Below are 71279 nucleotides of genomic sequence, written 5' to 3' on the forward strand. Positions count from 1 at the left end.
TTCTGTCTCTCTGTCCACTACTTTCGTGCAAGGAGATTTTGAGCTCAGAAATAGCCCTTGCCCTTCTAGAAGTCCTTTAGAGAAGGAGAGAGAAGGACAGAGAAAGAGAAAGAGTGAGAGGAATGACATAAGCAACAGATCCTAGATCAGTTGGATCTTCAGAACCTGTATTTTGGAGGCAGAGTTTCAGATAAATCTGCAAAGAGAAATGTTGACTGACGAGATAAGACCGGCAGCGGAAGAGACGAATCCTTCTCTCTCATGCCTCCTAGTCTTCCTATTCTACAGATGGGTATTTAGGGAAAGAGAGAGAGAGAGGGAGAGAAAGACAGAGCAAGAGAGTGAGAGAGAGAGAGGGAGGGGAGAGAGAGGTAGGGTGGGAGGGAGGGAGCAAGATAGAGGTACAGACAACGCATTACAGGGTTGCAAGTGATCAATTTGAAACCGATCGAGCCAGCTCAGGTGACCTGTAGCCAAAGCATGGCTCCACTTCCACTATTAGTGAGGTTAGATGGCTCACATACACACACACACACACACACACACACACACACACACACCCCCACACGCACACGCACACACACACACACACACACACACACACACACACACACACACACACACACACACACACACCGGTGTGTTTGGGTATGTGTGTGTGTGAGCGTGTGTGTATGTGTCTGTGTGTCTGTGTAGGAGTTGTCCAGGGAAATCCCTCTTGAGACCGCACTATTCAAGAGTTCTGATCCCCTGATCTGGCGGCATGTCTGTAAACTGACGGCATATTCTTCAAAGAGTGTGTATCTGTGCACCACTGCCCTTAAAACAATGCCTGCTTACGTCTGCTAAGTGGAATTTTGCAGAATAGAAAAAGGAGAAATTAAAAGGCCAATGCACACTTACAGTAAACAGTCATTCTTGAACCTAATTCCATTCCAACCTTGATCTAGATAAAGGAAATAAAATGTATTTATTTTTCCCAGAAATAAACCATGCATGCATAAGCTTGGACTTAGTATGTGGCTTTTGGCAGCATTTGTCACGTTGAACATGATCTCATTGAGCTGGAATAATGCAGAACACCGGGCAAGTCTTGGAACTACACATTTGTCCTAATCAGTTTGCCCCGACTCGTGACCACAATGCTACATGACAAAGGGCCAAGCATATATCACCAGTAGGACGCTCTAAATGTCCACTCTAAAACAAACAAGTCACAATTTACTGACATTCTTGCAACCTCCAATTCATGTCCGTAATCACAGAACTGAAGGGGGAATGTTTAACTTTCGCTGGGCACCACAATGTTATAGATAAGATTAAAGAGCCACAAAAGGAGAAGGGAGGTTAGGTTTAGGTTGCACCGCTTAGACCTGCAAATGTCTTTGTTTCTCTGAACACTTCCCAGGATCAGAAATGTAATACACATGTCCACCATGAACTAACAACCCCCCACAATGTATATTGAAAAAGGGACTGAAACTGATTGGCCTGCTTAACACCACAATGAGCATGATGTTCTTTGGTCCTGACTGGTATAACTTGAGAAGGTCACTGGAGGTTTAGCAGGACGGGTGCGCCTGAGGCTGGTCCCACCGTGGGATTGGACTGCCTATACTCCATGTCCAATCAAACCACTTACTCATCCCAATGCCCGTGCATGTGGCACTGGAATAGAATGGAATGCCTTATGGTTTTCATCTATGCAAGTTATTTTTGGAACTTGGATCAGAAAGTCTTTTTCCAAAGTAATTTTTTTAAGGACACCCAGATTGGCAGACAACCGCCAATCTGGGTGAATGGTACAGTTCACTTCCTTACACTTCATATTTGTTTCGACCAATCATTCTACTGTAGGCGAGTGCTAATTGGCGACAACAAACTCTTCAAGCAGCAGTAACTTTGAAAAACGGTGTGGACAAAACCTTGCAGACCAGCCACTGCAGAATTATACTGAAAGATCCATCTACTCGCACAAATTAGGTTTCTGCCCAAAGGGTCTATGCCGTCTCCTCCAGGATGTTTGATAAAGCATTGGAGGTCTGCTGGATGCCAAGTTAAGGCCACGTCAATATGCCCAGCACACTTAAAATCCCTCTCAATAAAGGCCAGCGCATGACCTTCGACCCCTAGAGGGTTTTCAGCCGAAGGTGGCGTTGTGTGTGTGTGTGTGTGTGTGTGTGTGCGTGTAGACAGTTCATTTGATCATGTCACTCATGTCGCTGTGTGCGTGAGCGGTGTGGCAGACGAACCATGGCCGCCTCCCGGGTTGGTGTGTGGTGTGAAGCCTCTGATCCGTGTCTAAGGTTTCGTCTTGTGTCTTTTCCTTTTTCTCTTTTTCCTTTTCCCCAATGGACAAGCGGCACATGAAGGAGACGCTAGTCGCTGACACATTCTGCCACCCTCTCTCACCCTCTCACCCTCTTGTCCTCTCACCCCCTCACCTCCTAGCCCCGCTCCTTTCTCCCTCAAACTTCAAAACTCCCCATGTTTAAATAAACTTGTGTACAGGCGGTCAACCCACCTTTCCCTCCCCAGCACAACCAAAGCTAAATCAACATGGGAAAGGAAGCGAAGGGTTAATAGGGCCAAGTTTAGGGAACGGAGGAGAGAGGGGAAGGTTTTGAGCCGGGTGTGGGGGGTAGGGGAGGGGTTGGAGGTGAGGGTGTCCCAGTGGAACTCATTATGCCAAGACAGAGGAGACATTCACGCACACAGAGGCGCGCGCACACACACACACACACATACACACACGCACACACACACACACACACACAAGCCTACACACACACACACACCTACACACACACACACACACACACACACACAAGCCTACACACACACACACACACACACACACACACACACACACAGTCATATACAGACACACACACACACACACACACACACACACACACATAGATACACAGATACATACACACTTAAGGGCAAGTTATTGGCACACATAGGCGGGCATTGCATTGCTTCTTTAACAAACACACAGATGTATTACACTCCTGTAATACATGAATAGACCTGGCAATACCATAGAGTATAAGAAGCTCATCCTGAATCAGAATCCCTGTGTTGAAGTAATATACAATGCATTTTTTTTCACAATGGAAAAACTAGTGTTCTATTATGAATGTAGAGGAGTTGTGAATAGTGTGTTGACTGTGACAACACCATTATAACTTTAATTCTAACATTTATTATGTCTCTTAAACAATGATTTGACAAGAAAATCTGGTTGTTTCCCCCCTGCTTCCCACCCCCCCCCCCCCCCCCTTTCTCTTTCTTGCTCTCTCTCTGTCTCACCCGCTCGCTCTGTGAACTTGGCAGCGCTTGTTTACAATAGTTGGTTTTACGACCATCCCTTTAATTGATAGTGAACCTTGAGCTCCTCTGCCATCTCTGGATTTACATAAACAAGCACTAAAGTGAAACATGTGTTCCCCCGTCCTTCATGTGTCCATGTGTGTATGTGTGCGTGCGTGTCATGCGCGAGGGCACATGACCTAGGATGTCAGAGCCAGGAAAGCCAGACTGGTTTCATTACTGTTTCAACCTAGCCCATTATGGTTTGGAAAATAATCCAAAACCATATACAGTTACTATGGTAACCAAATCACTTTTTTTTTTAAGGGAGCCCCCATCCCCCTTGTCTTTTTTATTTTACTTTACTTCTGCTGCCCACCCACCCCATTCAACTCAAAATACAAAGGTTTGTGTGTTAACACGCACGCACGAACGCATGCACGCACTCACGCACGCACACACACAGTATTCCTCTTACCACCAGGCAGCGGTAGTGTTTCAGTGTGTATCAACTTTCCTCCTGCAAAAGTCTTTATGAAAATAAACTACCTGGAAAGAAACAGATACAGAAACACCATGTTTGTTTTTTTCCAAATGTTTTTTAGAAACCTCTTTCTCTTGCTTGCCGATCCAGGTCTTGCTTGTTCCACAACATTTGCATTGAGCAATGATACAGAGCTGTGCTCCTCTATACCTTTTTAGCTGTTTCTGGGTTTGACCTGTTTAATAAGCTCCAGAAATGTGGAACAGTTTTAATAAGAATACACTTACTTACTTCAAGTGTTTAATATTTTAACACACACAAACGCACACACAAGGACAACCACACACACACACACAGTTGAAAAATTATAGAAGACTACAACACACTATACGTTGTGGCATGGCGGGTGCTCTTTAAGTGTCACTTTGTTGGATGTTTCCTGTTAATGGCATAGGATCCACTCTGTTATGATGGCCCCTACACACACACACACTTACACTTACACACACACACACACACACAACAGGCTCACTTTATTATGTGGAAAGCCATTTGCCTTGTCACCATGCATGGCGAAAAAGCCCTTGCCGATGCTGCATTGGGTAGTTTTACACTCCAGACACCCTTGGGCCATTACTCAGGTGATGTGCCACCTAGAAGGTGATCAATGTGTCTCTAATAGAGCCACCGGAGGGAGGGGGTGGGGCTAGGAGACTGGGCAAAACAGGCAGAGAAAAGTGAGCCATATTGATAGGGAGAGATAAAAGATACGCATGGAGAGTGATTGCACTTTTACCTCCACATTCATCACCGCGCCTCCGGAGCGCTAACGAGCTCTCACCCGCGGACACTTGTGTGTCCAGAGAGCGGCGGGACGGGGACTGGCTGATGGCCTGTCGAGAAGGCGTATTTATGGGGCGCCATCAAAACAATGGCATTCATCTAGCCACTTGGATCATATGCTTTCATCACTTTTATTGTTATGACTCCTCTCTCCCGGTAGAGATGTGTACTTTTATGTCCCTGTGTGTGTGTGTGTGTGTGTGTGTGTGTGTGTGTGTGTGTTAACACACTCAATGACCCATACACTGATGGGGGTAAAACGAGTCCAAGGGCAAGTATCTACTGGTTTCATATTTTGTCTTTCTCAAAGATTGCTTCTTATTTTACGTTTCCTACTCATTGCTCACTGTCTTGAACTGATGTCACATCTTTTTTCAGCTTCAACAATACAATGGAGAGTTAGCAGGACAACAGACATCTATATGGATCCAAGACACAAAATATGAGCATGCTACACACACGTATAACTATTGAGACACTGACCGTTTGAAACAACTGCAGTTTCACAGAACAATTACTCTTCTTTACATGACCTCACCTAGCCGTGATTAAAAAAAAAGAAACACTGAATAGTACTTCCAAAGATATTCACAGACACATTCTGTAATATTTCACTTGTAGGAATGAAAGAGGGAGGGCAAAGTGGTATTTGGATTTGATAAGAGGGATCAGAACTGTGTTTGTGTGTGTGTGAGAGAGAACGAGAGGGTATAATGGAGGGTGAGGTGGTACCAGGCAATGCGGGAGGGAGGGAGGGAGGGTGTGTGTCTGGAAAGCATCAGGATAGCAGTAAATGTATGTGTTAGGTTTTTTCTGTTTCTTTTTGTGCGTGTGTGTGTGTGTGTGTGTGTGTGTGTGTGTGTGTCTGTGTGTGTGTTTGGGAGTGTGTATGTGTGTGAGTGTGTGTCTGTGAGTATGTGTTTGTTTGTATAAGGAAAATCATGTTCTATTCTCTTTGATATGAAAGGGAGATATTTCTCTTGTCTATGGCTTAACCTTAAGAAGGCTTCATGTGGGGTCCATAATCAGAACATTGGATGCATATAATATTATTTTACTTATACATGTGAATACATGTGATAATGACTTACATGCACAGAATAAAACTGAGCCAGAGGGAGAGAAAATTGGATTCCAAATTTGTCTACATTTGCACTTTCAGGAAACTCTTGACCGGATAATAAATCCATAGTCAAAAGCATTTGAATTTAATCTTACATTTGTGATTGAACTGAACAGTACAAATAACAGTCACCAAGCTAGACAATCACAGCCAATGGATCTCGCTGGGGCATATCCGTCCATGGTTGTCAGCAGAAAGGGCTGGGCTGTCGGGATTATGGAGTTTTAAAGCTAGAGTTCGATTTCCTCAATGCAACATTGCATGTTAACTCAGATGGGTGATTTTGGATGGATAAATAAGTATGTGTATTAAACTGTGATGCTGTATGTCTGCATGTTCAAGCCATATATATGTATGTACATACATAGGTTATGTGCATCAGCAAAAAACTGAAAGAAGCAGGGGGAGAGAGGGAGGGATGTAGAGAGGAACAGAGGGAGAAAGGGAGAACGCGGTGGTGTACCAGCAGCTGGTACAGTGTTTGTGTTTTCCCCTGATAGTTGTGGCCAATGCTGGTGTTCGGTTACACCCAGCTAGAGTGTGTTGGACATGGGTGGTGATGGGGGGGTCGGAGTTGGCATGGAATTGGAATAGGAGGGGTTCGGGAGGGGCTGGTGCAGGAGGGCAGTAGTGGGCCTTTAAGCCAGTGTCTAACAACCAGAAAGCCATGCATTCTCTGACACTGGGCATTGTAGTCTGGAATTTGAGCAATGTATTTGATCGCTGTGGCGCGTCTCTCTGGGAGTCACTTTGGGTGACACTTAGAAGTTAAGCAGTCAACGCAGATGGGTACTAGATCTTTAGATAAAAAGAAGTCGGGGTTTTGTGTTTGACCTGATCATCACAGTGATAGTGAATTGAAGAGAACAGAGTGAGACTATCAGACAGTGTGTGGCACTGCATTGTCTTTATAAAGGAGTATCACCGCAGGCTGATTACCAGTAACACATCAACACAGACCAAAACAGAACGGTGAACTACTAGATACATTGGGAGATAAAACATCGGGGACCTGCTTTGTGTATTTAGTGAAGGGATGATCGCGCTCTTTCCTCCACTAACACACATATATTAAGAAACCCTCCCTTTGTGGTGGTGTAGGTGGAGACAACAAAATTTAGTTAAGGGAGGGACTGAAAATATATTTCATCTGCCCTCGCTTAGACTATGCTCTTCCCCACACTTGTAGGAAATCCCATCTGTTTTCTTTGGCTTTCTTCAGAGTGCATTCCTCTCCAACGCGTGTGTGTGTGTCATGGGCATGATTTTTACCTTCAGACCACTTGAAGTAATTCATGTGATTATCTCACAGCTTTGTAGAAACAGTAAATGTTTTCCCCCAAAATGTTGAGTACTGAATCAGTTTATTTTCGAATGTACATCGGCATTGATGGGCCTATGTAAGTTGGACCGATCAAGCAGTAAGCCTTCCTATATTACTTCCGAGGCAGGGAGACCAATGGGAACACCTGATGCTATGTAGGATAAAGTAGCAACTGAACGTTTTTCAGTACATAAATGCTTAATAAATAGATCAACGTGATTTGCATTCATTTCAACTGAAACGATAAATTGACAAAAGACATCGTATGTTATGCTTTGAAAACATGAGTTGTAGGACCATTACAGTGTATGTGCCGCCCCCTATTTGTGGAATATAATACAATATTTTTTTATTTTTTGAGAGTTGTTGGACTTGAAGAGAACGAGGAGGACATCTACTGGTCAATGGGGAACACTAAAATACAGAGCATTGGGAAAGCTGCTTACATTTGTTTTTAATTTAAAAAGTGTTGTCTTGTTACCGTTACCGTATAGCACAAAGGCAAAAAGGCTATTAGGAAAAATATTGTAGTCGAGTCACCATGTGGAATTTACTATTCACCCCATTTTTAAAGTTCATCATTTAAACATCTCTAATTTGTTCAGGTTGAACAATTAGGAACAATTGGTTTTTTTCCGTCGCTTTGGTGCATTTCTCAGATCAGAATTGAAATTCTCAAAACTAACTGTTCAATCTTCACATCATTGTGTCACTTATGCACATCAAAAAAGTAGTTATTGTAATGGGTCTCTATTGAATAGTGTCACCCCCACAACATTTAGGCATTAGATCATTGCATAAGTCTTTACATGCAAAATGGTTGAACAAGTTGTCATTTGTCAAGCATATTTCTATACATTTCCATCAGACTTTTTTTCTAAATCTGTCCTGTAAATTGCTACCAGGTGAATCTTGACTTTCTCTAAAGAAGGGAAATGTGTGAAGTGTTAGATCAACCAACTATCAACCAGCTTACTGATAGCTCAAAGGTGCATCTCATGAACCATCAACTGGCAAGTATATGCATAGCTGGAGCACAACACAATGTTACAATGTCTGACAATGGAAGGACAAGGAATTGGACGGGGTCAACAGCCAGAGAGAAGAGGAAGAGGAGTGAGGCTGTGTGAGAATGGGAATTTGTTGCCCAACAGACAGGAACGTCAGGAGGTGCAGGAAGACTGCACTGTAATTCCTACAGCAATGCATGTAAAGTTGACAGTTAAAGCGTAAATGTGAATCTTGTCCAGTCTCTTGCAATCAATCTCCCACATCGGTAAGGTGTAACTTACAATTTACAATAATTGTCTTCAAAACTTTAGCCATAGTTTACATCATAACATCCCTCCAGAGTACACTGTTATATTGACAACATGACTAATTTGACTGTCTTATCCGTACACAATGACACAAGGACTTGACATTCTGATGGTACTGACATGTTCATTGGCAAAGATATTTACTTTTGAGGGATGAACTAAGGATTTTGAGCAAGAGACTGGCTTTGCAGGTAATCCATGGTGTTTTGCTATTTGTACGAATTGTTTCGAGAAATGCATTTACTGTTTTGCCAATGTTGAAGATGATTCGAGAAATGTACCAAAGCGACTGAGAAAAACTGTAAAATGCCCCTCCCTAATTTAACTCCCTTCAAATTGGGATGTTTATCTTTATTCTAACGGCATATACATATGCCCACAGTTTCAATCAGTACGCAGAAGTCTGCTCTGAAAGAAATGTCTTTATTGTTGTCATTCAATAACATGCATGTAGAGTATTACGTTACATGTTTGAAAACTCTAAGAGTTCAGTTGATTTGGTGGTTTATTCTAAGTGCTCGTATACAAATCTTGGGATATCTGAAACATGATGAGAGTAGTGAATCCTTGGTGAGTTGGATTTGTGTAATTGGTGTTTGGGTAGTCCAATGTTGGCTGATCAGGGCTGGGTAAAGCGCAGGTATTTTTTCCCAGAAGGCAGTTCCTTACATGTCACCCCATTAGGAAAAAGGGCGGTGGCCTCTGCCTCGGAAAGAGAGGGGATGACCATTACTTTATCACCAGGCTGAAAACAAAAAGTAGGAGAGGTTTGATTTACATAATGATAACAAAAATTCCAATATAAAAAATGAAAGCAGCTTTCATCAGGACAAAATTATACAAACCATTTATAACCTTTTTTTTGTTCAATTGAAGTGTTCATACTATTAACCAGTTAAATTCCCTACGATTAAAAGTTGACTTCTAATATAAATGTTTCTTTATCTGTGGATCTTGGCGTATCTGTACCTTCCAGTTGACAGGGGTGGCAACCTTTTTCTGAGCGGTGAGCTGCAGGGAGTCTATGACCCTCAGCAGCTCATCAAAGTTCCTTCCAGTTGTTGCCGGGTAGAGAATGGACAATTTGAGCTTCTTGTCCGGTCCGATCACAAACACCTGGGGGGGTTAAGTAGAACATATCCCCACTGCTCAGTGATTAGACATCAAAGATCGTCCATGGGTTATGAAAGGGCCCCCTATGTTACCACACAGTGGGATTTTCATTAGCCATGAAAACTTAGCATGCATCTGAGCGGACAAGGCCACATGTGAAGTCACTAGGGTATTGAAATGGTGGGTCATGCCGTATCGACATCGACCTTTAGAAAATGAGGATGGGCGTCTAAGGAAGACTCTTACACAGCGGGCAGTGAGAGGCATCCCATCCTTGTCGATCTCATCCGGGTCCAACATGCCCAGCTGGACTGAGAGCAATCTCTTGTCATCGGCGATGATGGGGAAAGGCAGTGGGGTGCCAGTTTCACCGTTGAAGGCCATCACATCCTATCCAACAGAACAACAAGGATACGGTCATCTCAAGGAGATACATGAGCCTTTCCCCATCCCTTCAAAAAGGGGGTTCCTCAACGGGATTGAGTTGAGCTTAGGGGTGGACAATAAATTAATATTAATTTCAATCGTGATAAAATGTACCGCGATAACGGTGATTTTTTTGTAGTAATTAAGTCGTTGAAGAAGAAATAGAAGAAGCAGCCAAACCCTTCAGTTTTGTTTAGTTGCAATGCGGTACGTGACTATATGTTCATTTTGATAACATGATGGTGTACAGTTGAATCGTTACTGTTTTGGAAACCAACTTTCTCCAAAAGAGTGAGAGCCTGCTTTTAGTTGTCGAAAAGGGAAACCACTGTAAAAATGTAAAATTTCTAAAGCATGAATGTATTTAAGAATGCACACCTACTACTTAGGATAATCCCCATCTTCCGCAAACTGCCAGTCGCTACACTATTTTGTGTGCAGCTGTAGATGTTCGTGTCTGAGAGACAGTTAAACTTCTAGGATGTGTATGTGTGTGTGTGTGTGTGTGTGTGTGTGTGTGTGTGTGTGTGTGTGTGTGTGTGTGTGTGTGTGTGTGTGTGTGTGTGTGTGTCCGTTTGTGTCCGTGGCCAATTTCTGTATCCTGAAGCACTGCTAAACTCTGTTAACATAAGATCAGCGTTGTTCTTTAAGATATAGATTTTGACAGAGCTCTGATGTTCATCTTGTTTCATGTTTGTTTGGCGGTGATGACGCGTGTACGTCTCTGAGAGGGGGGGTGACTTAACTTTGCAGGGTCACAAGTAATGAAGCAATGTTTTGACAATAAAACACATTTCTAGTTTACTATGGTAAAAATGGTTGAAAGGATGACTTGACAACTAACATAATTAAATGTAATGGTATTGTATTCGGCCTATTCGTGCCGTAGACATAATGTGTTATTGATTGACATGGCCTAAAATGATGTGCCTGCCATATCATTAACCTTCAACACTCATTCACTTGCTTACATAACTATACATTTAGGTTCTGAGTAGTCAACATTACGTTTTTTGCCTTAAAGTGTAGGATTTTATGAAAATGTAAGACAGCAGATTCCCACTTTTGTATTGCTTTTACAGTTGAAGAGCATATTAAAACAAATAAAAAAGTAGCTTTATTTTTATATGGGGCCATTCCAAGTGGACCTTGGATTTATCCAGAAAAAGAAAGAAAGAGAAACTTGAGTAAATAAGGTAAAAACTTCCGCTTCACGATGGTCAGAGTTCACCAGGATATTGTGTAACCAAATGGTCAAAAACACCCCCCCTCCACACACACACACATACAAAAGAAGAGTCCTTATCAATTTAAAACACTCCCTCACGTTGATACTCCTCATTAAACCTGAAGTACTGGTCTTTCTCTTCCTCAAGTTTGCTGAGGTGTTTTGAAAGGGGTATTCATTATTTAGCACCGTCCTCATTGTATAACCCGGGTCATTTCCTTGGGAGCAGTTACCAAAAGCAGGAATTGAAAACCTCAGAGTAAGTGCATGACTCAAACCTTGCTCCAGTTGGTGTGGTCCTCCACACTGTCGATGGAGAGCGCAATCATCTTGACTCCCCGTTTCTTGAACTCATCGGTGATGCCTGCCGCACATGCAAGCTCAGTGGTACACACGGGAGTGAAGTCCCTTGGGTGGGAGAACAGGATCCCCCACCTTCAAAATAAAGCATTATCGTTTAGAATTGTGTTTTTCATACTTTTACTATTGTACCCCCTGTAAGATTTTTTTCAGGTGAATACCCCCCTTCACCACCACAAAATAAATAAATAAATAATCTATATGCGTTTTATTTGTCAGTGTAAACATGAACATTAAAAAGGGAGACGTTTCAACCACTTGTAACACTCGATTTTCTATTCTCCAGCTTTCAGAATTTATAGTTGCTCAGGGCTTAATATATATATATATATATATATATATATATATATATATATATATATATATATATATATATATATATATATATATATATAGTAAGCTTTACATTATCTGAGTACCCCCTGCAATATTCCAAAGTACCCCTAGGGGCGACCCCATTTGAGAACCAGCGGTTTAGAATATCAGTTTAATCAACGATCATCACTAAACTTAAACCAACTTTCCCCACCAATGGACTGATTCAGTAACTTCAGGGGAGTGTTGTGTGCTGCCATTTTGTTGAATAGTACCCATTCTGTATCCCGTCCTCATATATTATATTTAAAAAGTTTCCATAATCCATATGTTGTTAAAAATGTGTTTACCTGCATCATTGTTTATAATAATAACCAGGTACAGAACACTTGTAAAGTTCTCAGTTGTGTTCATCTGAAATCCCTAAAACGTCTATTAAAAGCTTTTGTTATTCATAACGTTAGCTGGTGTAGGCCGGTTACGCAACACAGATGGGCCTCGTCATGCAAAATGATAGTCAATTAAGCGAGTTACTAGAGTAGACCAACAAACTTACGAGTCTTCCAGGAAGTTGTGGAACTTAATCCTGCCGATTGTGGTTTCGGCTTCGAAGTTGGGGAACACATCTCCAAGCAAAACCCCGGGCATGGTCCTGTCTCACCGGTAGGCAAAATTGGAAAATGAATGGCGAGAGTAGTATTGGTTTGCTCGTGAAGTTCAACGGCCACAAAGTATCTGAGTGGTTGTGTGAACCCGGAAGAAGGCGTGATTTTCCCTGCTACGTAATTCAATAAAAGAAAAACATTTGATTTTATTCATTTTCCGAATTGAAAATACACTATGGAAATCATTCTGACTAGCAAGGTACCTATTCTAGAAAACCTGATCAAATATATTGGCTACTCGAGGTAACTGTAGCGTAAGGCGCATAGCCTGCCTCTGACAATACACTATTTCCCATCTACCATTGCGGTAGGAACAACAACAATGGCGGCTTGAGGAAGTCGTTCGGGACGTGACAGGAATGGTCAAATGTGAAGCAATGAATTGAAATAAATAAATAAATCTACATCCTGCGCTCAAGTCACTGCAGAATACCGAAAAGCGTGGTGCATTTGGAATAGAGTAAACTGTGTGTATTGTCCAAGAGATACAAATGCCTTCTCCAAAAGCGAAAAATCCTTTACGGAGCGGTGGTAGTCCTGTGCTTGGCAACTCCAACGGCCGTTTCGAGTTCATGTCGCTGAACCGAACACCGCCACCGCACCTTATCCAGAGGCAGGGCTCCGACACTACTACTGCCCGGTTAAGAGCCTCGGAGAGCCCCACACGGCGCCGCGGCTCCGGTTCTTCCACAGGTTCAACCAGCGGCCAGGGGATGCCAGAAGAGGACTGTATGCGGCTCAACCCGTCTATCCTAGGAATAGCGCTTAGCTCTCTTCTTGCCATAGACCTGTGGCTTTCCAAATGCCTTGGGGTTTGTGCCTGTGAAGATTCCTCATGGGGTAGTATTCGACCGTTGATGAAATTGATAGAGATCTCCGGCCATGGGATCCCTTGGCTGGTTGGGACAGCCTACTGCATCTATAAGAGTGACAGTACTGCAGGACAAGAAGTCATGTTAAACCTTTTCATGGGTAACCCGTCTTTTGTTGTTATACTTGTGGCCTTGCCTACGATTCCAAAATATTAAGCAATTTTGTTATAAGATCTTTGGGAATTTTACATGCGGCACACTTCACGTAGCTGCAATCTGTGCTTGTTGTGAATGACCGTCAGTGTCGAAAATGTTGAATGAAAATTAAGGAATAGCCATTGGTGCAGCCAATGATTCCATTCTCAGGAAATGCTGTGTATTCTCTACATCTTCCATGAGCGATAGAGATGTTGACCGAGCTTTTCCTAACCAAGACCAATTTAAGAATCACATATAGATATAATCTGACAATGACCAACGACTTAATCAGTCATTTTTTGTGCCACAGTGGGACCAACCAACTTGGTTGTATTGTGTAATGTAGGAATTCGGTGGAGGCTTACGTTCTATCATACATGGTTACATACAAATACGTAATACAATTAGATATGTGCCTTGCCTATACATTCAAATTGTATCTTAGTTTATTACATCACATTATGCAATATGCATCTACATTTGTAGGCCTACTGCCTGTGAGTTCATTTTAGAGATGTGAATTACAATGGTCAAGTTATATCACTATCAAGCCAGTGCCTTTCATTGCCAGAAATTAGTTACCTATTATATACCTTTGATGGTCTAACGTTCTCAGAGGTCAAAGGACAATTTGTGAAGAAATGTGTTGATCATAATAATAAAAACGCAAACTAGGTTCTCTCACATTCATTTAAACTTACCGATTGATGGCCTTGTTAAATCCATTATAATCCTTAGTCTTCAAAAGCAGGGCATTTTGGTACGTCAAGGTTTTTCCTTGTAATGAATAAATCATTACATCCATAAATAGAAATAGTAAAGTGAAAGCAAAGATCTGGAAGAAAAGGGGTAATGGATTCTGCAATCAGTCTCCAGGTTTACCTGATTAAGTTAAAGACGATGTGTTATGACTATTTTAGAGATATAGTATTCAGGCTCCAAGAGGAGTCCCAATAAGATTAGCTTATTCTGTGGTCCAGTATGACCTGCTATATGTAAGTGAATGCTTCTTTATTTATCTAAACAGGTACCCACTATGTCCTTCTTACCATGTACTACAATGTCTACCATTCTGTGCTTTACTGCCATTTCCATGTCACTAGGTTATACTGACATTGTTCTTCTCTCGCTCTCCCTTCACAGCCCTGCTACTGGACCTGGTCCTGGTGGGCATCGTCAAGGCTTCGGTGCGCCGGCGCCGGCCTGTCCACAACCGCATGGACATGTTTGCCACTTTCTCCGTTGACCGCTACTCCTTCCCCTCCGGCCACGCCACGCGTGCCGCCATGTGTGGCCGCTTTCTCCTGGCCCACTTGGTGCTGGCGGCACCGCTGCGGGTGCTGGTCCTGCTGTGGGCCGGCACTGTAGGACTGAGCCGTGTTCTGCTGGGCAGGCACAACGTGACGGACGTGCTGTTTGGCTTCTGGATGGGCTACTGCCAGTACAACCTGGTGGAAATGCTGTGGCTCTCACCGCAGGTGCTGCAGGCGCTTCTGGGACAGCTTTAGTAATGAGGGTTAGACAGTAGAGGGGTCCAAGGGCAGGACAGCAGGGAGCATGGTGGTTTTCACCGGCTGAAGCCAGTGTTTTGTTTTTCAAGTTAATGCAATCGTCATTCCAGCCTGTGAAATAGCAATAGTTTTTGTTTTGCTTTTTCTAAATAACAAGAAGAAATGTAGGTGCATATTGAATAGACCTCAAACCTGAGCCAAGGTATTGCATATGAGAATACAATTTGTACATAGACCAAAATTGCTCACATTCCATGAAGTTCTTCACTTAAAATAAAGCTATTTTTTTTATTCATTATAATTGTTAGCTCCCCCCCCCCCCCCCCGAAAAGAGTTAACAATAAACTATACATCCGGCATGACCATCATAGGATCAAAGACAAAAGTAATTAATTAACAGTGGTGGAATTCTGTTTGTATTTTTGCAGTATATAGGGGCACAATTTGTACCGTATTAAGTATGGACTTATTATATATAATATATTTAAATCAAACAAATTATTCAACTCCCGAAGGTCAAGATTAAAATTTTGCACCTATTGAACTTCCTTAAACCAGACAGATTCCATCTCCAGCCTGTAAAATAGTGCCAGAACACAATTAACATTTTTGTCAACACATTGCATGTAGCATGCTTTTTCGAGTAGCATCTAAAAAATACAAAGCCATTGTCTTATAACCTGCCTGGTGTATTCTTTAGGAGGCATTGAAGACTGACCACTTAATAAAAAAAAAAGTCTGTTGAGTATGTCCTGTGTACTTTGACACCTGAAAATTGTCAGTGTCTGAATATAGAGATTCCGTTTAAGAATAACTTGTTATGTGGTACGAGATTGACCATATTAATGCTATGTTCTGTCAATAATTAGAGAACAGTTTTGTAATATGACTTGCATGCAGAGTCTAGACACTGTAGACCGGTCATTTTAAGGAGTTGTAAGCAATCTCAGAGTAGGCCTTTGTTTCAAAAGCAATACAATAATGTTCCAAGATTTTTTTTTATTGGGAGACGAAGAGATGAAGGATCAATGAATGTTAATGTCCCAGAGATTTTATATGTTTGTGATGTTAATGATTAACATATGGTGATATTCATGGGTTTTCAATGTTTCCCCTGAGATTTTTTTTTTCCATCTATGGTGCAGAACTGTTTGTTCGGTGCGCTATGTTGATGTGTTTGACAGTGTGCAAGGTACTGATTTGTGCGTGCAGTCGTCAACACAGTGCCGATGTGCATGTGCACAGTGCCGATATCCGTCCATTAATGCAATCATTCTTCTGCATTAATGATGGCAGAAATACTGTTTTCCATCTGCAATTTGTCCTCCGACCATCAGGTTTTTCATTGTTCTGTTGCTTCTGTTCTGCACAACCAAATATGTAGGCCAGCTTATAATATGGCGCTTGTTGGGTAACTTCATCCCTTAATGCTTCCTACATTTAGTCTAAAACCATTCATGGACTAGTGCCACTTACATTATCATGTGTCTTTCTTTATGGTCAGTATTTTTACACAATATTTCTCCAATGACAATAATAAAGACAATGCAACTCTTCAGGGCGGTGTAGTAGTGGGCAACTATGATATTAACGTTTTTCAATAAAACAGCTTTTGGGAGGCCAACATAATTTGTTATTAATATATATAGGTATGGTTTTCATGCCTGATTTCAGTGGCGCTAGTATTCCAGAAGCGGCGCTGTGCCACTGCTGGATGCGTGTAGGTGAAATACTGACTTATTCACCCTTTGTTTGATGTGTTTTACTGTAACGTTTTCTTTTCTGTTGTCCTATAATCTCTGCTATGATCTTCTGCCATAAAGGTTCCCTAAATGCTCTGTTGCAAAATTGGAAAAGCTGAAATTACCTCGCTGTCGGCATTGGTATGCTAGTGCCTCCTCAACTTGATGAATCAAGATATTGAAGCATAGAAAGATTCCGTAATAGTGGTGATATGGAAACACTTAAAGTAAGGTGCAAGAAAATAAAAACCTGCCTAAACAAGCTAATGATCTTTTAACTTGTCGCCCAAACAACTTCTTAACAATTCACAAAATATGAAGCGGTGTGATTCTTTTACACGCTTGCTTGTCAAGTAAAATGGTATTGAATTGGACATCTCAATCATAAATAATAAATAACAATATAATTCTTATTGTCTCAATAACCACCAAGATGTCCTTGCACTGCACGACTGTAGGCTACTGAGGATAGGGTCACTCGCTGGGACGCAGTATTCGTGTTACTCTTCCGAGTCCTATCCTTGTTAGCACTGCAGAGTCGGCCTCTTACCCTGTCCTTAACTTTGTCAAACCTGTGGGCTACCCTAATGTTCTACCCATCTGTACATTTATTCATAAACTCATAAATATCCAATTTCTAGTGAGAACCAAAACAGTTTCGGGCAGACACAATGCTCACAAATTGACTAGTAATGGCGTTTTTATAGATGGACGTGTGAGCATGTTCATAGACAACATATTTTATTCTCTTTAAGACCCAGAATATAATTAAGGATTCAAGACTAGAACTGGAACTAGTAACGAGGGCTCTTATTTTTTCTTCTAATTTAATTGTATCATACTGAGTTTGACTTTGTGCCCTTTAGATAATATTAGGTGTTATATCTCTACTTTACTTCTGAATTAAAGATTGCAGAATTGAATCTAAATAATATGGACCACATATAGACACCTCCGTTGCTTGCTGAGTGCGTATTTTAATTGAATGCAACTTCCTTGCCCCACCCATAATACCCGCGAACATTCTGAAAGGGCGTGTTCCTCATGGACATGACATTAGGTAGCCTGGGTATACCCATACCCATACCCTTGCGTGCAATTTAATTTCGTGCTGCTAAGCAGCCTGGATTCCATGGATCCGATTTTCGCCTGAGATAGGGAACCAATCGCAGAACAGGGAGGGACGGCAAGAGGATGACGACGTCTATGCGACACACCCATCGTCTTCTTTCTTCCTCATCGAAGGCTATGAGCTACGTACCGACTCATATGATAGACATTTGTAGCGCCCAATAAACGGCTCCGGGCAATCGTAAACCACGCCTCAAATACGAGAAAATTAATGTGTCGTTCCCAGACCTCTTCTTAATGTAGATTGAGATGAGGTCTGGCGTTAGCATGGCTAGACATTAGGCTACTTTAATTCAAAGCTGGACCTGATGTACCAATGCATTCGATTTCACTTCCCTCATTTTCATCAGCTTACAAATATAGGCTACAATGAATTGTATTGTTCTGTATTGTCTAGTCTGGCATATAACAGAATGCTGGTATAATTGTCTGATTTATATATGTCAGTTGAAGTCAAATGAGCTATGTGGGAAAGGCGCCATTGTTACAAATGATAACTTTTGGAAGTTTACGCTGATGTGATTGTTTAAATAAAATATCAAATATGTTTTATCATGAATGGTTTGCGGTGTAGGCCTATGCCGAGGTATTCCGAGATCTATTCAGAGCTTTGACAGATTAGAAGAAGTAACATAGTAGATCAGAAGTAACCAATGGAACATGCATCGATCGACGGGAAACATGAAAGGTGCACAATACTTTTTCATCGGGCTACTTGAGGGGAGAGAATAAAGTTCACATTTATTGCCAAACCACCAAACTGGTCAATTGGGAAATATACTGCACTTTGGTCAAAGTGAAGTTATTTGGCCAAAGTAAATATAACATCGTGCTTGCCCTTATAAGGTCATGATAGGATGGGGGGGGGGGGGGGGGGGGGGGGGGGGGGGGGGGGGGGGGGGGGTCTACACTCTCAGTATAAAATGTTGCACCTATCTGCCCTTTTCCCATTTGGCTTGATAACGGATCAACCCGCAAGGTAGGAAAAACGCCACAGCTCTTTATGTGGCCTGATATTTTTTACTATATAGTGTAGGCCTAATGCACATAGTTGATGTTGTCTTTTATAATTGAATATTTCCTGCACCACTTAATCTACTCAAATTACTATTTCATTTTTATCTACTTTAGATACTGGGTCTATATATGTTGAGGTTAAAGTGTTTTGCTTGGTGAGCATCATAGCACCCATTGCCTTATCTAAAAGTCAATGATTTAAGTGTATCATAGCCTACTATTGATATTGTTTAGGTTTGAACACAACCACACTGTATCAAGCTGCTGGTAAAAGACTGCCTTGGCACCCCTTGAAGGGCGTTCCGAGAGCAGCCAAATTGAAAGCCTGATTTACAAAACCAGAAACACAGCTTTTACAGATGGCCTACATGATAGTTGTCGGAGAGATGATGTTCCATTTCCAGCAGAACAGTATAAACAGTCGGGACCGTTTATACTTAAATTGGTAGACTATAAATATTAAAATGCAGACTGACTGATATTGTTCTAAAAATCCAAATTGTGCAACACCTTTTCCTTTTGACCTCAGTTTCATTCCAACATCGACTATTAACAATTTTACCAGCAGCGGTGCTGAGGTGTGTGGGAGATGAGATCCAATGAGAACCGGGGTCAATACTTAATGCCAATAAAGATAAATAGAGAAAATATAGAAAGGTTTTTAAGGATATAGTATGAACTTGATGAAGCATGAACAGGTTTTGACACTTGACCCCTCTATTGAAAGGTGAATATAATTGAACGATACCAAGCCACACAATCGCAATTTTCCTTTACGACCACTAGAGGGCCGCGGAGAACATGGCATGGTAGGAAATTTACCCAATTCAACTGAAACGACCCAGGTGGTTAAGGATTAGTTGTGATCACTGATTTCAGTAGGTGCATTCCAAAATAAATTATCTCATAAAATGAAGTAGTATTCTATTCAGTATTCTTCCGCAATATTTATCAATGACCATAATGATAATGCAACAGTTGAGGTTGTTGCAGTTGGGGTACCTGTGATATATATTTATGTTTTTAAAAAAACTAATTGCATTTTGGGTATTGGACAATGTTTTCGTGCTCGTTTCAAAGCCGCTCTAGGCAGTGTAAATATAATAAAGAGTTCCAAGGTCGCAGAAATAAATGTTTAAAATGAATGTTTGAAAAGAAAGCAATGTTTTACCAGGTACAAAATGAACTAAAGTGATTGTGTTCTCAACCCAATAGAGAATTATTTTGGGGATCAAATTCCAAAGACCCTCCATTTGCCACAGTTTCAAAGTATTATTTGGCTCATAACACAATCTTTGAGGCGCCATTTTTAGGCCAACTGCGGTTAACATATAGCCATTATAGACATTACAAGACCAATTCGTTCATTTTAACTTTCAAAGTTTCTTTGTCAACTGGAGCAGACCAAAATGCCTCTGGAATTAGATGGCTCTAAAACCAATCAGAGCAATACAATTGGTGATGGGGTACTTCTCCGTCACACACAAGCCACCCCATATTAGGTAGATTGTGTAGGTTGTGATGGCCTGACCTGGACCAGATTGGGCCAGACCATCTGCCAGCGCAAATAAAACATGACCTCACTTATTCTTCTAGGCTAGTAAACATATGCAAGAACATGAGGTTAAGTAAATTGATTGATATCAAAAAATAAACACTGTTTATACAAATTAACAAACATTTCTGTATGTCATTTATAATTTTTATTTTCTATTTTTTTTACAATAATTTTAATTTGTCCCTTTTTAGGTCCCAACATGGTGAAAAGGGTGGCAATAATCGGGGCAGGGCCCTCTGGTCTGACCAGCATGAAAGCCTGTCTAGAAGAGGGAATGGTCCCGACCTGCTTTGAGAGCAGCGACGACATGGGGGGCCTGTGGAAGTTCAAGGCAAGACTGTTAGATGTCCTTGCACTCCCCCCCCCCCCCCCCCCCCCCCCCCCCCCCCCACCCCCCCCCCCCCCCCCCCCCCCCCCCCCCCCCCCCCCCCCCCCCCCCCCCCCCCTTATTACTGTCCCATATAACTTATAATTTCAGGAGAAAACGCAGTTATATGAAAAGAAATACTGGAACATTTTGAGTGAATTATTTTGAAGAGCTTAAAATGCGAAGCCAAATAATTATTAGTATGGTCAGTGGCCTGAATGAGATTCTTTTTTTTAATATTGCCTTACCTTCACTAAGCAACTTTTCTACTAGGGATATTTACTCCAATAACAACATATCTGAACTAGAAGGTTTCTAAAACACCAAATAGCATGCATCCACCAGTCAATTGTTAGCTATAAATCTTTTTATTATGGCCCACTTTGGCCGCCCCCTACAAACTGTGTGAAGTCTTGGAGCTAGCTTTGTAGTATAACATTAGAAATAAAAGCATTAAGGTGTTACCTTCCAGGCAGGAAGACAGTCTTCCTTGGTTTCCATAGTATATGACACAAGTCTTGACTTCATTCTGAGAGTTATAACAACAAGTCCAGCCATGAAAGTAAAGCCTCTCCTAAAAACCCCTCTCCTCCTCCAGGAAGTTTCTGAGCCAAACAGGGCCAGCATCTATCGCTCACTCACCATCAACATCTCCAAGGAAATGATGTGCTACAGCGACTTCCCAATCCCTGCCGATTACCCAAACTACATGCACCATTCCAAGATCCTCAAGTACTTCCGCATGTATGCTCAGCATTTCAAACTGCTGGAGTACATCCGCTATCAGGTATAACATCGGAAACTTACACAAGGAAATCAGAGAGTAATATTAGCTTTTATTGATTGGTCATATTTGCCTTAAATCTATAACATAATGATTTATGTTGTAATTCTTAGACCCTAGTAAAGAGTGTCAAACAGAGACCAGACTACTCCCGTAGTGGACAATGGGAGGTCTTGACCCAAAGCAAGGATGGACAGGAGGAAAGACATGTATTTGATGCGGTCATCTGCTGTTCTGGCCACTACACCTACCCCCACCTGCCTCTCAAGGAATTCCCAGGTAACCCAACATCAGCCAATATAACAAACATTTTTTCAATCACTCACTCTGTGGATTGAAAATTAATGACTACTTTCTTGTTTCTCTCTCTTTCTACCATGTTGTGTGTGTGTGCACATGTTTGCGTGTTTTTAGGAATTGATACATTTGAAGGGAAGTACTTCCACAGCTGGGACTACAAGGGACCTGAAGACATGCATGGGAAGAGAGTGGTTGTGGTTGGCATTGGAAATTCTGGAGGGGACATTGCTGTGGAGGGGAGCAGAGTTGCAGAGCAGGTTGGAAAAAATATAACCCCACTTTTGCCTTGAGATGTCTATTGTATAATATATACAAATACCTTTGCAGGCACACATCTACAACATGATATTGAAGCTTGAATCCACAGGTCATCTACGGGCTTGGCTTTCCCCTCTCTATGACTTTGACTTTGACTTTATCTGACAGGTGTCTCACTGTGTGTTCATCTTGGTATCATTTGGGGTTTGCAGGTTTATCTAAGTACTCGCCGCGGGGCCTGGATCGTCCGCCAGGTCTCTGACAATGGCCTGCCTTTGGACATGAAGTACAACACACGCTTTGTCCACATCCTGTTCCAGCTGATGCCTGTCTCCTTCCTAAACTGGTTTGGTGAGGGGAAAGTGAATGCTATGTACGACCATACAATGTACGCCATCAAGCCCAAACACAGGTACCGTTTTTCAGTTCACATTATAGCATTAGTTGGTACATTTCTCATAATTATAATTACATTTATTTTTTACATTTTTGTTTAGTCCACACCGTTAATATTGGCCCAACATTTCAGCCATAGATAATTACATGCAGAATAGCTCCTCACAGTTTTGTGGTTTGATTTAGCACAGTACACTCATATAGGAAGAATGAGGAGACCCAGGGATGGACAAGGACAGTATAGTTGAGGAGAAGGAACATAGCATTATATCTGAACCAAATACAGATAGAAATAAAGTACTAAAGTACTGAGAGATGACGATAGAAGTTCTAGGAGTTATGTAACATTATAAGGCTTCCAACAGGGCTACACAGTAGCGAAGAGTCTTAAGAGAATAACAAGGCAGTCACATATTTCATGAATTTACCTATCGATCATCCACATTTTATTCATCCTGAAATATGGTCATCTGTTCTCTAATATCCCACCAACCTTTATCCGTGTCACCCTCTGTACCCCCCTGTCCAATAGACTGTTTAGTCAGATCCCAGTCTTCAATGATGAACTTCCCCTCAAGATTCTGTCTGGATCTGTGGTCATTAAGTCAAACATCAAGGAGATTCGTGGCTCTACGGTGGTGTTTGAGGATGACAGCGTGCTGGAGAAGGTTGGACGGAGATACATTGAATGTTTTTCAACTATAGGTCAACATCAGTTTCGGCCCTGATCTCTGCATCTGTTCACAGGTGGATGTTATCGTGTTCGCCACGGGGTACAACTATGATTTCCCCTTCCTCCCCCAAAATGCGATGTACAAGACTGGGCACCGTGTAGGCCTTTACAAGCACGTTTTCCCACCCACCCTGGAGCACTCCACACTGGCTGTGGTGGGTTTCATCCACGCCCTGGGAGCCATTATGCCCCAGGCTGAGATGCAAGCGCGCTGGGTAGCTAGTGTCTTCAAAGGTGAGTTTTAGTTTTTTTTCCATCTAAGTTGTCACCACCTGCACTAAACTAAATTAGACTGTTTTCAACCTCAAGATATTCTATCCATTGTCTCCAAGGCACAAAGAAGCTTCCTCCTACGCAGACCATGATAAAGTCTGTCGAGAAGGACACCAAAGTTATACAAAAAAAGTAAGAATCAAGTTTTATATATTTTCTATATTATATATGTTTCCTAATGAACTAATACTTACATAATGCTGACTGCCAATGTTATGTCCTCTGCAGCTTCATCGTGTCCAAGCGAACACCCTTGCAGGTTGACTTTGTCGACTACATGGATGACCTTGCGGGGGAAATTGGAATACGCCCCAGCCTTCTCTGGCTCTTCTTTACAGACTATGCTCTGTTCAAGAGGCTGCTGTGGGGCCCTATAACGGCATACCAGTACCGTGTGACGGGAAAAGGGAAGTGGGATGGGGCCCGCAAAGCCATCTTCACTCAATTTGAACGCATGTATGAACCACTGAAGACCCGCAAGGTCCGTAAGCCTGCCCTGCCACCCCTTTATGATTCAATGGTTTAGAGAAAAAATTTCCTGTTAAAAATGTGGCCAGGCAGGTCCTGTGATTTATTCAAATTCGTTTCTTGTTCTTTTTACATCTCTCGTCAGGTGGACGAGCAGGACCAGGGAACTTCTCTTGCAGGTCTGCTGTTCAAGTTGAGCCTGCCCGCTGTGGTCGGAGGAGCTGCGGCGTACTACGTCCATGCCCACAACCCCAACACCATCCCAAACCTCATCGCCAGGCTGCGCCCACAGTTGGCCTGAACGGGGGCTGTGCTCCCATTATAAGTTCAGCATTGTAGTAACAAGACTAGGTCTCTTTGCCAGAGGTCTCTAATCTATGAGTTGATCTTGTAGGCTGTGATAACACTTAACAGCACCATTTCGATATGTCTGTCTTTGGTAACTATGTCTGTAATAGATAGACATTAGTACTTTTATTAATTTCTGATTGTTAATCATGATGTCTTAATTGTTAACTACTAATGCAGATTGCATTGGCATGTACTTCAATCTTTAATACATTTTAAACAAGTTGAAAGCAATAGTTGTAGTTAAGCAATAAATTCAGAATTTGATTCAGTCGATTGTATTTAAGTTTTGTTTTAATCTCCAGTACATAAGTAATGTAAATTGCTGGTTAGGGTTAGAGTACACCTTTTCTGATAGTGCAAGCTCCCCAAGAAGCTGCCTGACTCCTTTAGAACTCATGTCCATGTGAAATCCCCCTTCTTCCGTCTCAAGGTGTTTTAAATCTGGTTGAACAAAAGGTGGAAACGGCGTTGAGTGCGTAAGGGCACTCCGTGATGGGACAAACAAAAAATGCTCCATAGAAAAATGAAACAAAAGTTTGCCCATTCTTTTGATCTTGATAATCATCCATTCAGTTGGACGACTAGCAGATTTATGTCACTGTCACTCCACTGCTGGTAGAACATAATCATTACTGGGAATTTGAACCTCATGGATGTCAAATAATTGAGCTGTTGTATTGCATGGTCATGCATACTTTTTTGTATTTAATTGGATGACAACTTTGTCTATGATAAGTTGTGCAGAATGCGATGTGCCTTCATCCAAACCGGGTTGTCAGAGTCATGGCAAAATACAAATACATGAGACTAGTCTTCTCGGGCAAACCATCTGCGTAACTGTGCTATATAATTGATGCATGTCACAGCCCAGCTATTGTTGCCTGAGGGCAGGTGAGACCAAACAAATACATTTCGTTGCATTCATGAATGTGACCTATGACCTGTCACCAGGTAAACCTGTAGTTCACATGAACCACATTCAAACACTTTTAAGATGTCTGGACAACTTCCCCCCTTGACATTTCTAACTAATAGACCAACACCGATCTGACCAAATGAAACAATGCAGCCAAGTCTACCTAGTTGTGAAAGTGTTCTCCAACAAAGAGACCTCTGCTGAAGAAGGGAATATTTCTATGTTTCTAAAGATGGAAATTAGTAAAAATACAAAAATATAGCAAAGCTCTCTTTCATCTATATAAAAATATGAGAAGCATTTAGCACAATTTGTTCAAGATCTATTTTTATTCAACACAGTCTTTACAGGTCAGGCAAAGGTTCAATCGGCTCGCCTGTTTTTCTGACCTTTGAGTTCAATTGCGTTCCAACCAGTTCTTCTGGGTTTTGACTTCAGGAAGATCAGCCCTAACTGCACAGACTGAAGTAGGTGGCTTATTGTTTAATTTAAAATGGGTTTCAAACCTATGTGTTCAAGATAGGCCGACAATTTGTTTCCATTAGAAAAACTATGATTCGCCAATGATAAATGGTGATTTTTCCTCAGCTGTACAATATAACTTCTAGACTCGTGTAAGCTTACTACAGTCTTGTAAGAAAAGGGAAACAATAAAAAAGAACGCCACAAAACGTTAGATCTAGATTCTTGATCTCGATTGGCAGGTCTAGATTCTCGACCTTACTGTTAAAAAGCCCCTAGCGATATCCAGTGAGGATAATTGTAATGCCGCGTCAACTCAGCCATATCTGATTTGTTGAGTGTAATTCCTGCAACTAGATTTTGGTAGAGTTTCTGTTTCAGTTGTCCAAGAGTGTGCGTAAATGAAGAAAAACCACACATTCATACATGCATACATACCCCATACACATCCACCTAAATCTGTCAAAGTAGGCCTACAGACAAACCTTCATATAATATTCATCTAATATTCATATAAAGGAGCTCAGAACAAAGGGAGACTTCCACCGTGGGGTAGGCTACATGGTGGCTGGAAACCTACTGCACAGAAAAGCAGTGTTATCATTCATAAAGTCTCTAAACGGGTGAAATATAGTCTTTTTGTGTTTTGTTTTTTTCTTTGGGTGAGCTTCTGAAACTCCTGGAATTACGTAGGCGCAAGCAGCCACCCAGCCGCCTCTTCCCCTGGAAGAGCCATAGATCTTCAGGATCACAACATTCAGTTTCGTCGGGAATATCTGATCTGAACCGGAGTTAATAAACACATTAGTAAGGGGGATGTAGGCCTGCCCTATTGTGCCAATTACATCTCAGTTGTATGTTGAAAAAAGTTCGTTGCACGAACAACTTATAAATGGGCTGCTCAATCGTCTCTTTCTTCCCAGTCAAGTGTACAACAATGGTCCGGCGGGTGCTAGTTATTGGAGCTGGCGCTTCGGGTCTAGTCTGCATCAAGACCTGTCTGGACGAGGGTCTGGAGCCTGTGTGCTTTGAGAGCAGTGATGACATTGGCGGACTGTGGAGGTTTGAGGCGAGTTTGTACGGGTCTTGTCTTGTATTAATGTTGTAAATGCCATACAATTACCTCCCGTAAAAAAACAAGTCACTGTATGCCTGCACCAAAAATAGAAGTTGATCTAGTCTCATATTCTGATGTTAATATTATTACTAGCATAGTCATAATGGTAGTCATGTCCGAAGTCCTAACCTTGCTTTTACTCAAACAGGAATCACAGAGTGAGTCAGAGCGCACTAGTATCTATCGCTCACTGGTAACCAACACCAGCAAGGAGATGATGTGTTTCAGTGACTTCCCCATGCCTGCTGATTACCCAAACTATCTGCACAATGCCCAGCTTCTGCAATACTATCGGCTTTATGCAGACCACTTCGGTCTGCGCAGACACATTCGTTTCCGAGTAAGTTGGAATTCTGTGTGTCTGGTTGTCTGTGGTTAGATATAATATTCTGGATGAATAGTATAATTGAATAGATGAACAGTGTAATAAGAAAAAGCATGGCGGTCAGTTATAGGGTTTGGTTTCAATATAACAATAACTTATTTTGGTGTCAGCCCTGCAAAAATCGGATCTTTCAGCTCATAAATAATTGCTGTGTGTGTGTGTGTGTGTGTGTGTGTGTGTGTGTGTGTGTGTGTGTGTGTGTGTGTGTGTGTGTGTGTGTGTGTGTTTCAGATCAAGGTGACACATGCCAGGCCAAGGCCAGATTTCTCCCAGTCTGGTCAGTGGGATGTGATCACAGTGGACCGGGAAGGGCTGGAGGAGAAACACATCTTTGATGGGGTTCTGGTGTGTTCTGGACATTACACACAGCCAATCTTACCCCTAGGAGAATTCCCAGGTCGGTAAATTGTAGTGAATGTGCTTGCAGTTGATCACAAATAAAATTGATGGGTCTACGATATCTGTGACACTGTCCAATTATTTTGATTGGGCAGAATAATTTTCACGATAACATTACATTATTTGAGGAAATCTCTACATTTCTTACATGTTCTGCCACTTTCAGGTCATGAGCAGTTCACCGGCAGATGCCTCCACAGCTGGGAGTATAAAGACGCAGATGATTTCAGAGGGAAGAGAGTGGTGGTGGTGGGCATCGGTAGCTCTGGAGGAGATTTAGCTGCGGAGATAAGCAGATCTGCAGCCAAAGTCAGGCATTGATCGATTACCTATTATCATTTTGATTTGTCAGTAATCATAGTTACATTTATTCACTTGCGTCAATTCTGCTTCATAATTCTGCGTGAATATTTCTTTATGAGTTCTATAGAGTTTTAACTACTATACATTTTAAGTACATTTAATATCTTTCCCCTATTGCGCACTCATATTAGGGCTGCACAATACATTTATACAGTACTATTTTGCTACAATTATAATCAATCTGTTTTTGTAAGGCTGTTACATTAAACAAAATTACGACTTATAACTCAGTGAATATTTTGTATTTGTGTGTGTATGTAACTCATAGACATTACAGAATATTAAGCAAATCAATCTGTGAGAGATAAAAAATCCCAATCATAATATATTTCGAAATAGTCGTATAATTTTGGCATAATCGTGCAGCCTAACTCCCATCCTTCTCTTCCTCACACCATCAGACATTCCTTAGCACACGGAAGGGGTCCTGGGTGGTGGGTAGGATGTCCAGTGGGGGTCTTCCCCTGGACATGATAGCCATCAGCAGGTTCACCAACACCCTGAAGAACCTTCTCCCCAAAAGGCTGATAAACTGGGCGTCAGAGAGAGTCTTGAACCAGAAATATGATCACAGACTTTATGGGCTGATGCCCAGAAAAAGGTAACACGCATGCAGTGCTTAGGGAGAAACATTTCTGTGGAGGATGTTCTTTCCGTTGGAGAGGGGAGGGGTTCATGTACAACCATATTTATGATTCATCTCTCAAAGGTTCTTAGATGGAGGGGTGTTGATAAACGATGACCTGCCTGGCCGGATCCTACAAGGAGGGCTGGTGATGAAGACCCACCTGTGTGGCTTCACAGCCTCCGGGCTTGTGTTTGAAGATGGAACGGTGGAGGAAGACATCAACGCCGTGGTCTTCTGCACAGGATACCGGGCTGTTTTCCCGTTCCTGCCCCTGTCTCTTTCTGATGGGCCAGGAGGCGAGTTGTCCTTGTACAAGTAGGTAACCATCATGGATATAATTGTTTTTGTCTCTAGAACTGGAGTGGATATCACCTTTTCTAATTATGTTTCTTCTCATGTCTTTGATATGTGTTTCAGGAGGGTGTTCCCTCCTTCTCTGGAGCCGCCCACACTGGCCATCATGGGTTTGTTTCGGACCAAAGGACCGATCATGCCCATAGTGGAGATGCAAGTCCGGTGGGCGTTAAAGGTTTTTACAAGTAAATACCAAACTGGAAACACACAATTGCATTAGATCCCTGGCAAAATGCAAGCACACTGTCACAAAAACTAAAGCAACACACACACACTCCCTCACATTCTCACACTCCTCCTCTATCTCACTCACTCATTCACTGACTCACACATTCTCACACAAATAATAACACGTTTCCTTTCACAAGGTTCATGCCACCATGCCACTAAAGAGAGAATGCTGTGTGTCATTGATTCTGAGAGGAGGATATACATGGGGAGGTAACTGGAATCATGATCACTGGTCCAACAATGAGACAGGGAAAACTTAAAACAAGCATAAAGATCAGGATGTCATTTATCACAATATAAATATTGTTAGTTACCTAAGCAGAACATATCCGTCACATCACAGTAATCCACAAGACGCCGCATTGCAAGTGGAGTACATCCCATACCTGGATTCCATGGCTCAAGAGGTGTGTTGTCTAATGCTTGGTTACAAATCCATTGTTGTTTAATACTGTCCAAAATGTAATACAATCTAAGCATTAAAAAATGGTCTTAAAACTGCACTATGTGTGTTCCCATTTCCCACTCTAGTGGTTGGAGTAGAAGTTGTAGCTACAATTATAGCGAGTGGACCAGAATAAACAATTGATTTCAGATTTAAATTTCCTGAATGGATTGACTGGATGCATTTTATTCATTTTTTCAGATATTGTTTCATGCAGTAATGGGCTGCATTAGAAGAGTTACATATGCAGGATTAAGTGTTTGCTATCTGTACTTCACCTACAACTGTTGTTAATAAGACTCTCCTATCCCAGATCGGTGTTCGCCCAAATGTTCTGCGCCTATTCCTGACAGACCCTAAGCTGGGGTTGAAGGTGTTCCTAGGGCCATGCACACCTTACCAGTACCGCCTCACTGGGCCTGGGCGCTGGAACGGAGCCCGGCAGGCTGTCCTCACTCAATGGGATCGGGTAGAACAGCCATTCAGGACCAGAGCAGTGCAGGAACCAGAGTCAAGTAACTGCGGTGCCCTTTCCCTTTGGCTGCTGTCTGGGGCAGCCATGTTGATATGTGGAGTGTCGTGGTGGACTCTGGAATAAACTCCCAGCATACCTTCCATTGTCAGCCCATGACAGATCCCTGTGATCCACAAAGCAGGAAAACATGCAGGGACAGGATGAAGACCTTGGTTTACAGGATCAAAATATATAAATTATAATAATATGATTCAAATATATATTCTTCATTTCAGCAGAGAAGAGATCACAGCCTTCATGATTTATTTCACTAATATATTTATCAACAAAGTATCTGTGAACCTTCTTTACCCTTTAATATTCTGAAACACAAAGTGCTATAGATTAGGCCTGATGTGATTAACGCCTTTCTGCTATCTGGGCCTACTCACCTGAAGCCTTTTTAATTGAATCATGTGTGAGTGGGTAGGGTGAGACAAGTAGGCCTTTTGGAAAACCATTTTTCAAGTCCATCTGTTTAGGCAAATGTATTTTGTCTGCAGTCACTTAATATTTAATATTATCAACATGGGTGAAAAATATCCTCAAACAGCCTGTCCCTGTTATGTTTGAGTGTCCCATGGGGTAGGCTAGGTTTTTCAGATTCTATGCAAATTTACTACATAACTTGATCCTTATAGAGCGCAACAGTGAATGTCCCCTTTTTTAAGTGCTCTGGTTCTGGAAGTTTATTTCCCATTCATGTTCTCCATTGACTTTCAGAAAATAAATTGACAATTTTTCCTTTCTTTGGGAGCCAAACTTGTTGTCTATGCCTCGTCCAAGTTACTCAGTCAATGAGAGGCAGAGTAGGGCGGGTCACGACTTCGCCCTTTGTCTGCTAATCTTGTTTGCTGCGAGCCACACTTCCAGGCAGCGTGGAGAACACTCACTGTAAGCAACTTGTTTTTTTAAAGTAATTAAGCGAATGATAAGGTTAGCTTGTCAACTTAAAGAGTAAATCATTCTACTGTTTAAGATGGAATTCGAACTCTGAGCTAAAAACATTTTTATTTTGGGTTGAGAGTTTGAGGAAAGAGGGGGGCATGTAATCCCCATGGTTACGACCCATGAAAACTAACAAGCGAAGTTGTATGTAAAATTAGCCCCACACCATAGTATAATGCAATATACATACAATATAACGATATAGTGGGAATCCTAACCTTCACTCGGACACGGATCTGAAACAAATCACTGCTTAGACGGAGCTTCACCATGCACACACACCATAACGTTATACTATAAGGGTCTGAAAGCTCAACTTTCTGTCGGACGCCATGTCTACACACGGTGCCCTTTGTGTTTTAGGGAGAATGGCAAGCAAAAACATAGGATTTGAACTTTTTCTCTAAATTTGGGACTTATTTCATTCACAGAGATAAAAAGGCATAGATTACTATGTCGACGATCATAGAAAAACGAATTAACATGTTAGGTTTTAGTTAGCTATTGTGGTTCTCCATTGACCTGCACGGCCGATACAAGAGTTTGTATCTAGCAGGTCTGAAAATCCCTGACAGGCTTTTATGTGTCACTTAAACATAGTTCGTTTAGAAAATGGGAAGGGGCCTGGGCGCCGTGCAACAATTATTTTCTTTATTTTCCGGCCAAAAAAATTCCCTTTTTGAGCCATCACCAGCAATTAAAAAGCGAATGCATATATTTTGATTTTGGGCAAAATCAATATGCTTATATATTTTTTAACATATCCAACACCACCACTGTTCAGAGTCGAAATTACAACACTGCAGTGTCCAATTAAATCAGTCAACTTAATATTAACTCTTTAACTAATCTATTTACCAACTCTGGCTTTGAAAGCAACCTTTGAACTCGACTTTGATTTTTCTTTGACTTCTAGTTAAACACAAGGTATCAGCTTTAGGTTTGGCATTTTATCCCTTACCCTCAAAACAACACATCTACTGCAGAAATGGTGCAGAGGGTGGCTGTGGTTGGAGCGGGTCCCTCTGGGCTGACCAGCATTAAGGCCTGTCTGGACGAGGGTCTGGATCCCACCTGCTTTGAGAGCAGCAATGACATCGGCGGCCTGTGGAGATTTAAGGTAAAATTCAATTTGGCAGAGTGATGATGAACAGTTAATATTAGGGACTAACATTTTCCTCATAGTAGGGGTAAGTGACAAACCTCACTTATTTTTATGATAATCATAATAATTCTATATAGTATAATTGTCCCAGACAGATTGAGGGGGTACCACATTCCAAGGTGTTGCTCAGACTTTATTCTTTCCATAATACCAACATTTATACATCCTATGTGTCGTCAATCTCATCGTTCTTCCACTAGGAACAGCCAGAGCCTGGCAGAGCCAACATCTACCACTCTGTGGTGGTCAACAGCTCCAAAGAGATGATGTCATTCAGCGACTTCCCCAGCCCTGCGGAATTCCCCAACAACATGCATCATTCTGAGGTGCTTCTGTACCTGCGGCTATACGCCCAGGCCTTCAAGCTGCTGCCACATATACACTTCCAGGTAGAGCAATCTGGCGAATAGGCCTCTGTTTGGTCCTTTTGGAATGGCCTTGAGCTGGAATTGGCAAGTCAGTTTAGACTATAGTATTGGATCCAAAAGGGATGGCTGCTGTTTTCATCCAACTGTTACACAGACGAAAAATTGAAGATCCATCCGCAAATTATTCTTCCTTGTGTGTGTGAAGATTCAATGTATGCTTATACAATATTTCTCATAAAAAAAACTGGAAACATGCTGATAGCTGGTTTATTTTATTTTGTGTAAGTATGAAAAATCTGCACTATATGTGGTTATGTGTGTTCATGCAGATGTGTCTGCGTTTACTTTTGTGTCCCATTGTGTTTATTTTCAGAAAACAGTGGTGAGTGTGAGGCAGAGGCCAGACTTTTCTGTGACAGGCCAGTGGGACATAGAAACAGAGGAAAAACCAGGGCAGAGGGAGACTCATGTCTTCGATGCTGTGATTGTCAGCTCTGGGCATTTCACAAAGCCTCATCTACCACTTCACGACTTCCCAGGTACCCTATCAAGGACAAAATGGCCCTCAAACATGTTTTTTTTTTAAAAATATACATGTATACTTTTCCTTGCTGTTTTTTGTAGGCATTGAGAGATTTGACGGAAAATATTTCCACAGTTGGGAATATCGCAAGGCTGACAGTCTGCAAGGGAAAAGAGTGGTCGTGATTGGGATTGGGAATTCTGGCGGCGATATTGCAGTTGACATAAGTAGAGTTGCAGAAAAGGTAAATAAATGAAAAATCTGCAGTAAAAGAGGAGTTCAGTGACAGTTTACCAGGGGAATGCCTAGTAGTATTGAATAGAGGGAATGTTTTTTTTTCGCTTTTATAGGTGTATCTCAGCTCCAGAAGTGGGGCGTGGCTGGTCGGCCGTGTGGCGCAAGGGGGCCTCCCTTGTGACCTGGTGGGCACTTCACGCTTCGACCTAGCGCTAGCGGGCTTACTGCCTACATGGAGCGCTAAGGCGTTCGAGACCAAGCTGAACCGGGCGTTTAACCACAGCCTCTATGGCCTCCAGCCTCGACACGGGTAACCAGTGCACAGAAGAGCTAGACGCTAAGAGCTTCCACAGGTCCATCTCTAAATTCATTCCTAGGCATTCTGATCTCAAGATGGAATGCCTGGAACTTAAAATGTTGCTTATTTTTTAGAGAGAGAGGGCAGGTCTTTTGAGCATGCTTCGGAAGGAGTGATTTCCGTTTCAGTTCCATTGGTTTAGCGGCACAAGGCGAGAAAGTGACAATCTTTTCCATCACATTTCGTTATTTCCATATTTATTCCCTCTTCTCTTTATTCTATATTCTTGTTGTTGTTCTTCTTGCCATGTTCATAATATTCTCACTCAGAGAACCATTAACTGGCTTACACAGCTCAGGGGGAGATGGAGAATGCGAATTGTGTTGCAATACTCCGGGATAACGCTACAATTCTTGATCCTCTCTCAGCTCAGCTCGTACCTTCCCAATCATGGATCGTAATTGTTAAACTTTTCAGTTGTGAGGCCAATTCTCTTGAGAGAGTTAAGGTCAGAGATGACTTTGCATACATTAGTTGATGATCTACTAGATATCGTGGTTTGTTAACTGTAATCCAAACAATGCTTGACTTGCGATTATTCATATGGATGGAGGTGTCTTTTCAATTGTTAATTATTATATTATGTAATGAAAGCATCCACCGTCTTGTTGGCAGGTTTTTTGCGCAGATCCCGCTAGTGAATGATGAGCTCCCAGGTCGGATCATCTCAGGTCGGGTTCAGATGAGGCCAAACGTGAAGGAGTTCTGTGATTCCAGTGTGGTCTTTGTGGATGGAAGCATTATAGACAAGGTGTGCTTTGATCATCTTATCATATATTTTTCTGCTATTGCAATAATGAATTTCTCTTTTAAGTAGCCAGTTTTTTTTGTTTTTTTGTTTTGCACCGTGAAGGCGACAACAAAAATGTATAATTTTCCGTACCAAACTTGTTAAAGCACATGTTGTCTTTTCATCAAGGTGGATGTGGTGGTCTTCGCCACGGGTTACCACTACAGCTTCCCCTTCCTGCCCCGAGACCTGCAGGCTAAGAGCGGCCACAGGCTGCGACTCTACCGCCACGTATTCCCTCCTGGGATGTCCCGACCAACGCTGGCCGTGGTGGGCTTCATCCACGCTCTAGGAGCCATCAACCCCCTGGCTGAGATGCAGGCTCGCTGGGCCACACGTGTATTTAAAGGTACACTTGAGCTCCTCGGGTTCAGGCTCCAGGCCCAAACAAGACCATAGGCCTACTCTACTACTGTTTGCACACATGTTTCCATATCTGACTGAATCAGATGGCTTGCAGGATATCTTTGATGATACTGATATACTTAATAGATATCCAGCAACGTCAAGAAAAACAAGAATGCTACAATAGCTGTTCACTAACTATAACTCTTGATTGTTTTTTCCTTTAGATCTGATAGCACTTCCAACACAGGACGCAATGCTGCAAAGCATTGAGAAGGACACAGCCACCATGCATCAGAGGTGTGTGTGTGTGTGTGTGTGCGTGCGTGCATGCGTGTGTCTGTGTCTGTGTGTGTGTGTGTGTGTGTGTGTTTGAGTCTACTTACAAATAGGCCTTATAAAATAGGATATTGTCAGCTCTGCAGGATGGAAGAATCTTTTATTTTTTATTAATCATTTTCTTCTGCCATGCCTTTCCCTCTCCTAGTTTTGCCGTCTCTGAGCGTAATCCCCTTCAGGTTGCCTATGTACCTTACATGGACTCTCTAGCAGAGCAGATCGGAGTCCGACCGAATATACTCTGGCTCCTGCTTAAGGACGTCCGTTTGGGGCTACAAGTGCTCCTGGGCCCTTGTACACCGTATCAGTTTCGCCTGAGCGGGCCGGGACAATGGGTCGGGGCCCGTGAAACCATCCTGACCCAGTGGGAGCGGGTGGCCCAGCCTTTCAAGACCAGAGTGTCACAAGTACCCGAGCCTGGTCCGGATCACAAAATGAGGCTGATGATGGCTTTATCGGGTGTAATCGCCCTGTTCTGCTTCTGTCTCCACACAAAATCCTCCTTCTATTCTGTGCCCCCTCCACTCCTCTCGTGGAGGGCTCTTTAAGTGTCTCATTGGTGTTGAATGGGATGGTTGGTTTGCTGGCTCTCTTTCTTTTGCCTGTTTTAATAACGTGGGAACATCACATTTATTTTGGATGTTTAAGGTTACACTTCTGGCAAGCGTTTCTATATGGATAGATACACCTCCTGCCCATGCCTCTTATTAATTATGAATATCTTAGCGTGTCTTTGAGAAAAGCAGTGTCATTGTTGACTTTGTCTGATGTAGACGAAACGTAAAGCTTGGTATCATAAGATAAAAAAATAATTTAGTCTATCGTTAAAAAAAGGCCACTTGAGGACACCAGCACTATTGCAGTACAATATGTTAAACTATAATCTTTGCAGTTGTTGATGGAAGAGTGAGGCTGCAAATGATTTTCCTTCCCTTGCCTTAGAACATTTATATATGTGGGGAATACAAACTGGCTTTATTGAACAATCTTGGAGAATCACATTTTGGTTTAATTTTGACATGATACAATTTTGAATGATCTGTTTAAAATAGTTTATCCAAGTTTTAATGTATTTATTGATGTTTGGGATACCTTCCTTAAACCTGGTCAATTCAAACCATTGTTAAAAGAAAGTAATAAATTAGGTATTACACTCAAATCAAAAGGAATACCAGTAAATAACATGTTTTGGATACAATGCAGTGATTGTTGGTCTTGTTGGCTTGGTTTAAATGCTAATAAAATTCATGAGATCTTAAATACAATAAAGTTATTCTACCACATCTGCCTTACAGCAATTACACCTGACTTGCAATGGTTGACCATGCCTTACTCATACTACATAAACAATTGGCAGATTTCTATTAGTGTCATAAACGTGTTATCTTATTCCGACCATAGTCATAATTTATCCTTCATATATTGTGTGTACGTTGATGTGTTTGTAGTTGTAGTTTGTTGATAGAATCAGTTTATTAAGTGAGTGAAGTTCTCAACTCCTGCTACAATTTAAATCAATTGGCAAGGAAGTGTTAGGGGCCTCAGTTCAAATAGCCCATATTAATATGTTTATAATTGACAATAAACCACCACACGTTATATTCAACGATTGATTTAATAGCATCATGTTATAAATAGAGTGAATAGGATGAGTTTATCTCAATGCAGTATGTTTTAACACAAGGAACAACTGTATACTCTTACATAATATCTACATCATGTAGCTACATACATCTTACAAAAATGTTTAAATTATTAATGAGCTGACTGAGGGACTCCAGTGATCGGTCCTATCAAGTCTAGGCAAAACAATGATTACAATGAGATTATTTAGAGTTAATCCTTTCAATTGATATGTACACATTTTTGAACCGTATATTTCATTGATTAAAGTACCTATTCTAACCATATTTACAGCATATTTCATCATTTAACGTTAGAAAAATCCAAACCTTACATCATCTATTCCGTTGTGTCAGGATGATTTGTTAAGTTTTTTGGGTATTTTCTTGATCATGTCAAGTGCATACAATACGCATGTCATATCTTCATACGTTATTGCTACATGTATATATCTTATCACCTCTTAAGATAGATAAACTACCTCTTAATATTTGAATATGGATTATTTATCTTGACTCAATCGACTGAAGCATTACTCCGAATCAAACCCTGAAGCACCAAAATTACATCAGCCCTAAATTTTAGGAGGAGCATAGCACATTGTCTTTAAACACTATTTCTAGCTCCCCATGAAGGTACAAAGCCCTTATCCAGAAATGCAGATGGGTCCTGAAGTATGGAGGGGAGGCTGTTCCTGTTATAATAGGAAGCCACACCCAGCGCAGCAGCCAGAAGAACCAAGGGCACTAGGACAGAGCGCTTGGGCTCAGGGTGATTACATCCATTGGTCATCATGGGTTGGATCACCCTGTCCCACTGTGTCAGAATAGCCTGACGAGCCCCGGCCCACTTTCCTGGACCTCTCAGACGGTATTGGTAAGGGGTGGAGGGGCCGAACAGTACACTGAGTGCCACTCTGGGGTCTGTCAGAAACAGCCTGAGAATACTGGGTCGCACCCCAAGCTGGTCTGCTACCTCATCCATGTAGTCGACAAAGTCAACCTGGATGGTGTGCCTTGGACTGGATACGTACCTGGGACAGAAACGTGTGTTAAAACCACATGTTTAACCGAACAAGCACCATTGGAAGACTTAACTCATCGCAATACCTTCTAGCCATGGTCTCCTGCTTGCACTCAACCTCTTTCAGCATGGCGGCGACCGAAGGACACTTGACACATCCTGTGTGGAAAAAGAATATCGTTGAGTTTGAGTGGTTTCCATTGTAGGTGGAGAACAGGGTGACTTGAGATGCTTAGACAAATAGAGCACGTGTCACCTTTGAAGACACGGGTGGCCCACCGGGCCTGGATCTCAGAGATGGGCATGATGGCTCCCAGCGGCTGCACAAGTCCAATGACGGCCAGTGTGTTCCTCTCCAAATCCGGAGGGAACACGTACTTATAAAGTGAGGCCTTGTTCCCAGAGACTGGCAGCACATTGGAGGCGAGAAAAGGAAATGAAAAGCTGTACCCAGTGGCAAATACCTGCAACACAAGGGTATCACATTGATAATATGATAAAGAATACGGAATTGGGAAATAGCACTGTGTGTGTGTGTTTGAGGTACTGTGTGTGATTGTATTCATACCTACCACCAGGTCAATATTCTCTACTAAACTGCCATCATAAAACTCCACACTGGATCCTTGGAATCTGCGGATGTTGGGTTTCACCTGAACGGTTCCGGACAGGATGCGGTTGGGAAGATCATCGCTGATGGTGGGATGCTGACTAAACAACCTGCCATTTGAGTGTGGATGCTTTAGTAAAGGGATTTGGCAGGTTTGCTAAGCCAACTGGTTAATTGTTGGCATTATCAATGTCAATGAAGATTTTAGTTTAATTGATCTCCTCTCGTGGTGTATGGCATTCCGAAATTGGGAAGCATTTACATTTACATTTACATTTAGGGCATTTAGCAGACACTTTTATCCAAAGCGACTTACAATAAGTGCATTTGTTACAATAAGTACATTTGTCATAAGAAGTGAAACAATATATCGCTGTCGGTACAGTAAAGATGTTCATAGAACCAAGTGCAAGTATTACAATCACTAGGCTAACCCATTCCCCGTGTAAAGCAATGATAGGAGCTACTGTAGATGCTACACAATTAAGTACCTTGAATAAGTGCAATGTACAAGTGCCAGGACGTACAACATTCAATGGTGGCTGTGCATTGGTTTCTATGCAGTCGAGGTGAACTCTGAACAGGTGAGTTTTGAGTCTTTTGCGGAAGCTGGTGAGCGACTCTGCGATCCTGACATCGGTAGGGAGCTCGTTCCACCACTGAGGTCCCAAGCAATTGACATCTATTCTATTCCATTCTATTTTCTTTTAAGCTCCAATATATTCACGTTTGTTTTATCCAACACAAGTGAATGCATACAATCTGCCCTAACTAGTTAATTTTCTCCAATATTGCCCACAAATGAAAAAAAGAAGATAAGATGCTTAGATGCCACATGCTCGCAGACTGGAGACTGAGGCACGCAGTTGGAATTCTGAGCGAAAGATGTTAGCTTCGTTTGAGGTGATGTGATATTTCAAAATGATGAGTGTAGACTAGAGCAACATTTCAATTAGTTGCAAGGGTCAGTGTAGGAGGGGGCAATTGATGGAATGCTGCAAAAGCATTGACTTCTTAATAAAAAAGGAAGGGCATAGGTCCCGGTTGTATGAATGTATGTAGAAGCCTCTCAGTCTCCAAGTCCATGAGCATGCGCAGTGCGTGTAAATACCGGATTGATTCTTATTACTTATAATTTGAGAAATCTACCGAGCCAGGGCTCGGTAGATTTCTAGGGTATGTGCTAAATCGTGCTGGACAAAATCAAGATCCAGCTATGGGAGATGCTAAACACACGTTGGAATAAAAAGGATGTCAATGGCTCACTAACTGCCCAATCTTGGAGCATTTTTAGACTGCAAGAGAGGGTGGGTTCAATTTAAGTCATGGCTGATTCATCTGTCAATATAGACAATGTCAGCCATGAACCTGGGGTCTTAGCAAACCAGCCAAATCCTTCATGTATCCAAAGTACGACTTTGGATACATGAAGAAAAACAGTTGACACAAGACTGTTAAAACATGACTCGGGCAGACAACATCATGTACTGACTACCTGTGTTCTGGCTTTAGATTGTACAGCCTATGGTTGAACCGTTGATTGAGGCTTCTCTCTACCATGTTGCAGACGAGATTAAATGGGAGGAGTGATCTAAAACAATTCAAAGCCCTGCTGACAGTCATATCCCCGGGCCAGCCATTGTCTCCAACTCGGTTTCGGATCCAAGCACCCCTCCGAGTGCTCAGGTAAACCTGAAGAGACAGGTCAACAGGTTAAGAGATACATTAAACATTCAAATGGATGACGATGATTAAGAATAAAAGATTCCAATGTGATTCAGCGAAAATAGGTAACACAATTAGATATTCCATTCTAGGTTTTAGTTCGCATTTATGGGTCTATAAAGGACACGTGTGATGAACCTGCTTGGTGACCCTGCTGAGTTCCACAGCAATGTCTCCTCCCGAGTTTCCTATTCCAATCACTACCACCTTCTTGTTCCTCCACTGCTCAGGGGTCTTGTAGTCGCGACTGTGGAAGTACACTCCCTTAAACGTTTCAATTCCTAGGAGTATAATATTTCATACTTTAAGGACGCAGAAATCAAAGACAAAACTGGCTTGTTTTCTGTAATCTAGGCCTACTAGTTGGCAAGATTCCTAATCCCTATATTATCTTATATGACATGCATGTGAAAAAACTAAATTCACTGTATGTGATATGCTTTGGATAAAGGTGTCTGCTGAATGACTATCTGCTTATAATAATATAATATTGAATATTATATTGAAAACAGATTAAATTGTCTCTTAAATTGTGCTCTGATTAAATGCTGGAAACTAAGGCACACCCAACAACTATGACTGTATTGAATGAATATTTGTTGGGATTATATCATATAGTGGACTATGTACTCTTCGATATAGTTCGAAAACGTTGAATATACTGCATACAAAAAACAAAATGCAGTCACACATAATATGCCTCACTTTATACAAGTTGCATATTTAATGCATACTTGCACAATTTGGTTATTGAAGCCAGGCACCGTCTATCCTGATTTGGGCAGTGTTAAGGGAGTGGTGTTGAACAGTGTTGTAATGAATGGGGAGGCGATACCTGTAAAGTCGTGCAGGGGCATGTTTGGGTGACAGTGGTGTCCAATACAGATCATCACTGCATCAAAGATGTGCTTCTGCTGCTTCCCTTCGCTGTTCTCCGTCTCCACGTCCCACTGACCAGAATGGGAGAAGTCAGGTCTCTGCGTCACCTTAAGCACTGTAGTCTGAGAACCACAGACAGAGAGAGAGAGAGAGACAGAGAGGGTAAAACGCACGTTGTCATCTTATTACTGTAATAGCAGGCCTGTCGCACCAGTTAATCATGTGCGCATGTGCCAAGCAGCCTGCAGCTCACACACACACACACACACACACACACACACACACACACACACACACACACACACACACACACACACACGCACACACACACACACACACACACACACACACACACACACACACACACACAGCTCGCGCGAACGCAGACATAGACCCCTGACATTTGTACCCTGAAAATCTCCTGAATAATACTACCCCTGAGGTAGTACTATTTTCTCCATGGGAAATGTTAATTACCTTATGTGAATGTAGAAGAAAATTGGTATTTCTCACACCACTTCAGTGGGCATGTTGATGATGCTTCTGCATGTCATTGAGTGGCCCCCTAAATGATAATCAGCCTGTTGCCTTTTGTTCGCTGAATGGTTAAAAAATATTTAAATGTTGGCACTGCTTTTAAGAGTAAATTGTGGTGAATGAATGTTATACGATGTAAAATTATAGGCAAAATGTTATTATATTGTGTGCTCAGAAATTTGTTAAATTATCGACTGGGGTTTCCACATTATTGCTATGGGTTTAATTACAACTAGAGGTTGAGCGCTGTCGTGGCAATTCTTCTATCAGATATTGTGTCTAAGACAGATGAGATATTTAGATGCAAAAATCAAACAATACTTGCAGGCAATTGCTGGTCATATATATTTGTAATAATTGTACGAACAAAGATACATCACAACATGCATCAACAAACAATAAAACAGGCAAACAATCCAATAATCTGAGGCCTCAGATGGGAGTTCGCCCTGCGTCTCTCTAAAGGTTCACAAGGAGAAGTCCACTGAGTGGCTAAAGTCAGGAGTTCTTATACACTTAGGCCCCGTCCAAACGGAGCCAATTTTTTGGTGAAACCGCATAAATCTTGTGCGGTTCGGCCGACCGTCCAGACGGAGCCGGCGAATCCGGAGCCCCAAACCGCACATTTCTGAAACCACCCTCGGAGGTGGTTTCAAATCTATCCGGACCTATGCGGTTTCGTGTTAGGATTCGGGTGGACGCCTGAAACGCAAATTATGACGTCATTAGCCCCCCACCAGCTGGGGGACGTCCGAGTTGCGTTGCATTTTTTATTTAGTATTTTATTTGTATTATTTTTGTAGCTTTAAATAAAGCCCCTTGATAAATTGAATTACTAAGTGTACATTAAAAAGTATTTCTGCTCAATTTAAAAGGTTGAATCTCCTCATGACTGAATGTTTGTATATAGCACTTTTTTCTGTGGAGAACCAGTGCCTTGAATATTTACTAAAGCGTTTCTACAGCTCGATGCGGTTTCGCAATGACTCCGTCTTTGCGAAACTCTCATTTCTTCTCTCATTGCGGTCATCCCTTAGAAACACTTAATCGAATATGTGCAAGCATGAAACTTGCTGAATCTTCCTCACCTTGAAGCATATGTGGTTGGTGAGCTGGAAGTGTTCGGCATACATCCTGAAGTACTCCATGATGCGGGAGTTGTGCATGTAGTTGGGGAATTCAGCAGGGATAGGGAAATCACTGTAGCACATCTTCTCCTTGGAGGTATTGATGATGACCGATTGGTAGATACTGGCTCTATTTGGCTCTGGGTTCTCCTGTGGACATCATCATGACCACCAACACACCACCATAAGTCTCACTCCCACCATCAGACTCACCACCACCATCGGAATAATCTGCATCATCATCATCATCATCATCACTTAAGTTGAATGGACTACATTTCTAATACTCCTATTTTTTTCAGTATTTTTTTGTAGTTATTCATATTCTATTCTAATAATTATTCTCTAGAGGTAAATGCGACCGTAGAGGACATGTAAGGAGCTCGAGAGTATGCTGTACCTTAAATCTCCACAGACCACCTGTCATCGCTGCTCTCAAAACAGACGACCTCCAGGCCCTCGTCAATGCAGGTCTTGATGCAGACAAGGCCCGAGCTCCCTGCTCCAATCACGGCCACACGGCGAGCCATGGTAGGTTGATCAATATTGTTCCCCCAAACTTTTACTCAAGAGCCAAATTAAGAAATAGAAAACCGTGTCAATAAATGAATTGAATGCAATGCATGCTTATTTAATGAGAACACTACAATGTTCCGTGAATATGTTTATAATTTTCGCCACGCTAATTCAGCGACAAGTTTTTAATCTAGCAAGATTGCATGATAAAAATAAAAATAAATTTACCTATACCACTTAAGCCTACAGAAAAGTCGCTGTTTCACGGTGCACACATCGAATACGAATAAACACGTTACTGACAATATGCTTGCCGCGTTCACTTGGCACACAGCTATTGTAAACTTATAAAGTAATACCGCCTACCTATTGCGATGGCATGAAAACAGCTCCTTTTGTTTTGATGAGTTGTGGTCACTGGGGTGCATAAAACTACCAGAGCAAATAAGTCGTGTTTTGTCGCCGCCCACTTAGGGGTTGGGTCAAAATGGACCAAAGGAAAATTCTTTGCTTTTCTATCAGAAGTTTCAGACCAAAAAAAGAAAAGCTGAGCTTGGCAGAAATTTCATTGGTAGGGGTGGGTATCCTGTTAACAAACACGCGCAGCCACGGGGCAATATGTTATGTTATCATACATCAAACTACTGTGGTTTCATTTGCGACTACAGCATTGTCAATGTATAAACAGGGTTGGATTGCATTTGTCCTTGTAAAGCCTGACAGTGGAATGATGAAACGTTTGGCAGAGCAGAATTGCTAGATATTGTTAACATTTTGTGGCGAGCAGAATGGGAAGGACGAGACGGGCCCATTGTCGTGGAAAAGTGACAGTTGCCACTTTTCCACCGTAGTAGTGACACAACTCTTGCGCCCCTTACACCGCACGACTACGAGAGTTACCTTTAATTGTGGTAATATATATAAATATAATTGTAGTTTTTTTTTCCCCTAAATAATTCATGTTATTGTACCTCAATGCCATGTCATCCACCACTCCATGACATTTTAGGCAGGGGACTTGGGTCATGTGACCTCATTCACCAGTCCAGAAGTTGAGGAGGGCGACAGCCGCTAACTTGCAAGTGAGATTTTACAGGAGATAAACAGGTCTGTCGTTTGAACATCAGTACTCAACCTTATGTAAACTAGGCACTACAAACGTTTCTTTGGCATGGCCTACAGTACTTTTCTAAGCGGTGCCTCAAGACCTCTGCATGCTCTTGTTTTTCTAGGATTATAGCGTTCTCACTGAGGCAGATATCTTTGCCCTGTGTCTCACTGCTGCTGGCTGCTGGTGTTCTGCCCCAAAATGGAGGTGAATTACCGAGCAGTTACCAACATGGTTCGAGTTATGATTCCATCTCTGTGGGGGTCTCTAAAAAATAAATAAAAGATGCTCAAGTAAATATGTAAGGGATAATGTATAACGCCGGTGATCACGGCTGTGTGTGCATGTGTAACCGACCCACTTTCTCGTGAGCACGAGAAAGTGGGTCTGCTTATAGGTCGGAATATGGTTGGAATGAAGCGGCCACCGATTCTTGACAGGCTGGGTACTTGATTCTTCCACACAACCGGACTCGTTCATTACTTCACTAAACTGACACGCACGCTATCGCTCGCTCGTCCACCCCACACACACACACACACACACTGCCAGTGATATGCGCACGATAGTTCCCCGTGCTCATGAGATACTTTCTCGTGCTCACCAGTTACTTTCTCGTGCTCACGAGAAACGTTATTTTTTTATTTATTTTCCCCGGTGTCCCTTTACGGTTCCCGTACCCAGCCATGGTTCCATAAAATGGAAAACAAAATCAACCACGCAGGTCGCTTGTTATTCTTGTCATCGGCAGAGCACTGTCAATCACGCACAGCCCGGTCAACGGCACACGTGATTGGAATGTACGTCAGCAGAGAGCAACCAATAGGTTTAGAGCCAAATGATCCCGCCCTCAGGAACGTTTTTTTTTCCTTTTTGCAGATCAACGATTTCAGACCATTGACTGTCAGGGAGTTTCAAAACCAATGCGCGACAGAACACTGCCAATAATCACGTGACTCAAAGCTTGCGCCTGTGTGGTTAAATCTCTGAAAAGTCAGTGCTAAATACATTGCAATGGTGTAAATTTACACCTTTACAAGTTTTTAAAAATAAATATTCAACCTTTCAAAACTTATTTCTCAATGTATGAACACCTGTTTGCAGAATCCCATTTACAAGGTTTCAAAACCGGGAAACAATGAAATACACTGTTAGAACAGTGCCAGATTTGAAACTCTGCAAATGCGCTGGTGACATTTTTGAAACTTTGAAAATGTGTTGGTGAAAATGATGAAGAAGATAAAATAGAACACAAAATCATGTTTGCTGATGTTTTTTTTTTTAAAAATTCAGGCTGTCTTTTTTCAGTGTTGCAAAACCTTTTTTACAAGGTGTTGAATTTGCAAACCCAGATTTACAAGCCCTCGAAACTTTTTTTTTCAGGTTTGAATTATGGCAGGATACTGGCTCCATACAGTGGGAGTCCTGGAGCCCTATATCTAAATAATATAATATATAGATATCTATATTAATATTAAAACTAATAGTATAATAACTCATCAGTAGTGCAATAACTCAAGTGCCATCTTATCAGCATCAACACAAAACTTCACCATAGAAAATGTTGCTAAAATATAACCAGCAGCTTTACTGTCATCTCACTTTGCCCTTTGCATATAAAATGGAGCAGGTAAACTCTTGAAACCCGTATATAATGTAAACTTAACATGACATTTTCAGGTATGTAAATCACAACAGCCTTGTCTCAATCGAATAGTGTCCATCATAAACAGTATCTATTCCACATTCAGTAGTCAACAACAGTATTTTTTTCAGTAAGCAACAGTATTTTTCCACGTTTTCACAGCAGTATTTTTTTTTTTTTTACATTTTAACTCATTCTGTTCTTTTACCTCACAGTCCATCAGAACAATTAGTGTTCAAACTCCTGAAGCCAAGCAGGCTCCTTTCTCCCTCTCACAGGTCTGTTAATGACCCCAGGGTCAACAGCTTGTTGGGGCGGCTTAGGTTGCTGGGCCGACTCCGGGACAGGATCAGGGGCCACTGGTTCTGAGTCTGAATCCCTGTCTACTTCACTCTCAGGGACCAGAGATAGGTGGGTAGCATTCCATGTGCGCCCATCCTCCAGTACGAAGGCACTAGAACCAGCTTTGCGCATCACTCTGGTAGCTCTCTGAAACTTAGACAGTCCCTTCTTCACTCGGAACTTCCCTCTTTTATCTTTGGCACACATGCTCCCCTTTTCACATCAGTGTATGTTTTCGATGCCTGCTGTTTGGCAGCGACCCGACTGCGTAGTTGTTCCTCTGGCAGTGGATCAGGTTTGCGAGCAGGGCCAATGTCTACTTTGGTACGCATTGGTCGGTTGCACATGAGCTCACGTGGTGACACTCCTGTGGTGCCATGTAGAGTAGCACGGTAAGTGAGCAAAAAGTCCTGTACGAACGGCTTCCATGGTCTTTTCTCTTGTTCGGGAGAAAGCAATGTCTCTTTTAGAACGCGGTTCGAGCGCTCTACAGCTCCGTTTGCTTGTGGATAGTAGAGCGACACTTTCCTGTGTTTGATGTCTCTCGCTTCAAGGTACTCAGCAAACTCACTGGAAGTGAACTGAGTTCCATTGTCACTCACTAGTTCTGTAGGGTTTCCAAACCAGGCAAACACGGTAGACAGAAAGGAGGTGATTGCTGCCGTTGTGATGGTAGCAGTGAAAGCGACCTCCGGCCACTTTGTGTAGTAGTCAATCAATGTCGCTGCAAAGCGTCAGTCCCATCTGGCTGACTCAAACGGTCCCACAATGTCCATGCCCACTTTCTGCCATGGGGCATCAGGTAGTGGGATTGGCTGGAGAGGAGCGGCATGTGTCTTGGCACTGCATGTGTCTTTTGTCATTCAGGATGCATGGTCCACATGCACGGATAGCCTCCTGCACAGACATGTCTATACCAGGCCACCATTATAAGTCCCGCAGCATTTGTTTAGTGCGGACGATCCCCTGATGTGCCTCATGTGCCAAGTTCACCAGCTGCGTCCTTAAGGCCACTGGCACAAGTTGTCGGGGAGAGCCCCTGTAGATAATCATATCTTGGATTGAGAGTTCAACTCTTGAACTCTCAATCCGAAATATATTTTGAGCTCATCTGGTAGCACCTTTGCTGTCTTAGGCCAGCCCCTATGTATCTGCGTTCTAAGGGCTGTGAGCTCAGGGCACGCCTCACATGCATCCGTAAACTTGTTCACTGAGAGAAGCTTTGAGTTGTGTGTCCAGCAGAGCAACGAGCTCTGGCTCTGTTACTGGCTCTGTATCCTCTTCTGCTGGGAGGGGTAGACGGGAAAAACAATCAGCAACTTGATTTTGTGAGCCAGGATGGTACTCCACGTCGTACGTGAAGCACAAGAGTCTCACAGACCAACGCGCAATGCGCATACCAGCGCGGCCCAGACCTTTTGTTGCGAACAGTTTGGTCTAAGCCTGGTGGTCTGTGCGTAGTGTGAATCTGGTACCCCATAAGAAAGTCCTCCATTTTTCGGCAGCCCACACACAGGCTAACACCTCCTTTTCAATGATAGAATACTTGCGTTCTGCAGGGTTAAGTGTACGTGAGGCAAAGGCAACTGTGCGCTCTGTTCCATCTGTGTGTAGTTGTGTCAGTACCTCCCCCAAGCCATAGTCTGACGCGTCTGTAGACACGAAGGTGGGGAGGCTGGGGTCGAAGACGGACAGCGCTGGGCTGTTCATAATACAATCCTTAACAGCCTCGAAGCTCTTCTTAGCTGCTGAAGTCCACTGGAATTTTTCCTCACGCAGAAATGCTTGCATGGGCTCCACGAGCGACGCATAGTCATACACAAACTTCTGGTACCACACTGTGAGCCCCAGGAATGAGCGCAGTGCTGTAGCATCTGTCGGCGCCGGAGCCTCTGTGATGGCTTTGACATGCTCTGTGAGTGGCTGGAGGCCCTGGGCAGAAATCATGTGCCCAAGGAACCGCAGGCTGGACTGATTGAACTGGCATTTTTCCTCGTTTAGCTGGAGGCCGGCCCGCTTGATCCCGGCGAGCACCTCCTGTAAGTTGAGGTCATGTGCTGCCTTGAGCTTTCCGTATATTATGACATCGTCCAAATAAAACTGGACCCCCTTGCAGCCTTTCAGTACAAGCGTCATCATCTTGGAGAACACACTTGGGGCTGATCACAGTCCGTATGGTACACGTTTGAACTGGAACAGTCCATCATGCGTTATGAATGCAGTTAAGTCTCGGCTCTCTTCTGCCAAGAGCATCTGATGATAAGCCTTGGCAAGATCTATTGTAGAAAACACTGTAGCACCACACATCTCGAGGTACAATTCCTCCATATGAGGAAGCGGGTAACTGTCCATCACTACCGCCTTGTTAGGCTCACGTAAGTCCACACACAGCCTCACCGCACCGTTCTTCCGTCGCGTGACCACGATGAGTGAGCCCCATGGAGATGCATCAATCCTCTCTATTACGTCCATCTGTAACAGTCTCTCGAGCTCCGTGGAGACGGCTTGTCTCACGGAGAGAGGAAGTCTCCGCAGTTTCTGTTGAACGGGCTGTACTGCTTTGTTGCCCTCCTTCACTTTCACCTGGTGGAGAAAGTCCTTAGCTAAGCCCAGTTTCACACAGGTCACTGGCCCAGTTTTGCCCTCAGACACTGGAGCCGCAGGTAAAAGCACAGAATTTCCCACAATGGAAAGTCCAAGTGCCCTGAATAAGTCCATTCTCAAGACAGCAGTACCTGCCTTTTCCACCACATATAATAGAGCTGGTGCTGTAGTATTAGCATGCTGCACTGTAGCTGATAGACAGCCTAGTACTGGGATATCTGACTTTGTGTATGACACTAACTTTACTTTTGGTTCAGTAAGGGGCACATTACTGAAATGCTCTCTGTAGACAGGTTCAGGAATGATAGACACAGCGGCACCTGTATCTACCACTAGTTCTACTGGACAAGAAGCTGACTTTGCATTAATAGTCACTTCACACGTTATTTTCTGAGCTGGCCTATTTTGATAAATTCCCAGCACCCTAACTACACCTACAGTTCTGGCTGGTCTTTCAGAAGACTTACATACCTTTTCAAAGTGTCCCATTTTATTGCATTTCCGGCAGGTCATTTTCAGCGCAGGGCAGTCAGAAGCATTTGCAAGATGAGTATATGACCCACACCTAAAACATTGGCCCTGTCTTGGTGTGGCCTTTGTAGGCGCAGCCTAGTGGTTGTTCATCCCTCTGCCTTTGAATGGACGTTTAGGCTTCGCTGTCACCACTTGCATCGGAGCCCGTGCATCTGGACCCAGCGTTCGCGCATATCCAATTGCAGATTCCACTGCGATTTCAACGTTTTCTCTAGTGTCAAGTTTGCATCACTTTGCACCAACAGTCTGTCGCGCACTTTAGCGCAGCTTGCATGCTCAATAATCTGATCACGTATCATTTCGTCTCCGTTACCTTCAAATCCGCACGTTGTGGCTAACAAGCGCAGAGCGGCAACATACTCTGTAATGGTCTCCTCCGTTTTCTGAATTCTTCGTCTGAACATGTGACGTTCCACCACGACGTTTATTGCAAGTGTGCACGCAGTGCATCCATTGCTTCTTTGTATGACGCACCTGCGTCTGCAAGTGTGTAAAACACACGCTGGCCCTCTGTACCCAGACAATGTAAGAGGATTGCACGTAACCTCGTGTGTGGCCACTGGCCAGTCGTCCCCCTCCGTGTGTATGGCTAGTAGATAGTTCTCAAACATCTTAGCCCAAGTGTCGAACGGAATTGTAGGTTGTCCGGCACCCGGCAGAAATAACGCAGGCAGAGGTACGGTATTCATCATCCTTGTCGCCAATTTGTTCTATACTAAACTTGTACTTGTTAATATAATGGAATAAAGAACGAGACGGTCACTGTAGGTTCACTCAACGAGTATCACTGTATTCTTCTCACACTCAACATCACATTATAGTCTCAGTATAACACTAGGTAAGTGCATCATCTGGTGGTGTAGTGGAGTAACAGGAACAGCACATAATAAGACTGAATACACAATCAGGGGTCCCATCGCACTGAGTAAGAATCCAGTGCACAGACAGAGGTCTTAACACATAGATGTAAAATATTACTTCATTCGTGATGCACAAAGGGAGGGCAAAATAGTCATTGTTTACTGCCCATCAGAAGACATGGTTGCAGACATATTGACTAAACCTGTAACAAAGATTGCAATGGTTAAATCCAAAAGGTTATTTTTTGGATGTTAAACATGTAATGTATGGCTTTGAAAAATGTGAACAAGTGGGGGTGTTAAATTATGTGTTCTCATAATGTTATTTCATTTGTTAATAATATACCCCTATATTATGTGGATTACGACCTATTTTTGTATCCAACTTTATTGTACACCGATGTGATTGGTTGTTGTATTTTGTTTCTGTATAGAAGTGCATTCTGGGTCATTGACCATTAGTTAAGACTAAGCACATGCCATGGCTGCTGATGATGTACCGGAGCTGTGAAGAAGTTAATAAACAGAAAAAGGAAAGAGATGTAAGACGTGATTCTTTATCAACATGACAGACGAACATGAAAACACAACAGATTTAATGGTGTATTCCAAATGCATCGTACAACATTGTATTGCTTGCACAGCAAGAACGTGCAATGCATAATTTGGTGACCGGATTAAAGCAGCAATGAAATCAAGTGTGTAAGAGTATTTAAAATCGACATTAAAATTACCAAAGTGGTAAAAATACAAAGAAAGTGCATCTCTTTACGTCAATGTTATTTAATGTATGATGGTTTTGTCCTCAGGTGACCGCACTGGGCATGTCATCACGTAGAACTCTTATGTTCACTGGCAATGGTGTTGAAGATAACAACTGCCATTATCCCACGTTTCTAGACAACGTCATTAAACTCTGTATTTTGTTATTGTTTTATTGAGAGACCCCTGGCGGTAGAAATTAGCCATTATTTATCCTTTAGGCAAAAACGAAAACATTTTTTCCTGGATAATGTATATGTTCGAAGCATTTGTGTGAAAGCAATATTGTTTACATGACATTCATTAAAAAAGCTTTACAAATGATGCTGAATAAAATCAAACATTTTCTAAAATGGATACGTCAGCCTAACCCAATAGACTAAAGAATATAGACAATCAAACCCTGAATTACCATAATCACGCCCTTCCTAAATTTAAGGAGGAGCATTGCACCTTGTCTTTAAGAACTACTTCCAGCTCCCCATGCAGGAACAAAGCCCTTGATCCTGTCCAGAAGTGCAGACGGGTCCTGCAGTATGGAGGGGAGGCTGTTCCTGTTATAATAGGAAGCCACACCCAGTGCAGCAGCCAGAAGAACCAAGGGCACTAGGACAGAGCGCTTTGGCTCAGGGTGTTTACATCCATTGGTCATCATGGGTTGGATCACCCTGTCCCACTGTGTCAGAATAGCCTGACGAGCCCCGGCCCACTTTCCTGGACCTCTCAGACGGTATTGGTAAGGGGTGGAGGGGCCGAACAGTACACTGAGTGCCACTCTGGGGTCTGTCAGAAACAGCCTGAGAATACTGGGTCGCACCCCAAGCTGGTCTGCTACCTCATCCATGTAGTCGACAAAGTCAACCTGGATGGTGTGCCTTGGACTGGATACGTACCTGGGACAGAAACGTGTGTTATAACCACATGTTTAACCAAACCAGCACCATTGGAAGACTTAACTCATCGCAATACCTTCTAGCCATGGTCTCCTGCTTGCACTCAACCTCTTTCAGCATGGCGGCAACCGAAGGACACTTGACACATCCTGTGTGGAATAAGAATATCTGAGTTTGAGTGGTTTTCATTGTAGGTGGAGAACAGGGTGACTTGAGACTCTAAGACAAAAAGAGCACGTGTCACCTTTGAAGACACGGGTGGCCCACCGGGCCTGGATCTCAGAGATGGGCATGATGGCTCCCAGCGGCTGCACAAGTCCAATGACGGCCAGTGTGTTCCTCTCCAAATCCGGAGGGAACACGTACTTATAAAGTGAGGCCTTGTTCCCAGAGACTGGCAGCACATTGGAGGCGAGAAAAGGAAATGAAAAGCTGTACCCAGTGGCAAATACCTGCAACACAAGGGTATCACATTGATAATATGATCAATAGTACGGAATTGGGTAATAGCACTGTGTGTGTGTGACAGAGACATTGTGTGATTTCATCACACCTACCACCAGGTCAATATCCTCGACTACACTGCCATCGTCAAACTCCACGCTGGATCCTTGGAATCTGTGGATGTTGGGTTTCACCTGAACTGTTCCGGAAAGAATGCGGTTGGGCAGATCATCATTGATGGTGGGATGTTGATTGAATAATCTGTAAGATTTTGTTCAGTTAAGCTTAGGATACATAAAGAAAACAGTGTTAGAACATGACTGGACAGATGATCATGGGACTACCTGTGTTTTGGCTGTAGATTGTACAGCCTGTGGTTGAACCGTTGGTTGAGAGCTCTCTCTCCTAGGCTGCAGAAGACATTAAATGGGAGGAGCAATCTCGCAAAATTTAAGATCCTGTTGAAGGACAGATCCAGAGGCCAGCCATTGTCTCCAACTCGATTTAGGATCCAAGCACCCCTCCGAGTGCTCAGGTAAACCTGAAAAGAAGACAGTTAAAGAGAGGTTTACATAATAAAATTAGATTTTATGTGAAAATGGGTAACACATTTAGCGATTCCAGTCTAGGTTTTAGAAAGCATTTATGGGTCTATAAAGGCAGCCTTGGAACCAAACAAATCTGGATGCTCAGATTTAATTCTGTCCCTTTCAGACAGAATTCCATCCGACGTTTGGCAAATTTTACAAACAAAAGTAGATGACCAAGATGGCTGCCGATGATGTGGAATGATCTGTTAAATCTACCATTGCAGGATTAAACTGGAATTTATATTTTGTAAATAATATCTGTTGTTAAACATTTGATGAAAAGAAAATGTATGGCGTACTTCGTACTTTGTTTAAAGTTAAGTTTACCAACGCAGCTCTCAGCACTACATCACACGTTTTTTGACGCTCTGATTTGGTGTCTATCCAAACCCGTGCAAAACTTGTCAGTCACTGGTTCCAGACTAATATGCAATATATCTAGCCAAACCCGTGCAAAACTTGTCAGTCACTGGTTCCAGACTTATATGCATTAGGTATAGCGATGTCAGGCAACTATAAAAGACAAAGGTTTGATTAACCTGCTTGGTGAACCTGCTGAGTTCCACAGCGATGTCTCCTCCCGAGTTTCCTATTCCAATCACTACCACCTTCTTGTTCCTCCACTGCTCAGGGGTCTTGTAGTCGCGACTGTGGAAGTACACTCCCTTAAACGAGTCAATGCCTAGGAGACAAAGGAGGAGCAAATACTGGTCAGTCATCTATGCCTATCCTTAGACAAGTCTGTTAAATGAGCTTAAGTAGCTGGTTACTCATTAACATTAGTTAAACACAGTCCAGCTGGCTGTCCTAATTCAAAAGAAAATGTTCACTCCAATGCACATCATATGGGGCATTATATCTTGAAAGTATATATGGAATGGTGGTGGCAGTGAGAAATACAGATCCTTTAATCCATCACACATAGGCCTTAATGTTCATGACATTACTTTATAGATTAGATACTTGGTATGCATACTGATAATACTACTCTGGTTGTGATGAATTGGGCAGCGATACCTGGGAAGTCTTGCAGGGGCATGTTTGGATGACAGTGGTGCCCAATACAGATCATCACTGCATCAAAGATGTGTTTCTGCCGCTTCCCCTCGCTGTTCTCTGACTCCACGTCCCATTGACCCGAATGGGAGAAGTCAGTTCTCTGCTTCACCTGAAGCACTGTAGTCTAAGAACCACAGAGAGAGAGAAACAGTGAGTATAACACGTTCATTTTGAATGTCTTTTTGAATGCTGATATTCAGTTCAGGACATTTTTGTTGTTTACTATTTCCAATAGTTAACAACTATTCTGGATGGATCTTTCTCACCTTGAAGCGTATGTGCTTGGTGAGCTGGAAGTGTTCGGCGTACATCCTGAAGTACTCCATGATGAGTGAGTTGTGCATGTAGTTGGGGTATTCGGCAGGGATAGGGAAATCACTGTAGCACATCATCTCCTTGGAAGTATTGATGATGACCGAGTGATAGATACTGGCTCTATTTGGCTCTGGGTTCTCCTGTGGACATCGTCATCACCACCATCACCACCATGACCATCAATCTCTCCCCCACCATCCGACTCAACACCACCATCATCATAATCATCACTTCATTGATTGAAACTTCTGCTACTCATGTAATAACTAAGCAATACGCCATGAGAGGCTGTGGTGATCAGTGACTTAAGAACAGCTGTGGTGCATTGTCAAAGCCATAAAAACACAAATGGTTGCCAAGCAATGTAGTCTAGCATACTTAGTTTTATAGATGTCAACAGAACAGACTTGGAAGGCAGTGTAAGGTGGAAAGCCAAATATGCAGGTGTTTGAGTCAGGCCCAGGTTATAGACCATTATAATAAGCAGGTGAAGAACAAGAACGAAGTTATTCAAACAACAGTGAATATGGTCAAGCCTTCAACCTGTTATCCCCTCCTTGCCAGACATCTATCTCTAACCCCCACCCGGTTCTTAACCCATTCAGACCGGATCACGCATCTGTGCGTGTTTACCTTTAAGACCGGATTGCGCATCAATGCGTGTTTACCATTAACCCATTTGTACCGGCTGCGAGGAGCAACATTGTATCTACTAGATACAATGTTGCGCCGCACAGCAACCGGCACAAATGGGTGAAGGTGTTGATCAAACAGTTAAGACGGTTTCCTCTTCGTCCTGTGTCCATCTCCCTTCTTTCAGACCTCTTTCTTTCACTGTTCTTGAGGAGTAAATCAGGAAAGATTTAGGTGATTGGGAATTGTTTTAAATGGCTCTTTAATCTTCCAGTCCAAAAACAGATCCCCCAAAGACCAACTTGTCTGTGTGCCAATCTCATCCAGGTATCACATCCCGCAAACAGTTCAACCTAGAGATTGGCTTTTTCTGTATTACTGCAAACCAATAGGAAATATGGGGGTTAAACCTTTTTTAAATATTTAACCTAGAGAACAGATGATTGGAAGGTATCTGATAGGTCTTCCCTTGTCATGTGTTTTGTTAAACTCTCGTTTCTGATGAATGAAGGAGAGTAACAAAGAGTAAGAGAACAAGGAGGAGAGTAAGACGATTAAGGGAGTCAACCGGGATGGGGATAGTGGTAGGGGCATCCTGCGAGAGCAGGATACAACTACCTATGAAATTATTAAAATAAAATATAATAAAATAATAAATGATTAAACATTTCTCGGCTATACGGTTTGGGACAAAGGACTTGGAAACGGCACCTGGATTTGAATGATCCTCTTCACATGCTTTTAGAAAGAAGGCACTATTCTTTACTGTCAGGGTCACCCCCTTCTTAAACGAGACATATTATGGCGTTTTCACAACAAGTTAACATAGTATTTGTGTTCCAGAAAACATGTTTTTGAAGCTGTTTATTGGAAATAGGAAAAAATCTCGCCTAACGCTATTGCCCTCTGTTCCAGTCCCTTCAGAATTCATTCTTTCTGGTGTCTGTAGCTCTACTAAACCTCTGAAGAATATGTCCCGCCTCCGAGGCTCTTGGTTCCATGTTTAAATGTCTATGGAAAATAATATGGGGGTTTTGAATGATCGTACGTGACAAACTCTGTAGGTGGCGAAGTAAAAGCTGCTCAGGTTTTGAACTACACACTTTTCCCATCTAGATTCCACTTGGATTTTGGATTGTTGGTGCCGTTAAAGTGGTTAACTATTATGAAGAAGCATTATGCTAACGCGGATCTGCCCAATTTAGGACGTCACGACTCTCCCAGTCAAGGTTGCATAGCAACGGCAATGTTTCATAGTTTGTCTTCAACGAAATGGCACCAGAGCCCGCCTACGGAGGAGGTGGCACCAACGCTGCTCGTCCATTCACGCGTGAAATGACAATCACGTTAGGTTGTGAATGGTTGCGAGCAACTCCCGCCTCCCTAACAAATTTGACGTATGAAGTCTGCGTAGATCAGAACTAGCTCCCGGTTAGCATTAATAATAGTTAACTACTTTAACGGCCCCGACAATCCAAAACCCAAGTGGAATCTAGATGGAAAAAGTGTGTAGTTCAAAACCTGAGCAGCTTTTACTTCTTCGCCACCTACAGTTTGTCACGTACGATCATTCAAAAAACCCATGTTATTTTCCATAGACATTTAAACCAAGCCCCCAGGAACAGTGCATATTTCCGCAATCCACCAGTGCTCAGCGGCCAAGCCTGGTATTGCAGCTGTTTAAGCGGGCTGTGGACGGGTCCCTCGATTCAAGGGGCCAAGAAGTAGATATCTCCGTTCACTCCAATACAAGTGGGGAACAGGAATGTGTCTCCGCAAAAAATGTCTGGATATCAATCAAAGGCTCATAGTTATCTTTATGCCATGTACTAAAAAAAATTACGTTTTCTCTTTTCAAAACGCCACCTCAAGCGTTTTATTAGCCGTTTTATGTTATTGGTTTTTTTTGCTGGAGAAGGAGGGGTGGGCAGCTGAAAGGAGTCGTAGTGAAACAAATGTTGTGTCGGCCCGGCCTTCGAGAGGGCCTAATGCACGGCTCCGTTAACTTCTCGTGTCCGAAGTTTTTCCTTTTACTTAACATGAATGACGTTGATGGTTTTTAGGCACTGTGGTGACTTTTTATCACTAAAAGTTTTTTAGTGATAAAGGGATTTTTTATCACCCCTTGATTGGATTTTTTATTCAAAAGATCCAAAGACAAAGAACGGGTGCATTACGGTATCATTTTCATAATATTGCTAATAGCCTGATAAACATTTCAGTTGCGTTAGTATTAAAATTTTCATTGTCTTGTTTAGCTGTGTGACAGTTAACAATGTTGGTGTATTACAATTATTTATTTGGGTAGGCTACTCCAACCTCGTTGCTGATCGATAAATAACCATTTGTTTGTATATAAATTATTCATTGCATTTTCAGGGCTCACGCAATTCAACCCATGCACACGCTCACACGCCACACCTCGTATTTCTCACGCAGAGAAATGACCAGGATAGCGCCCACCAACTCGCGCCGCTATTTAAGTGTGGAACAGGTAGGAATCAAATGGGTTCCCCGTACGTAGGGTGACCAGACGTCCTCTTTTGCCTATACATGCCCTCTTTTTGAGACACTTAAAAAAAAAATGTGTCCGAGCGGAATTTCAAAATCGTCCGGGATTTTATTAAAGCCTCATACATGTTCACATTGAATTTGCGTCGTGTTCCTCTGGGTTGGTCACAAACTAGTTAGGCTACGCCCTCCACTACTCAGTTCTGTTCACTTTGCATTGGTGGAAGTGAGTAGGGGGAGTGGTTAAGTAGAGCCTTCAGATTGGACGGTTTGACTTTAGAGTTACCGTCATGTTTTTGTATTTATTTTTTTACCATTATTGTTTTATTAGCATTGGCCTACTGAATGCCACAGATATAATTTAAGCATTGGACTGAATGCCACATAAATATATAATTATGGTTTTGCACGTTTGCAACGTTTAAAAGTTCCGGGAAAAGTATATGCCTCTACTGGTGTTGCTTAGGCCAATATCCTTTTGAGGCAGTGTTGTTTCTGAATATTAGTGTTAAGGGCCAATAATGCTTACTATTTACATTAGTCACCATGTGTCTGTGGACACATTTGTATGCAGTCACATATAATGCCGTCGACAAAATCTCACACTGAACTCAGTTCAAAACTTGAGAGCCCTGCATTTTTTATAAATAGTTGGAAGGAATCTGTTTCTTAAGCAATAACATTGAACTGTATTTTTTTCTACGCCTACATACATTTACTATTTTGTTTGTGTTATATGGAGCAATCTTTCATATTTATGAAGTAAAGCTATACTTCCATGGTCGGTAAACAATGCGACTGCGATCGCTCAGACCTCTCGCTTATAATGCTACAATGCTAACAATGCTAGAAAACGATGAATATTTCTGCATCCGGTACGTCATGAACTAGGGCGTGGCTAGGCTCCCATGTTGCGGAAGCAAATCTCCTTGATGTTGCCCTGCGACATTGAGCAGTTTTCATAGGAAAGAATGGGCGCCATTTTGGAATCCGCTGTCCATTCTATAATATGTCCATGATTTAAACAGAACCAGAGGTTCCTTCTTTAAATGGGGGTCTGCCGCCGAAGCTTTCCGGCTGCTCCGGCGGGTGTCCTCCGGGCGCTGAAAAGTCTGGTAGCTCGGCGGCAGTCCGGCAGCTCCGGCGGTGAGAAAAGAGAATGGGATTGTACTCCCGGAGCTGAGCTGCCGCCGAGTTCACCCCGCCAGAGCTGCTCGTCCGCTGGTCCACAAAATCTTAACTATGCTCTGATTGGAGGGGAGTAGGGAAGTGGGAGGTAATATTCAAGTGTGCCCCCTTCCTACGTAGGAGGGGGGGCCGAAACTGACTTGCCCGTTCGCTTTGGTAACTAGGCGGGGAACTTTCAGAAATGCATATCTCACTCAAAAAATCATGTACGGACTTTTTTCAAAGTTTGTATGCGTGTGGGAGCACCAGAGACCCTAATCAATACCCCAAATCCCAGGAAAAGTGTTGTTTTCATAATATGTCCCCTTTGATGGGTTTGAGCTTCCCCCCTCAGATGGACCTTTTAGGGTGCCTAGGAGGACTCAGTGTTGTACTGTCTCCTTTTTCCCTCCTGCTAGTGGGATCATAAATAGTTTACAGCATCTGTTTTTGCACTGTATCCTAACTTGCCTGAACTACCCGAGTGTTTTATTGTTGTATTATGGTTGTTTTTATGGACTGTCTGTCTGCTCTGTATTTATTGTGTCCGTGGCTGCAAAACTATTTCCCTTTTTAGGGACAAAAAGAATAACTTGAACTTCAATAAATATTTTTTTTGTTATGCTTTGTTGTTGATTCCAATTCTTCTTAAAAGGTTAATGTGACCCTAAAGGACAGCTCGAATGTATGCTATAGGCCAGCCGCCTACCTTAAATCTCCACAGACCGCCGATATCATTGCTGCTCTCAAAGCAGACGGGCTCCAGCCCCTCGTCAAGGCAGGTCTTGATGCAGGCAAGACCCGAGCACCCTGCTCCAATCACGGCTACACGGCGAGTCATTCTGCAAACTTCTCTGGGGATGTAGGATGGTCAAATGTATACATAGAATCTGCTTCAAAACTTTGACAATAAATAAATGTAATGCATGCATTGATATTTAGTGATGACACTGAGTTAGCCTTTTTTTCTTCTTTTTTTTTTCTCACAATTTTGTCAACATTTCCTGCCCCTGAGCCGACTGGACTTAGGTCTTGAAAAGTGTTTGTTTGTTCCTGTTTGTTTTTTACGCAGTTACTGATTAATGTCTGTTAGTAGAAAGTTTCACGCTGCACGTATTCATTTAACAATATATTTGGAAGCATGCGGCTGAGAATAAGCACTAGACATATTTTACTTTCAACATGAATAGTTCAGTTAGCACGCTTCGTTTTGTTACGTAAGGAATGCATTACCTACCGATTGCAATGGTATGAAAAAAGCTTTAACTTTGATCCTAGTGCAATTAAATGGTCAGCAATCGACGCGGCCACGTAGGAGCTGACTGGGTTGTGGTTACTGTGGCATCCTCCGATTGCAAAATATAGCCTAGGCCTATTATGTAACGTTTATCAACGCCCACTAAGGGGTGGATGCAACAATGACTAAAGGCCTTGTTTACTTGTTCGAAATCAAACAGCAGATCATGGCAGATATCATCGGTAGGCCTATTAGTTTGCTAATAGGTTGTTTTCGCAAAGCAAAGTCCAACAACGCCCCCCTCTGTGATAAATAGCCAACAATGTAAACGGAGTCCTGCAAATTAGCGTGCCGCCCAACATTGACGCGGAGAACCACTCCAACGGGTTGTCCTACTCTCACCTGAAGAAGCCAATGTGCATATAGGGCTGTTCGTCGACTATAGAAATATATAAACTCGAAGATAGTCAATGTAGACTCAGTAAAATATGGTCATTGTTCTGTCCAGTGAAATACTTAAGACGAGGCAAGGAACATCTTAAACACCGTTTGAGTCATGAAAAATTAAAAATCATGACAAAAGTTGCAAACGTAAACTTATGGAATAAAATGTGAGGTGTATAAAGTTTCCGGGAGGTAAATTGTGTCCAGTGTGTGGTGGTAGTCTTTGGTTATTATCATAGCCGACAAGGCACGTCCATCGACCAGATGATGGCACTAGAGATGCGGTTGCTATAACTTGATCGTTGAATCGTTCATAATTTTTTCTCATAATTATGATTAATATTATTTTTTTCTAAAATAATCGTACAGGCATTAAAACAGCAGGATCTACATCCATGCCGTATAATGCCGTATCATGATGTTACACACTCGGTACAGCAGGGAGCGCCATGCGCCTTTATCGTTGGTATATAGCCAGTAAGACCAAACCATCCATATTAAAACTACTGGTCTTCCAAGCACCCCTCTGAAACGTGAGCAAATAAAATAGATTAATGTTTTGCAGAGCACGTTAGGTCAAATTGGTTGTCATTACTGTGGCGTCTGACACAGATTCATTCTATCAAAGTAGAAGGGGTTATCTGCAGGGATGTGAGATAAAAGGATTACATGACATTGTACCTTGGGGTAAAATGGGTTGTTTAGGGTAAAGTTGAGCTTAGCCAATGTCAAAACAACCTTTATGTATTATTCATTTATTTAGTCACACCATCTGATCTTTTAAACTTCATAAAGAAGTTACATTAGTGGTTTTTCAACCAATCAACTCAATTTGACTAATGGGCCATTAAAAACATACAAATACATACAGCAACACAGACCGCAACTATACAAATGTCAAAATTTGCTCTTTGGGCTATTTGTTACATACAGTAACGATAGGTTTATCAGAACATTTTCCTAAAGGAAACTACACATCATTCGCCTTCGGCAAAAACTTGTTTTTTTTGGAGAATTTGGAATACTAAACATAGTTAGCATTCCCAATTTCCCATAGTTATGCTTTTATTTATGTTCCTGTATTTATGCATTGGGTGACCATGAGGGTATACACAGTATGCAGGTCGGTGTACTCTAGGAGGAGCTAAAATGGTAAAAACTGCAGAATGGAGCGCCAACCTACAAGGAGGCCAACAGTATGACAATGATTGGCCCAGTCAAGGTCCAACTTAAGAACACTAGGGTGTGTCATTCTGCTGCATGGTTCTCTAGGGAACACTTTACTATGAATAACTAACCAGTCGAATGCGTTAATACGAACCAAATCTAAACTATCGCTTTTTTAATAGTGAAACTGAAAGGACGCACTTGTAATTTTATAACTGACTCGTTTAGTGGTAATATAAAGTTATAATAGTTATAATATGTTCTAAGCTATTATACAAGTATAGAAAATATATATATTTTTTACATTTATTGCATTTGGATACACATTCCATAAAACACATAGCACACAAATACTACAATATATGCAATATGCATATGCAGAAACTAATCCACAGAGTGTCCCTTTACCTTGGGCCAAAACAGAAACACGCACTCACCCACCCACTCACTCACACACAGACCACACACACACACACACACACACACACACACACACACACACACACACACACACACACACACACACACACACACACACACACACACACACACACACATCCTCTCTCACTCTCTCTTTCTTTTTTGCTCTCCTTGTCTATCTCTCTCGCTCTCTCTGTCTCTCTCTCTCACACACACACACACACACACAGACAAGCACGCACACACACACACACACACACACACACACACACACATACACACTCACAGACACATACACAATCAAACAAATGAGATAAGCCGTTAGCGACTCAGGAATAAACGAACAATGTTATCAAGAAATGACAATCGGAACGTGTCAGCTGACAATATGGCAAGAGCAGCAAAGGCGCACAGACTGGAAAACAACTCCCGTCTTTCCTTTCACATATTTTCCACAGATAGTGACCTGCCCCCCCCTTTCTCTCTCTCTCTCTCTCTCTCTCTCTCTCTCTCTCTCTCTCCCTCTCTCTCTCTCTCTCTCTCTCTCTCTCTCTCTGAACTTTCCCATGACCTTTGCCTCACGATATGTGCAAATGGAGATAGAGTGTGATCTGTCCATGGCCCAACAGATGTCAGTATCAGCAGGTTATGGAGCTATAACCCGTTTATCTATTTAATTCAGACTAAAGTAAGTGAGTAAATCATTTCTGGAACTCGAGGCCATGTCGTCTGCATGCTATGCTGCAGGCCAAGTGATCTATTATACAGGTATCCAACGGCAACCGGTATACCCACCTCTTAATCAAATACCAGTGTGAGTTAAGAGCCTCTTACATTTATTATTCTGGCCCTTGCCCTGTAAAACACAGGAAGTTTACCTTGAAGTCTCTGATTTACACGTCAATGCCATTTCTATCTATACTATTATACTGTATTGTATTCTTTCAATCATATTATATTCTGTCTGCAACGCTCTATAGGGCACGCACACAAACAGAGACACACACACACACACACAGACACACACACACACACACACACACACACACACACACACACACACACTGACACACACAAACACAGGGAAAGGGTTGATGATTTATAATCAATTAAAATAACGAATGAAGGCCAAGGACCACTAAATATATGAATGGTGCCAAAGTCCGGTGAGTTATGGTCATAGATGGTGTCGCCCACTAAGTGATATGGATCAATCACAGACAATGAATGATGTCCAATATGGGTGGCTATGGAATATAAAAAATCTAAAATGTTCAACAATTCAGGGTAATAAGTTATTATAAGTTACACATTCACATAAACATACACCTAACCACACAAACACCAATATGCAGACAGCATGTGACTGTGTAACCACTTACATACATTAACATAATGACAGTGCCAACATGGAACAAAGAAGAAAGAGTCACTCAGAAAAAAAAAAAAACACAGGTGGCTCTGTCTTTGCCTCATACCTTCTGTCTCCTACCTCTCCCATTCTCTCTCTGTCTCTGTCTGTCTCTCTCTCCCTCTCTCTCTCTCTCTCTCTCTCTGTCTCTGTCTCTCTCTCTCTCTCTGTCTCTCTTTGTCTCTGTCTCTCTCTCTGTCTCTCTCTGTCTCTCTCTCTGTCTCATTCTCTAGCTCTTTCTCTCTCTTTGTTGGGTTCAGGTTGCAGAACTGTATTCATCCGTATCCTATGTGCCTTAGTCACTTCATACGCCTCCCTCCCCTTTAAAAACAGACTCACACACACATGCACACACAAGCATGCATACACACACACCAATACAAAATTACACACAGACACAAACACGTACCTGCACATGCACACACATCTCTCTGTCGCCCGCCCCCATGTTTACATTCCTCTCGCCATTTCAAGGTCTTTTGCTTTATCTTTGTTAGTTGTGTTACTGTGTCTTGTTTGAATCTGGCACAACTGTATATGTGTGTGTTTGTGTGTGTGTGCGTTTGTGTGTGTGTGTGTGTGTGTGTGTCTGTGTGTATGTGCGTGTGTGACTGTGTGGAGAGTGTGCATGCGAGGATTGGGCGTGTATTTGTCCAATGACTGTGAAGCCATCCCCCTTTAGCCTTCCCTTTCAGCCACCCGTCCAGAGGAGCTGAAGTGTGCAGAAAAAAAGCCTCTTACCTGTGTAGTGCAGTGGGGGGGGCTTCCCTTCACCGTACCACGAGAGAGGCGGGAGAGAAGGGGAGGGGACAAGGCAGGCACAAAGAAAAACACACATCGTTTCAAAGATGACAGGCAGGGATTTACAGTGTAGGGACAGAGGGAGAGAGCACCCGGCTCTGCTGTGACAGAGAGAGGGAGGGAGAGACGGAGAGAGGAAGAGAGAGGGGGGAGAGAGGGAGGGAAAGGGAGAGAAAGAGGGACACAGGGGGGCTGTTAGCACCTTTGAAGAAAGAATGTTCTCTGCTGCCCTTCCTGTGGGAGCCTAACGGACTCTGAGAGGAGACGCGCGGGATTGGAGCAGAGCACCACCGAACTGGTCTGTGTTTGGACCCCTCTGACTATATTTCACTCCCACTCACTCACTCACCCTATCTCTCTCTCTCTCTCTCGCTCTCCTCCCCCCATTACCTCTGTATCGTGCATAGTAGTGCATAGTCTGGTCTTTTCCTCTCGTTCCCGTTCCGCCTGTCATCTGTTTCTCTTTCCTTCTGTGTCCGACTGGTGAGGGGGAAGGCTTCACTCTCTGATCGATTCTTGTTTATATATTTCAGCAATGTAATAACAAGACTCTTCTGTGCCATTCGGGATTCATCCTCGAGTAAGCTGTTTTTTTATTTTTTTATTGATGGCTGGTGTGAACTTGTTGTGTTGTTGGGTCTAAAGTTTCTTTCCTTGTTTCACGGAATACATTTTTTGTTACACACTGGAGTTGAAAAGTCTGTCTGGATTCCATTGAATAGGGTGGTGGTTTTGAAGTGTGTGTATAGTGAAAGTGACAGGGTTTTGCAGATCTGCATGGCTGGTTAGATATCTGCATGTGCATGTGCGTGTGTGTGTGTGTGTGTGTTGGGTTATTTTGGTCCAGCTGTGATGGTTTACCATGCATGACTGATATTTGAGTTTATTACCTTTCTGGTCTCAAGAGGTTGTGCATCTGCATCCCACTGAATGGAATGTACTGTACTCTTACGAGCACACAACAACAATCGCATATATATATTGTGGGCCTAAAAATGACTATTATCTATTTCTATAGTCACACAAACCTCTTACTTGGTTATATCATAGAAGTGCTACTGTTTTTATGTAAAATAATAACAAATAAAGTCAAAGTGGTATTCCTAATTTTCCTCTGGCTGGAGAGCTATCTGCAACACAGACCAAAGATAATGCTAGTTGTTTTTTTAAGGCTTTTAAATACTGTGCCACTTTTTTGTTGTTTGTCTGTTAGTGTGTGTGTCTGAGTGTGTTTACATTGTTTCTTTGTGTGTGCGCATGTCTGTGTGTATGTGTTTGTGTTTATCTTTCTTCATGTGTTTGCCTTTGTGTGTGTGTGTGTGTGTGTGTGTGTGTGTGTGTGTGTGTGTGTGTCTGTGTGTGTGTGTGTGGGGTGTTTTTTATGTTATCTAAATACTTATCTGTGTCGGCCTGTATTTGTGTGTGTGTATGTGTGTGTTTATAATGTTATCTTCTTACCTGTCTTTGGGTATGCTTGTGTGCAATCATGTCTTTATAATGTTAATGCGTATCTTTCCAACTGTGCGCGAGTGTGTGTGTGTGTGTGTGTGTGTGTGTGTTTGTGTGTGTGTGTGTCTCTGACATATTCTTTCCGTGACACACGCATGCTGCACACAAAGGGCTTGTTATCATGATGAAGTTAGTCTAGAGTGAGGTCTGTGGTGCAACAGGTGCTGCGTGTGTCACAGACTGTGTGTATGGAATAATGATTCATTTAGAATAATGATTCAGTCAAAACATGTCTATTTTGACTATACTTTCAAATGTGCATCATGTACTACACATATGCAATGTATCACTTGAAATAATAATATATATTATATATGTTTAGAATGCTTTTTTTTCTTCTTTACCCCAGTGATGTGTGGACATCAGAGATCCAGTGAGAAACCAGCGGGATTTTTAAAAGTCACAGGTCTGCTATTCTGACGGGGTCTGGCCGATCAAGTGACGCTGGGACCTCAGCACCGTCGGCTACTCAGCATCCGCTTCCACGCTCAAGCTGTCCTTGGCGTAAGTCTCAGACAGGACCCCACCTCCCCTGGAGGTCATGACTGAGATCTCCGCTCCCGGCAGAGTTGATGGAGGAGGATCTCCACTCGGCGAGAGAGAGACTGACATCCTGGACGATGAGGACACCGATGCAATTCTTCCCGCCTTCGTTGATCCGAGCTCCGCTGCCGTCGGCCGGCTGTCCTCTGACGAGACGGGCACCGGTCTCCAGGGGCGCGTCAGGATGTGCGCATCTCCGTCGCCTAGAGACTTGGCGTGGCAGCGTGTTGTCCGCGCTCCCTCCGACTACAGCAGGTACATTCCGGAGGCCGGGGACGCCGTAGTGAACGGGGGACACAGGAGAGACCAGGAAACACCCCCCTCAGTCAGGTCACCGCCCTACACCCCTCCAAGGGGAACAAGCAGTAGGGAGGCTGTGTTGCGCGTTGCCCTTGGCGACACCTCCTCGCTGTCTGAACTGTCCCAGGAAGAGGAGTTGTCTCTGGCCACAGACATGGAGGAGTCCATAGAGCAGCTGAACCAGCTCATTCTGGACCTAGACCCCACCTTCGTACCCGTGCCCACCCGCAGCACCCCGCTGTCCCGCTCCGCTTCGCTCCACAGCAACGGTCTCAGTCCCGGAGGACAGGGCCACAAAGCAGGTGAGACCCGGCCCTACTGTGATGGGACACTACGTGGGGGATTACAAAGCAAAGAAATAAACTTCAGCGATTACCTGCAGCGACAAAATGCTTGCTGAAAAACACATTTATGAAGTCGCTGACATCCTAAAGCAGAGGGCTTGATTGAAACCAACATGCAGGCCCTCCACATATTTTCAGGGCAGATATACACAGAAGTCCTCTGTATGGCACCTGGGACTGACTGGCGAACCAGCCCGGAAAAAATTTACCTACAGTATGCCAACGCTGCTATTTTGATGGGGCGAGTGAGAGGGAGAGAGAGGGAGAGAGAGACAGAGAGAGAGAGAGAGAGAGTGAGAGAGAGAGAGAGAGAGAGAGAGAGAGAGAGGTGATGGTACTAAAGGCAACCTTACCACAGCACACAGAGAACCATTATACTCATACTGGAGTGTTGGCTGATTGTGGAAAACTAATCGAGAGGGGGAGAATATGAGCGAGACAGAAAACACACATGCATACGTATACCCATACTGCATGTACAGAATTTACTGAGTGGGTGGAAACTGAGCATTAAACATACAACAGGTCCGCCATGTACATGGCAGAAAAAATAAGGTCAATATAAAGGGGAAAATAAGGATTTTCCCTTACTGGAAAGCAAGGGGAAGTGAAGCATACATGGCTTTCGGCTTTGTCCTTTAAGATCTATCTGTGATTTTTCTCATATTGTTTTGCAATCCCCCAAATAATGGTGGCCTTAATTTAATTTGAAACACACACAAACTCCTTGCAGGAGTTTTTTGAAGTCAACAGCTTTGGGTTTAGCCTATTCCGATTTGCTTTGCTCTGCCTTTGCAGAAGACTTCCTGTAATTCTGCTGACAATTGTATTTCCTGTCATTGTCATGGGACTTGTTTACATCAGTTCTACCTGTAAGTGTGGTGAAGGTTTGTTAGGGATTCACAGAGAATCTGTGGATACCTGATTTAATTAGGTTTAATTAAATTTGTTTTATTTCATTTGATCATTAACTTCTTCTATTGGGTCCTCCTTTTGCCGCTTTTACACCAACATATACAGACACGTCGACGATAGCATCATCATATAGTTTGGATACTCTTTGTGTTTATCTCTATTTCCATATCGGGAAATTTTCTTAAACATTCTGCTCAAAGTATTCGAGTTATCGCTTGACTCCCCATGGCATAATATCCATTACTCGAATAGAAGAGTGAGAAACATCTGCCTCGTCCAGAAGCCTTTTGCACAAGCCCTGTTTCGATGAGGTCATAGCTGTGAGAGTGATGTCATTACTTCCTTACTGGTGGAATGCTTGTGGGGAAGCTGTTCCATTAACGTGAAACGCATAATGGGCCACCACATCTGTCGCGGTTCAAGACAAGGTGTGTGTGACAAATCCCATCTGCTGTGATCCGAAACAACTTGTGGCAGCTCTGGGAATGTGTAATTACGAAAAACATTGCTGTTCAACAGACCTATAACATTTGAACCTCAGTGGGCAGTGTGTACTATTAGCCAAAACAGGCAGGGTTTGAATATAGGATATGTTCTTTTGTTGTCTTACTGTCTCTGTTCCACCTGTCTGGGACATCTGTTGTGTATCATTTTTTTGTAAATCCGTCTTGGTGTTTATGTGTGTGTTCTCATCCTACAAAGTGACGCTCTAAGGCAGGAATTCCGAAAGGGGCATGGAATGCCTTTGAACATCACCCTTCATCTCCTCGTTGTCTTTAACCTCATATGATCTCGACACACATTCTCACAATGAGCATCACTCCGCTACGTATAATTAGTGAGAGCTCAGGTCAGGTGTGAAAGACATAAAGAAGGCTGGGGACGTTAGGTTCAGAGTAAATGTACCAACTATTGCTGCAATCAGATTTGTGCTCATGGGATATTTTGGAAGAGTGGTTGGAAAACGCCCAAAATCTGTCGTGTTATTTATCTTATGATTCGTTGCTTTCACGCAGAAGCCAAATCAGTAGCTTGAAAGTTACTTTAGAATATGGCTTCTGAGTTCCCACCGTGATCCCTGCTATGACATTATATGATCAATGTTTTGTCTTCCCTCTTGTGATTGATCCCTGAACAACAGACAGCGATCACATCATGTCTTAATGTCTGGCTTCATCTCCCATTTCTCAGAAGAGTATTTCAAAGCATGCTGCTATTACTCGTGTCTCTCGATGATTTGGATCTCGGCTCCTGTAGCGATAAAAATCACAGCGATCACAGTTAGTACCGGGTGTGTCTCCTTGCCCGGTACTGTGTGTGTGTGTGTGTGTGTGTGTGTGTGTGTGTGTGTGTGTGTGTGTGTGTGTGTGTGTGTGTGTGTGTGTGAGTGTGTGTGCGTGTGTGTGTGTGTGTGTCTGGGTGTGTGCGTGTGTTCTTGGAATTTCTCTCTCTGTCGCAAATAGTTCACCCCAGTAGACGCCTAGTAGTTCACGTGGAGCCCGAGGAGGATCTGGAACAACTGATTGTTCCGACAGATGTATTGGATTCCGTGTAAACCATCTGGCCTGGGTAGGGTCTGGCTCGGCCCCAGGTTCCTAACTCATGGTGGGACCACTATATACCCCTTGATAATTGCTCTGTTTAATGGTTTCTGCAGAATGTGTTGGCCAGAAAACAAGCCTGTGTGCCAGGGTCGTTGCCATCGTCAACATGTGATAGAGAGACATCCATTCCATAACTGAGTGTGAAAAACCTTTCATTTTTTGGTTGCCTAGTAATGGGGACGCTGGCGAGTCTAACGCCGCTCGGTCTGGCTTGTTTTTATTCAGTATTTTTAATATTTTTCACGAATACTTTGAACATTTTGTAGATTTTTTGTTATATATAGTCCCTTTTCCCTATTGTTAGTGTGCCAGTTTTCTTTTTTACGTGTTTCATACGTGGAGTCGTACAGTTGCTTGACAGGAGGTGGACACTGGCGTGTTTTGGCCGCCATTGCTCACCGAGTCTATCTCTCTCTTACCGTTTTAGATACCTCTTTTTTCTTTCGCCAACTTTCTAAAGCAATCTGGACCTCGCCTCTACTTTGGATTACAGCCCTCATATGGATAATTTTTTTTTACCAATCAAAGTTTGACGAACCTGAAAAGCCTTCTATCACCGTTTCTACAAACTTCCACGAGCTTGGCTGGAGTCCACCGTGAGAGGTTTTTCTGACGTTGGCCTTGGCTTATGGGCTACCGACTGCTGGCTAGCGGGTCAGCTGTTGGCTAGTGGGTCAGCTGTTGGCTGGCTGCTAAGTGGCGCTAACATTGTTTTGCCAGCGGCGAGCGAGGCTAGGTAGCATCCGTCCTTGGTTGGCATGGCGTTGAGTTATTCCATCTCACAACTCCACAAACTCAACTCTGCAATCACTCTTGGACTTAACATCCCCATCATAAATGAAATTGGAATATTGCGTCGCCCCCATTATGCCCAATGGAGTACACGCAGAAACTTTGTTTACCACCAGCAGCCTGGGCAGGGCATTCCCTCCATCTGGACGCCCGTCGCGCAACTGGTACGTCATCGCACTGCCACCAAGAGGCTATTTCATTCTAAGCAGGACAGAAAACGTGGAGTGGATTACAGCCTACTCCGGCCCCTACAGAGACACTCCGCTACCACCACCCTAGCACCCCCTGTTAAAATTGAACTTTTAAATGCACAATCCCTCAATAATAAGGCATCTTTTATTCATGGCCACATCATCAATGAGGAGATACACTTCATGTGCCTAGTTGAGACCTGGCAACAACCAGATGTCTTCTCTAGTCTTAATGAAGCCTGTCCCCCTGGCTACACCTACCTCAGCAAAGCCCGCACCAATGGCCGTGGTGGTGCCCTTGCCGTTGTTCACCGGGGAGACTTTGAGTTGTCCCCCCTGTCCCTGCCTGTCCACTCCTCATTTGAATGTCTTGCATTTAAATGCAAACCGTCACTTTCCAGTACAATTCTCCTGATTTACCGGCCCCCTTAACCGAACCCAGCTTTCATCCCAGAGATACATGACCTCCTCACCACACTCTACACAACCCCAGGGAATATCATCATACTCTGTGATTTTAATATTCATGTGAACAACCCCCCTTCCTACTCTGTAGCTGAATTCCTTAATCTTCTTGACAGTCTCAACCTCAACCAACACGTCAATGTCCCAACACACTCCATAGGCCACACTCTTGATTTGTCGATCACCAACTCCACTTCCATCAGCAATCTCTCGCTGCACGATCTGGGCGTGTCCGACCATAAGGCCATCTCAATGGGGCTACCCACCCTGTTCCCCCTCAAAAAGCCCAACAGACAAATCAGTTTCAGGAACCTTGAAAACATCA

At 42.8% G+C, this 71279-nt stretch overlaps 7 protein-coding genes across 8 annotated transcripts in view; 4 read left to right on the forward strand and 3 right to left on the reverse strand.

Annotated features, from left to right (window-relative positions):
• Positions 1-8820: 8820 nt before the first annotated feature.
• On the reverse strand, positions 8821-12679 carry prdx6 (peroxiredoxin 6). The gene is made up of 5 exons (XM_079739122.1): positions 12410-12679; positions 11457-11613; positions 9771-9914; positions 9381-9527; positions 8821-9156 (listed from the first exon to the last, which is right to left on the reverse strand). Exons 1-5 carry the CDS (start codon positions 12499-12501, stop codon positions 9031-9033), a joined length of 666 nt encoding a protein of 221 aa, XP_079595248.1. The 5' UTR covers positions 12502-12679; the 3' UTR covers positions 8821-9030.
• A 159-nt stretch (positions 12680-12838) lies between these two features.
• On the forward strand, positions 12839-16987 carry plpp6 (phospholipid phosphatase 6). Its single transcript, XM_079739118.1, has 2 exons — positions 12839-13490; positions 14672-16987. Exons 1-2 carry the CDS (start codon positions 13010-13012, stop codon positions 15034-15036), a joined length of 846 nt encoding a protein of 281 aa, XP_079595244.1. The 5' UTR covers positions 12839-13009; the 3' UTR covers positions 15037-16987.
• A 3699-nt stretch (positions 16988-20686) lies between these two features.
• Positions 20687-24367, forward strand: LOC307078254 (flavin-containing monooxygenase 5-like; the record flags this gene model as incomplete). The annotated part of the gene is made up of 10 exons (XM_079739984.1): positions 20687-20818; positions 21453-21641; positions 21752-21917; positions 22053-22195; positions 22409-22608; positions 23125-23260; positions 23340-23559; positions 23658-23730; positions 23827-24079; positions 24212-24367. 10 exons carry the CDS (start codon positions 20687-20689, stop codon positions 24365-24367), a joined length of 1668 nt encoding a protein of 555 aa, XP_079596110.1.
• A 2365-nt stretch (positions 24368-26732) lies between these two features.
• LOC307077855 (flavin-containing monooxygenase 5-like) lies at positions 26733-35852 on the forward strand (the record flags this gene model as incomplete). Its single annotated transcript, XM_079739333.1, has 17 exons — positions 26733-26872; positions 27072-27252; positions 27529-27694; positions 27863-28005; positions 28461-28660; positions 28769-29002; positions 29105-29226; positions 30071-30232; positions 32166-32299; positions 32545-32733; positions 33086-33251; positions 33337-33479; positions 33586-33782; positions 34446-34581; positions 34750-34969; positions 35193-35265; positions 35453-35852. The coding sequence occupies 17 exons, from the start codon at positions 26733-26735 to the stop codon at positions 35850-35852; spliced, it is 3006 nt and encodes a 1001-aa protein (XP_079595459.1).
• A 1317-nt stretch (positions 35853-37169) lies between these two features.
• LOC307078423 (flavin-containing monooxygenase 5-like) lies at positions 37170-43842 on the reverse strand. The gene is given in 11 exon segments (XM_079740215.1): positions 37170-37960; positions 38037-38109; positions 38207-38414; positions 38523-38670; positions 40056-40252; positions 40424-40566; positions 41121-41286; positions 42790-42978; positions 43229-43250; positions 43252-43393; positions 43711-43842. Coding segments are annotated over 10 exon segments (1680 nt in total). The 5' UTR covers positions 43359-43393; positions 43711-43842; the 3' UTR covers positions 37170-37533.
• A 7138-nt stretch (positions 43843-50980) lies between these two features.
• On the reverse strand, positions 50981-60130 carry LOC307078421 (flavin-containing monooxygenase 5-like). The gene is made up of 10 exons (XM_079740213.1): positions 60049-60130; positions 59521-59665; positions 54452-54640; positions 54144-54309; positions 53666-53808; positions 52881-53077; positions 52650-52797; positions 52337-52544; positions 52169-52241; positions 50981-52092 (listed from the first exon to the last, which is right to left on the reverse strand). Exons 2-10 carry the CDS (start codon positions 59650-59652, stop codon positions 51660-51662), a joined length of 1689 nt encoding a protein of 562 aa, XP_079596339.1. The 5' UTR covers positions 59653-59665; positions 60049-60130; the 3' UTR covers positions 50981-51659.
• Positions 60131-64457: 4327 nt separating this feature from the next.
• tns3.2 (tensin 3, tandem duplicate 2) overlaps positions 64458-71279 on the forward strand; it is a 27216-nt gene continuing 20394 nt past the window's right edge. Inside the window, exons 1-3 of one of the 2 annotated variants that reach the window (XM_079739116.1) lie at positions 64458-64589; positions 64825-64871; positions 66150-66945. In XM_079739116.1, coding sequence (XP_079595242.1) covers positions 66342-66945 — 604 coding nt within the window. In that variant the 5' untranslated portion in view covers positions 64458-64589; positions 64825-64871; positions 66150-66341. The remainder of the gene's footprint in view (positions 64590-64824; positions 64872-66149; positions 66946-71279) is intronic. The other variant, XM_079739117.1, reaches the window with a different exon arrangement.

Source organism: Pollachius pollachius, assembly GCF_949987615.1.
Source record: "Pollachius pollachius genome assembly, chromosome: 7".
NCBI classification, from domain to species: Eukaryota; Metazoa; Chordata; class Actinopteri; order Gadiformes; family Gadidae; genus Pollachius; species Pollachius pollachius.

Bases quoted from the DNA above. Each gene is read 5' to 3' on its own strand.
- LOC307078421 (XM_079740213.1), bottom strand. From the start codon at position 59,652: ATGACTCGCCGTGTAGCCGTGATTGGAGCAGGGTGCTCGGGTCTTGCC. The intron at 53,078-53,665 runs GTTAATCAAACC...TCTTCTTTTCAG, and splicing joins TCAGCAGGTTCACCAAGCAG to GTTTACCTGAGCACTCGGAG. The intron at 52,093-52,168 runs GTATTGCGATGA...TTTCTGTCCCAG, and splicing joins CAGGAGACCATGGCTAGAAG to GTACGTATCCAGTCCAAGGC.
- prdx6 (XM_079739122.1), bottom strand. From the start codon at position 12,501: ATGCCCGGGGTTTTGCTTGGAGATGTGTTCCCCAACTTCGAAGCCGAA. The intron at 9,528-9,770 runs GTAAGAGTCTTC...TAACCCCCCCAG, and splicing joins TGCCTCTCACTGCCCGCTGT to GTGTTTGTGATCGGACCGGA. The intron at 9,157-9,380 runs GTACAGATACGC...TTTTGTTTTCAG, and splicing joins CCACCCCTGTCAACTGGAAG to CCTGGTGATAAAGTAATGGT.
- plpp6 (XM_079739118.1), top strand. From the start codon at position 13,010: ATGCCTTCTCCAAAAGCGAAAAATCCTTTACGGAGCGGTGGTAGTCCT. The intron at 13,491-14,671 runs GTAACCCGTCTT...CTCCCTTCACAG, and splicing joins CATGTTAAACCTTTTCATGG to CCCTGCTACTGGACCTGGTC.